At 46.8% G+C, this 70,067-nt stretch overlaps 3 protein-coding genes across 8 annotated transcripts in view; 1 reads left to right on the top strand and 2 right to left on the bottom strand.

The window, feature by feature from the left end:
• The window catches only part of FGD2 (FYVE, RhoGEF and PH domain containing 2), an 11,937-nt gene extending 3,299 nt beyond the window's left edge, over nt 1-8,638 (bottom strand). Inside the window, exons 1-2 of the mRNA XM_060190814.1 lie at nt 8,427-8,638; nt 2,892-3,117 (exon numbers count right to left, since the gene is read on the bottom strand). Coding sequence (XP_060046797.1) covers nt 2,892-3,117; nt 8,427-8,488 — 288 coding nt within the window. The 5' untranslated portion in view covers nt 8,489-8,638. The remainder of the gene's footprint in view (nt 1-2,891; nt 3,118-8,426) is intronic.
• A 12,385-nt stretch (nt 8,639-21,023) lies between these two features.
• MTCH1 (mitochondrial carrier 1) lies at nt 21,024-38,513 on the top strand. 4 transcript variants are annotated; one of them, XM_007517816.3, is made up of 12 exons: nt 21,067-21,417; nt 23,945-24,029; nt 28,252-28,358; nt 28,568-28,645; nt 28,983-29,040; nt 29,424-29,475; nt 30,915-30,974; nt 33,473-33,617; nt 35,687-35,734; nt 35,867-35,934; nt 36,202-36,277; nt 37,717-38,513. In XM_007517816.3, exons 1-12 carry the CDS (start codon nt 21,097-21,099, stop codon nt 37,786-37,788), a joined length of 1,170 nt encoding a protein of 389 aa, XP_007517878.2. In that variant the 5' UTR covers nt 21,067-21,096; the 3' UTR covers nt 37,789-38,513. The 4 variants fall into 4 exon arrangements, with proteins under 4 accessions (XP_060045714.1, XP_060045713.1, XP_007517878.2 ...); XM_007517818.3 differs by having other exon boundaries at nt 21,069-21,417; nt 33,473-33,566; XM_060189731.1 differs by lacking the exon at nt 23,945-24,029 and having other exon boundaries at nt 21,024-21,417; nt 33,473-33,566.
• Nucleotides 38,514-42,477: 3,964 nt separating this feature from the next.
• PI16 (peptidase inhibitor 16) lies at nt 42,478-53,934 on the bottom strand. Of its 3 annotated transcripts, none has more exons than XM_016185886.2 (7): nt 53,717-53,934; nt 47,137-47,358; nt 45,735-45,844; nt 44,388-44,476; nt 43,797-43,892; nt 42,889-43,028; nt 42,478-42,587 (listed from the first exon to the last, which is right to left on the bottom strand). In XM_016185886.2, the coding sequence occupies exons 1-6, from the start codon at nt 53,885-53,887 to the stop codon at nt 42,907-42,909; spliced, it is 810 nt and encodes a 269-aa protein (XP_016041372.1). In that variant the 5' UTR covers nt 53,888-53,934; the 3' UTR covers nt 42,478-42,587; nt 42,889-42,906. The 3 variants fall into 3 exon arrangements, with proteins under 3 accessions (XP_016041372.1, XP_007517881.1, XP_060045702.1); XM_007517819.3 differs by having other exon boundaries at nt 43,227-43,892; nt 53,717-53,932; XM_060189719.1 differs by having other exon boundaries at nt 42,485-42,608; nt 43,227-43,892; nt 53,717-53,933.
• Between the last annotated feature and the right edge of the window lie 16,133 nt (nt 53,935-70,067).

Raw genomic sequence — 70,067 nt, 5'->3', positions numbered from 1 at the left:
CCTGGTTCAAGCTCCGGCTCCCCACCTGCAGAGGAGTCGCTTCACAAGTGGTGAAGCAGGTCTGCAGGTGTCTATCTTTCTCTCCCTCTCTCTGTTATCCCCTCCTCTCTCCATTTCTCTCTGTACTATCTAACAATGACAACATCAACAACAACAATAACTACAACAATAAAAAAACAAGGGCAACAAAAGGGAAAATAAATAAATAAAAATAAAAAAACAAAAAAAGGACAGAAAGAAATTGAGAGAGGAGGGGAAGACAGAGAGGGGGAGAGGAAGACACCTGTAGACCTGCTTCACCACTTGTAAAGACATCTTTGAAGATAGGGAGAGGGGAGGCGCGTCGCCTCGAACTGGGATCCTTATGCAGGTCCTTGCATTTCGCACCATGTGCACTTAACCTGCTGTGCTATCACCCGACCCCCTCCTTTTTCCTTTTGTTTGATAATACAGAAAAATGAAAGGGTAGGGAAATAAAGGGAGACAGAAACACCTGATAGGAAATTGTACCCATGTGCCAACAACTTTACTTTAAATCATTAACTTCCCAATTGAAAAAAAAAGAAGAATGAAAATGAAACACCTGTAGCACTACTTTACCATTGGTGAAGCTCCCCCTACAGGTGGAGAGAGCTTAGAACTGGGGTCCTTGGGGGCTGGGCGGTAGCACAGTGATTAAGCATACATGGCACGAAGCACAAGGACCCATTGCAAGGACCCCAGTTTGAGGGGGGGTCACTTCACAAGCAGTGAAACAGGTCTGCAGGTGTCTATCTTTCTCTCCCCTTCTCTGTCTTCCCCTCTTCTCTTGATTTCTCTCTGTCCTATCCAACAACAATGACAACAATAATAACAACAACAATAAACAAGGGCAACAAAAGGGGAAAATAGCCTCCAGGAGCAGTGGATTCATAGTGCAGGCACAGAGCCCCAGCGATAACCCTGGAGGCAAAAACAGACAGACAAACAAACAAACAAACAAAAAACCTTGGGTCCTTGTGCATGGTAACATGTACACTCAACCAGGTGCACTACTGCCCCAGCCACAAATACTTAAAAAAAAATAATCAAGCAATAGCATTCTACAAAGAAAACTAATGAATTTGGCCACTTCACTTAGGGGTCATTTTTTAAAATGCAGACAGTAATAATCAAATCACAACCCCTATTTTCCAACTGAGGAAACTGAGGCACAAAGAAAATTAAAGTAACTGGCCCAAGGTCATGCCAGGAACAAGCAGAAGAGCTGGTCTGAACCCTGACAGCTGACTGAAGGATGCACAGAGAGAAGGCTGCCTGCCCAGGACACAGCAAAGGTCCCTGATCCTTACTGGTATGATTGCCTCACTCAGTGAGTCACCTATAGTCACACCTGGGAAAGGGATTGACTCCAAAATGAAGACTGGTCCAAGCTGTGTGACTATGGACAAATTCTTGAAGCTGTTGGTTTTCTTGCCTAAAAATCTCCTCTGATGAAAGCAAAGTGGACATACAGAGACAAGCAACAGCCTTCAGAACAACTAGGGAAATAGCTCAACTGGCAGAGCACATGGGCTTACATGCTTGAGGCTCTCAGTTTGATCTATGGTGCCTCATTTACCAGACTGGTGCTGTGACATATTTCCCCCTCACCCCCCGTCTTTCATGTGAATCTCCCTTTATTTCACTGATAAAATAATTTTTAAATTTGTGTGTTTACTTTTTTGTGTGTTTACTTTTCTATATATTTTTTGATAGATACAGAGAAATTGATATGAGGAGATACGGAGAGACAGAAAAATACCTGCAGCCCTGCTTCACCACTCATGAAGCTTTCCCCCTGTCGGTGGGGACCAGGGTCTTAAACCCAGGTCCTTGTGCACTGTAATGTGTGCTTAACCAGGTGCACCACTGCCTGATCCCATATTTATTTACTTATTTATTTATTTATTTTTTCCTCCAGGGTTATCACTGGGGCTTGGTGCCTGCACTATGAATCCACTACTCCTAGAGGCTATTTTCCCCATTTTTGTTGCCCTTGTTATTGCTGTCATTGTTGTTGGATAGGACAGAGAGAACTCAAGATGAAAGGAAGACAGAGAAGGGGAGAGAAAGACAGACATCTGCATATCTGCTTTACCACTTGTGAAGTGACCCTCCTGCAGGTGGGAAGCCAGGGGTTCAAATTGGGATCCTGATGCCAGTCCTTGCACTTGGTGCCATGTGCTCTTAACCCACTGTGCTACTACTACCCAGTCCCCTATGTGTTTACTTTTTATTTATTTAGGATAGAGAGAAATTAAGAGGGAAGGGGGAAATAGAGAAGAAGAGAGGCAGACACCTGCAGCACTTCACTGCTTGTGAAGCTTTCCCTGCTGTAGGTGGGGGCTAGGGGGTTGAATCCAGGTCCTTGTGTATGTAAAGTGTACACTCTACCAGGTGAGTCACTGCCCATCCCTGAAATATATATATTTTGCCTCCATGATTATCACTGGGGCTTGGTGCTGGCACTATGGATCCACTGTTACTGGTGGCCATTTTTTTCCACTGTATTGGATAGGACAGAGAGTAATTGAGGGGAGGGGAGATAGGGAGAGAGAAAGACACCTGCAGACCTGCTTCACTGCTTGTGAAGTGACCTCCCAGCAAATAGGGAGCCAGGGGCTCAAACTGGAATCCTTGTGTAGGCCCTTGCACTTCATACTATGTGCTCCTAACATAGTGTGCCACTGCCTGACCCCCCAATAAATACTTTAAAAAAAAGTTTGGGGTGGGGTGGGGAATCTAGCCTCCACAAATCTCTGGTCAAACAAAAGTCCAGTCCAGGGAAGTGCTGGATCTAGTTGGGAGAGAAGGAAGGTGGTGATGAAGGAGTGCCACAACTCCCCACTGCCACCCCAGTCCTCAGGCACCTGTGGCGTGGGCCCGGGGCTGGTGTCAGGCTGGCAAGGTGTCCTCCAGGCCTGGCCGGACAGCTTGTTCTTCAGGGAGCTCAGATACCGCCTGCTGACCTTCCGGGGCCCAGATACTAAGTCCTCCCCAGTGCCAGAGTTCTTCCATGATTCTGCTGTAGACTGGCACCCCAAGGTGTGATGCTCAACCTCCAGCCTGTGGGCTCTGGGCCTTGCTTCTGGGTTCCTGAGGAAAACAGAACAATCCTGAGTGTTTCCTGCTGCAGGGGAGGGGGAATGCCAGGAGCTCCCTTGGGTGGGGAGGAATGAATGCAAATCCTTGCCAGTGTGCAGAGTTGTATGTGGGTCTGGTGGTATGAGAATTTGCAAAGTAAGACTTCCACTTCTGTCCCCAGTGTCTTTCTTAAAGGGAACTCCCACCTTCAAAATGAGTCAGCACAGGCTGTGTTTTGTTCCCTGAGGAACTGCATACTTCCTTGTTTAATGGACAATGAGAAATCCCAGCCTTTGGTTCAGTCTAAGTCCCTGTAGATCTCTCTCACCTGTGGGCCTCAGCTCTGTTTTTAGTCTCTGCAGCAGGAAAGACATAAAAATCTTGGTCACTAGTACAGAGAGGGAATGTGGGAGCCATGGAATACTGTAGAGTGAGGACATAATTGCTAAATCTGGAGATTTCTGGTAAGAGTTGTGCCTTTAACACCTTGAATGGGGTGGGGGTGCTATCTGGGAGTAATATCCCACTGAGAGATGGACCCTTATAATGCAACTTTGTTTCTTTTCCTACTGGGTGTGCAGGACAATTAAGAATTTTAAAATAGTTTATTTACTGGATAGAGACAGAGCTAAATCTATAGGGAAGCAGAGGGAGGGATGCCTGCAGTACTACTTTGACACTCATGAAGCTTTTCCCCACCCCTTACCCCCCCACACACACACACACAGGTGGGGGCCAGGGGCTGGAAGCCGGGTTCTTGCACACTGATCTCGTTCGCCCTAGCACGTGCACCACTACCTGGCCCTGAAAGCTAAATTTAGATAGCAGAGGCTGCCCTCATGGAGTATATCCAACCATTCAGGTGGTGCCCCACTCACTGCCTTTGGTATGGAAACATTTGCAATACAAATTGTTGCAACACAAAGACAGGTCAGGTAATAAGAGTCCAGGCAGGTATAAGAGCTCCCAAACAACCTGGGACAGAAGTGATTGGGACCCAAGCCCTGAGAGCTCCTCTGGACCCTCCCAGCCCAAAGCCCAGTTCCTCAGCTCAGGAGTCTACAGTGCATGAAAGGAGACAGGCCTCAGACTTTCTGTTCTACATTTGGTTTTAGCTTCTGCATTTCTCTCCAAGCATCCAAGGGCAGCTTCTGTTTCTTTTTTCACCTCATAGTTTCAGATCAGCTAAAGAGCAGGGAAACTTTCACAAGAAAACCCAGACCAAGGCAGCTGGTGACAGACTAAGAGGTGAGCACTGAGAGATGTGCCTCTCACCCTCTCAGCAAGGCCTCTCTGGCAGTAGTGTGGTCAGAGGGCTGCCTTCTCCAGAGGAGGACCTAGAGGGGGTTGAATTGTTATGTGGAAAACTGAGAAATGTCACACTTATACAAACTACTGTACTTTACTGTTGACTGTAAACCATTAGCAACCCCCTCCCATAAAGAAAAAAATAAAGGGCTGCCTTCTTCTGCAAGAAGGGCCTCCAGAGCAGAGCACACAGGCTGAGGGGCTCCACTACTGCATGCCTGGCAGATTGGATGAGGGGCCACCACCTACCTCTCCACTCACAGGGGACTGTTGGTCCAGGAAGGCTGCCTAGGGCTGTCCTCAGTGCTGAGTAGAACAACTTGACAAATGGCTACGGGGAAGGTAAGGGTAAAGTCACCCAGCTCCAAAGGCAAATGTGTTCCTCTGGGTCCACATCTCTCCCCCTCCACCTTGAAACCCAGAGGGGGCATCAGTAAATCTCCTCACTGGAGCACCCACAAATAGCAGTCCTCAGGGAAGGATCACTCTTAAGGTCCCTGTGGGATACTTTGTAGCTGCCCTCCCCCCCTCTTCACACTTTCCCACAACCACTGGCAGTATGGCTAACAGCTGATGGGTTCATCATGGAGTCCCAGAAGAGAGCTGCCTCTCCTAAGGTCAAGTCCACATCGAGGCACTAACAGTCAGGGTACAAAGTTTCAGTCCTTTGCCTTCACTGGAGCAAGCTGAGGGGCATCTCTGTTCCAAGGCTCCCCAAGACAGAGCAGGCCCAAGTGGTGGGCACAGTGTAGTTCCAAGTCTCTCTCTCTGCCCCACGCTGTACAGCGCCCCCAAGGTGTTAGTTCCTAAACAACCTCTAGCCATTTCCCAGAAGCAAACCCACATCCAAGAGTACAGATTAGTCCTATTTCCAAAGAACAAATCTTATCTCTAGTAGCCTTGGGCTCCAGAAATGTGGCAGAAAACAAGGGAGATACCAGTAGAGTATAAGACTTGCATGTGTCTCAGGTTTGCAGGTTTGATCCCCGACAATACACATGCCAGAGCTGAACAGCGTCCTTCTATCTGTCTGTCTCATAAAAAAAAAAAAAAAAAAACCCAAATCTTGAATAGCTCACCCGGGAGAGCCCCTGCTTTGTCATGTGTGAAACCCATAGTTTTTACCCACCAAGCACTATGGCACTGCGGGAAGCTTCAGTGCTCTGGTGTCTCTCCCCCTCGTGATAGAACTCAGGGTCTCTTTCTCTGTCTCTATCTGCAAAAAAAAAAAAAAAAAAGACCAAAGCTGTGAAGATCCCATGACAACAAAATAATAATGATGACTAATAAATAAGGACTGGGGAGATAGTATAGTGATTATGCAAAAGACTTCCAAGCCTGAGATTCATAGGTGACCAGGTTCAAGCCCCGGCACCACAATAAAACAAAGTTAAGCAGGGCTCTGGTTAAAAACAAACAAATAAAAAACCCTCAAACTAATAAATAAACAGATCTTTTTTAAAAATGTGGTGGGACCAGGTGGTGGTACATCTGGTTGAGCACACACAATACCATGCATAGGTCCCAGGTTCAAGCTCTCAGTCCCCACCTGCAGGGGAAGCTTCCTAAGTGGCAAAGTAGTGCTGCAGGTTTCTCTGCCTTTTACTATTTACACCTCCCTATCTCTCCTTTCCTTCTCAATTCTTCTTCGTCTCTATCCAACAAATATTTTTGTATTTTTTAAATATTTTATTTATTCCCTTTTGTTGCCCTTGTTTTATTGTTGTTATTATTGTTGTTCTTGATGTCGTCATTGTTGGATAGGACAGAGAGAAATGGAGAGAGGAGGGGAAGACAGAGAGGGGGAGAGAAAGACAGACACCTGCAGACCTGCTTCACTGCCTGTGAAGCGACTCCCCTGCAGGTGGGGAGCTGGGGGCTCGAACTGGGATTCTACCCCAGTCCTTGTGCTTTGGGCCACCTGTGCTTAACCCACTGTGCTACCACCCGACTCCCAATTTTTGTTTTTTAATGTGACAGAGGGACCTCTCCAGAGCCTTACCCAACAAGGGAAAAATAGAAACAGGCTGAAAGTATGGATCAACCTACCAATGCCCACATCCAGTGGAGAAGCAATTATAGAAGCCAGAACTCCCACTTCCTATACCCCCAAAAGAATTTTGGTCCATACTCCCAGCAGGGGAGAAATGATGGGAAAGATGAACACAGGTCTCTGAACTCCAATTCTATCAGGATCCAGAGAGAGAAGAGGAAAAAAGGAAGGACATTCAGAAGTAGTAATAGGTGTAGGTGTGACTTAGAAAGGAAGAGAAGATGGGACCATGGAAAAAATGGGTAAATATATATATATATAGTTATAGAAATAATAGTCAACCCATATCTGTGACTGTGGGAGAACTACTGTTCTTTCCAATGGAGGGGATGGGGATACAGAACTCTAGCAGTGAGAATGGTGTGGAATTGTACGCCTGTTGTCTTATAATTTTGAAAATCAATATTAAGGCACTAGTAAAATTAAAATAAAACAGGAAAAATGTGGCAGAGGGCATTAATTACACACACACACACACACACACACACACACTACCACCACCACCCCATTCCTGCCAGGTCTACCAGTGACGTCACATATATGGACCCGACTTTTTCATTCTAATAGAGGCCCCTTGTTGCCTCTTTCCCATAAACTTAAGACACTTAGAGCCTCCCCACTTTTCTGTGCCTCCACTTCTCACCTCTGAGATAAGAACAGAGTCAGAACCCTCCCCCAGTAGACTGTTAGATGAAGAAATGAAAGAATTAACAAAACACACTGAGAACAGGGGTCTACTGACAGGCTGACCATACACTCTGTTTTGCCTCTCTCAGCTTTCCCTACCATCTACTCCCCCTTCCTGCTTAAAGGTATCTGCCTACTTTTTTTTTCCCTTTATTTGGGCGGATTATTGGTTTACACTCAACAATAAAACACAGTAGTTTGTGCACATGTAACATTTCTCAGTTTTCCACATAACAACTCTAGGTCCTCCTCTACCATCATATTCCAGGACCTGAACCCTCCTCCCAACCCAGAGTCTTTTATTTTGTACAGCACACCAAACCCAGTCCAACTTCTGCTTTGTGTTTTCTTATTTCTCAGCTTCTCTTGCTTATTTTTATTATTAGTGATTTAATGCTGATAGACAAGACTGTGGGATAAGAAGGGCACAATTCACACAACTCCCACTGCTAGTGTACCATATCACACCCCCACCACTGGAAGCTTCCCCATTCTTTATCCCTCTGGGGGTATGGGCTAAAGATCTCTATGGGTTGCAGAAGGTCAGAAGTCTGGCTTCTATGCCTACACGTTTAATTGTGTCCTCATTTGAATGGTAGATTACAGAGTCACCTACTCATAGGGTAGGAGTAAATGGGTCAAGGTCTGCTGTCCCAGCACTGTGTCTGGCTCACCATGCTCATCCATAATTACACACAGACCCACTCTCTCCAGCTAATACAGCAGCACACACCCTCACCCCTGCCCAGCTCCTGGTGCCCCAGCAATGCTCTTTGTATTTTTTCTGTGCTACTAGAGAACAACATACCCACACTCTACCACTAAGCCACTTCCCTGGTCCCATTTTTTTATGGAAGAGTGAGAGATGTAAAGAGGGAGAGGTCAAGAGTACAAAGCACTACTCCACCACACATGAAACTCTACTCTCTTGGTCTTTGCTGTTCTCATAGGGTGCTGGGGATTGAACCTCAAGCCTTACACATGCAGTGGGCACTCTACCACTGAGCTACCTCCTGGGTCCCCCAATAATACTTTCTTATTAGCTAAGGAACATTTAACTAAAGGACACAGGCAATACCTAGACAGGATAAGGCCTCCTGGACTGAACCCCAAGAACATTCACTTCTCATAAAACAAACGGCCCCCAGCCCTGGTCCACTACCTGGAGACCAAGGGACCCTATGCTGCTCAGAGGCCCCAGGCTGGGCAGAAAGGAGCTGGAGGATGGCTGCCAGCCTCGTCTGGTGATGCTGCCCACCCAGCCATCCTGTACCTGCTGTTCTTGAACACTGTCACCAGACTGGACACAGATGCCTGACTCAGCCCTTCTTCCATCCTGGAGGCTGGCAAGGTGCCAGCAGGGACTCCCGAAGCAGGGAGGGAGGCCTCCAACCAGCACACTCAGGCAACACACCCTGAGTCACAGATGGGTCATGGCATCTCCAAATTCAGGCTACCCTCCTTTCCAGGGGCTGGCAGGCCTGCTGCCTGCTCAGGGGGAGGAAGGAGGAAGTGGTCTCAGAACGGAGGCCCTAGAGGCCAAAGGCTGAGGTTCCCCACAGAGGGAGGAGCTGTCGCAGACTTCGCCCCTTCCTCCTGGGATAGAGATGCAGTGTGACTGACCTCTCACAGCTGTGGTCACCCTAAGAGGGCAACACCATCCACAGATGGTTTCTGGCTGGGCCCTTGGTTAGTCTCTTGGACCAAGTGTTTCTGGCTGACCACACCTGTTCACTCACAAGACCCAGTAGTGTCTTTCACTTGATCCTTTCTCAAGAACTTCTTTATCTGCATCAGACCCTGCTCCCTGCTATAAGAAAACTGGTTTTTTAATTTAAAGGTAGGTCATTAGAGTCCCAGGAGGCAGCACAGTATGGATAGTAGCTGACTTGCAAGCATGAGGTCATGAGTTCAATTCTCAGTACTGTGTGAGCCAGAATGATGCTCTGGTTCTCTCTCTCTCTCTTTCTCTCCCTCCCTCCATCTCTCTCTCTTTCTCTCTCTGTCCCCCCCCCCCTCAGTATCACATTCTCTTTGCCTTCCAGCTCACTCTCTTGCTTTCTTTCTCATTAATAAATGAGTGGATGCATCTTTAAATAAAATGAATCACTGATCTGTTAGAGGCTGGCAGGGAGGAGTACTGCAGTGTTCCCACCTCCCCCCTCGGGAAAATGTCAAGGCACCAGGATAAGCTCTGGTGCTGTGGTGCCTCTCCCTCTTTTTGTCTCTCTATCTGAACAAAACAGCAGCCTGGGAACAGTGAGCTCACATATAAATGAGGCCCCTGCTCAACAACAGCACAAGTCACATGCCTAGGGGCCAGGTGGTGGTGCACCTGGTTAAGCACATACATTACCAAGTGCAAGCACCCAGCCCACCTGCAGAGGGGAAGCTTCACAAGCAGTGAAGCAAGTACTGTAGGAGTCTCTGTCTCTCTCCACCTCTATCTCCCCCACCCCTCTCAATTTATCTCTGTCCTGGCAAATAAAGGGCGGGGGCAGGGCATGGAATATGACCACTGGGAATAGTGGTATAGGCACCAAGGCTCAGCAGTAACCCAGTGCAAAAAAAAGGGAGTCGGGCAGTAGCACAGTGGGTTAAGCACAGGTGGCGCAAAGTGCAAGGACCAGTGGAAGGATCCAGGTTCAAGCCCCCGGCTCCCCACCTGCAGGGGAGTCGCTTCACAGGTGGTGAAGCAGGTCTGCAGGTGTCTATCTTTCTCTCCCTCTCTCTGTCTTCCCCTTCTCTTTCCATTTCTCTCTGTCCTATCCAACAATGATGACATCAATAACAACAATAATAACTACAACAATAAAACAACAAGGGCAACAAAAGGGAATAAATAAATATTTAAAAAAAAGTTACATGCCCAGAGAACACAAAAGGAGTCAGATTTCCAAAGCAAATGTCAGTGTCTGACATGTTTGCTTGGGAGCCTTCACCTCTGTGTTCTTGCTGCTCCATTCTCAGGCTTCCATGTTCCTTGCACACTGGATTGTCTCTGCTCTACCAACTGATCTCCCTACCCTTCAAGAACAAATGTCCTGCTACCTCTGTTCTCTAACTCCCTCTTTTTTTTCTTTTTTTATTTTTCCACCAGAATTATTGCCGGGGCTCAGTGCCTGCACGATGACTCCACTGCTCCTAGTGGTCATTTTTTCTTGTTTGCTAGAGGGTGAGAGACAAAGTGACAGAGAGTGAGAGGCAGAGAGAGAGACTTGCTGCACTGCTCTGTTACTCACGAAGCACCTCCACCTGCAAATGAAGATGGGGGGTTGAATCTGGGTCCTTACACATGGTACCATGTGAGCCCTACTAGGTAGGCCATCACCTGATCCCTCCCTTATTTCAAGATTCACGAGCCCTTCTTGGCTCCTCCTCTGGGGTCTGGTCTTGCTTGTCCTGAGCTGAGGCCTCCACTTCAAGCCTTTTTTCCTATCATATAGGAATGAAGCCTCAGTCATCAAAGTCCAAAGTGTCTGGCACAGTGTCACACCCCAGTGCCTATGATGGAAGGGCCTCAAATTCCAACACACTCCGCTCTCGGATCCTTGCCTGGGCAGTTCCCACACCAGCTGCTTGGCCTCTCCCTAGCTCTAAATCTCACTACCTGCTTCCTCACTTTCTGTGTTCATCTTTTATTATGGAGAATGTGAAATATGTGTGAAGCTAGGCTGAATAATAAGATGTACCTGGGCTGGGGTAGATAGCATAATAGTTATGCAAAGAGACTCTCATGCCTGAGGCTCCAAAGTCCCCAGCACCACTATAAGCCAGAGCTGAGCAGTGCACTGGTAAAATAAATAAATAAATAATAAATAAGTAAAAAACTATTCCCTAAATCCTCCTTCTCTAAAATAATAATAATAATAATGACAATAACAATAATAATATGTACCCCCAGGAACCCATAAAAATCCAGACTAGGCAACCCTCCTGCTCTACCTATATCATATTTGCTCCCTGTTCTCATGTTACTCTAAAGAAAATCACAAACAGATGATTTTACCCACAAATATTTTGGGGGTGAATCTAAATAATAAGGATTACATACATGCTTATGATAGCATATATATGTATATATACTTTTTAAATGTTTTTTAATATTTATTTATTCCTTTTGTTAACCTTGCTGTTATGTTGTTGTAGTTATTATTGTTGTTGTTATTGATGTCATTGTTGTTGGATAGACCAGAGAGAAATGGAGAGAGGAGGGGAAGACGGAGAGGTGGAGAGAAAAATAGACACCTGCAGACTTGCTTCACCGCCTGTGAATCGACCCCCCCCTGCAGGTGGGGAGCTGGGGGCTAGAACCAGGATCCTTACACCGGTCCTTGTGCTTTGCACCATGTGCGCTTAACCCACTGCGCTATCGCCTGACTCCCTATATATGTTTTTTTAAGATTTACTTGAGAGAGAGAGAGAAGAGAACCAGAGCATCATTCTGGCTCATGCGATTCTTAGGGTTGAACTTGGGACCTCATGCTCAGAAATCCTGCACCTTTTCCACTGTGCCACCCCCTGATTTGTACAACTGTGTGTTTTATATGTCATATACATGCATATGCATGTATGGAACACTGTCATTATCATACCCCAAAGGGTGTTTAGCAATGATTTTATGACATAATCAAAATATCCAGTCAGCTCTCAAAGTACCAACTTCTCATAAATGTTATCTGAATTGTGTCCACCCAAACTCTACCAACTGGGGGCTATATTTAGAAATAGGGTCTTTAGGAGGCAATTAAGATTAAACAAGGGCATAGTAGAGTCATAACATGACAAGTGAGGTAGCCTCCCTCCCTGTCTCAGTCTCTCTGTTTCTCTCTCTCTCCCCTTCTCTCCCTTTACCTCTCTCTCACTAGGCCATATGAGGCTAAGTAGCCTCATATTTACAAGTTAAGTAGAGAATTGTCACCAGGAATGGAGACCTGCCAGTCCTTGGCCTGGGATTTCAAGCCTCTAGAGCTACAAGAAAGAAAGTTCTGTGGTTTAAGCCTCCCAATCTGGTATGTCACTGTGACAATCTGAGTAGATCAGCTCATCATCATTTAAAAAGGGGGTGGGATCTAAATAAGGCCCCCACATTACAAAGGGCTGCCTATCTATTAAGATGTTTCATCCATGGGTTTACCTCCTTTTTTTGTTTCCCCACACAATACAGCTGAGAGAACCTCCTGGGCACAACAAAAGAAATCATTTTTTAAAACTTTCCACTTTGTAAACAAAGAAGGAGAAGGAGTAGGAGGAGAAGAAGAAGGTTGAGGTATGCTGACACCCACCTTAGGGAGATATGGAAATGTACCCCTGTAACAATAAAACCCTAGAAGTCACTTTTCTCTCAACACAGTGATCAAAGTAGTTTTTCATTTCTTCCTGGATGTCCTCTCAGGCCTGAGGATGTGCCTCCTCTACTGCAGTACTCAGAACCCTCTATGCCTCGCAGCAGACTGCAGCTGACACACTGTGAATAGCGCTGAGCAAGCATGCTGCCTCGTGGTGATGAGCACATGCAATGAGACCTTGGAAGGCGCCTGAGGACTAGGAGAGAGCTTGCCTGTAGAGCACATATGTCAACCATATTTGAGGACCCAGGCTCAAGTCTCCCCCCCCCCAACACACACACATTTATTTACTCCTCCATCCCTACCTTTCTTTGGGGGTCCCTATTGGGAGCTATCTGGGTAGTAAGGTGAGTAGAGTCCACCCCACCAATACAGTGGGAGGGAGTGGGCCCCAGGATAGAAGGCAAGAGGCTGAACAAACCCAGTCTCCCTCTTAGGCTCTCCTGCCAGCACCTCTCTGCCAACCAAGCCAGAATTCCCACGTCTGTCCCTCCACTGGCAGTCCCCCCATTGACTTTCTTCAGGGGAGGGTTTGGTGCTGCTTCTTTTAGGGGCTATGGGCGCCAAACTTAAGTAGACCTTTGGGTTACTGGGTCATCCACCTTGTCCAGTGAGTTCCCCAACTCCTGCTGCTTGTCTTCCCTGGCCCCTTTCAGCCTGGGTCTCTCTAAGTGGTATCAGCAGGCTGAGAAATGTTACCATTCAGAGTCACTGGATGCTGGGAGGTAAAACCAAAAACAGGGAGGTAAAAACCAAACTCCCTCAACAGTGTTAGAGGATGACCCACCGGGAGCAGAATAGGCCATACGATAAGCCAACCGGCCAGTGTGTGTGTCAGTCCTGATAGGGTGGCCAGCAGACAGCAGTGAGGGCCATCAGCAGCTCTTTATTCTTTGACTGGTGACCTATCTAGTTTCAAAGCCAGCAGGGACTGGGCAAGCTTTGTGCCAGGCTCTGGCACCCACCCCATGATTCAGGAAGAACTCAAGGTCACCAGAGGCAGACAGCAAGCAGGTGGAGGAGGTGAGGGGGTGGTGCCCAGGGGAGTGACCAGCTACTATGCAGGCAGGCATGAGATATGCCCCTGGGGGCCTGAACTAGGTAGAGACAGGAATCAGATTTCTGGGGATATGAGCCCCCCTCCCACTCCCTGCAGAACCAGATCCTGGGTCTGGGCAGGGAGGCGCCAGAATGGAGCCAGCAAGGCCAGGCCACGGCCAGGGCTCCGTGCCAGGCGTGCTGAGGAGGCACCCAGAGTGAGAGCACACAGCTCGCCCCAGGTCAGGCCTTTCATCTCCCAACAGCTGGGGGCCTTTCTCAAGGACTGTGAGATCCTTTGCAGCAACTGAGGGAGAATAATGAGCAGCTCGGGCAGACCTGGCAGGCTTCCAAGTACAGAAAGAACAAACTGTCCTGCCAGTGCCCTACCCAGTGGCTATCCTCCCCTGGGGACCCACTCACTCCCCACCTGGTCCTTCTACTTCCCATCTCCTCACACAATAGCAGGAGGCCTTGTCTATCTGCCACACCAATGTTGCTAAGTTTCCCTTTTACACCATACTGAGAGAGTCCTCCTCCAGCCACACAGAAGCCCACAAGACCCATTTCTCCCATTAAAGAATAGCACAATTCACTACTTTCTCCCCAGCAGACTTCTGTCCTCCTCTTTATTTATTTTTCTTTTAAAATATTTTTTAAATTTATTACTTATTAGATAGAGATGGAAAGCAAGAGATAGGGAGAGAAATATCTGCAGTATTGCTTCACCACTTGTGAAGCTTCCCCTCCCTTCAGGTGAGGACTAGGGGCTTGAACCCAAGTCCTAGTGCACTGTAATGTGCGCACTTAACCAGGTGCACCACCACCCAGCCTATTTATTCATTTATTTATTTATTTTTAGCAGAGCACTGCTCAGCTGTGGCTTATGCTGAGGACTGAAGATGTGAACTCAGAGCCTCAGGCATGAAAGTTGTCTTTGCATAACCACTATGCTGTCTCCCCAGCCCTCCTTCTTTTTAATTAATCAATTGAGTGGAGGAGAGAACCAGAACATCTCTCTGACACATGCATAGCAGGGATCAAACTCAGGGTGTTATGCCCAAGAACTCAACTTTTCATCACTGTGCCACCACCTGGATCACCTCTCTTCCTCCTTTTTAACAAATAACTCCTGTGATAAGAACTCGGAAAAATATGACAAATGATGTTTTCTTTAAGTGTCACCTGAGGCTTCAGTCTTCACGAGAACCTAAGAGGACAGGACCTTGGCCCACATGTCCTCAGGAATTTACACCGTACTGGCCGCCAAGTAGGCTCTCTACAATCTTGCCTGAATAGGTACTAAGGCATTTTGAAAATGTAGGAAGGTTAGTAAAAGAGTATGGTGTTCTTTTCTCTCTCTCTCTTTCTTTATTTTAAATTAATTTACTTGATGAAGACAGGACAAAATCAAGAGAGGAGGGAGAGCTAAAGAGGGAGAGAGGGAAGGAGAGAAAAAGAGACCTACAATACTGCTTCACCGCTCAAGATGGGAACTGGGGCTAGACCTGGGGTCCTTAGCTTCTGAGATCAGATGAGATCAGGCGTGTTCAGGGTGGTATAGCCGTAGACAAGACCTGTGGTCCTTGAACACTGTAACATGCGCTCAAGTGTGTGTGCCATCATCTAGCCCCTGTGGTGGGTTTTTGTTTTTATTTTTTTCCTGTGGAACCAAAGCCTCAGACATGTGAAATTTCACCACTCTGGGTCTTTTTTTCTTTCCTTTCCTTTCCTTTCCTTTCCTTTTCTTTTCTTTTCTCTTCTCTTCTTTTCTTTCCTTTATGACAGAAAGGCATAGAGGGAGAGCACCTCCCATATGGTGCCCAGGCTCAGACTCATGGCAAAGCAGGTACCCGCCCAGAGCTAGCTCTCTGGCCCAAGTATAGTGCTCCTTGTACTCCATCTTCAGGTCTTAATGAATTTATCTTTTGGTCTCCCCCAACCTCATTGTCTACCTTAACTAGGTTCCATAAAGCCCTAGCACTGCACCCTCCTCTGGTTTACAAAAGGGATGTATGTACTTCTTGTCTCATTGGGTGTCACCATCAAGTTCCTATACAGGACCTATAGAGCCCAGCTCCCAAATTTCGTTTTCACTAATCTCCTACTTCCTGTTCTGCTGGTACACTTGGCCCCATATTTACCTTCTAACCTGCCAAACTCCCCCCCACAGGACCTTTGCACCTGCCATTCCTCCTTTCTAGAATTCACTTCCACCGGGTATCTACAAGGCTCACCTTCTCACTTCCTTGCTTAGCTGTCACCTTCTCACCAGAGCCTTTTTTCACCCCCAAATATTCCCCAAGTTACACCATCACGTATTTCTAGTACCCTCCCCTACTTAATTGTTCTCACTTTCTGACTTTCAAATGGTCCTTGACTTAACTATGTTTTTCAACTTTACAATGGCATAAAATGTTGACCTTTTACTGGGATAGCCAATACTGTCTTGTGACACTGGGTGGTGGCAGCAAGCCACAGTTCCTGATTAGCCATGTAACTATAAGAGTAATCACCTGAGACTCTGGGAGCTAAGTGGTGGTGCACCTGGTTGAGTGCACATGTTGCAATGTGCAAGGACCCGGGTTTGAGCCCCTGTCCCCACCCCCTTCCTTCTTCATATGGAAAGCCTTATGAATAGTGAAGCAGTGCTTCAGGTGTCTCTGTCTCTCTCCCTCTCTACTACACCCTTCCCTCTTGATTTCTGGTTATTTCCAATAATAAATAAAGGCAATACAAAGGGAAAAAAACTGAGACTCTGTGCTGTTCTGCCAGGGTTTTCTCGATGTTGTGTCTTGTGTTTTCACATCCCAGATGCCTACAAAATGCCCACCTGTGTCTCTTGCTCCTAGTAAGAAAAGATGAAACACGATAGAATCACCCTGCAGGGAAGGCACTGAAAATTTTTTCAGAGAGATGCTGACTGAACTAGAGAAAGAAAAGTAAAGCTGAGGCAGGCCTTATGCCCAAGTTACCAAGAAAACTCACAGTAGAGATGAGGGTGTGGGAACGATATTGGAGCCAGGGTCTAAAGTTGGTTTTTACAACTTGGCCTCATGGTGAGGTTGATGTTGGGGCATGAATCCCCTAGAGTCCACCCTCACCCACCCAGGCAAGCAGGTGAACTGGAGGCAGCCAGAACATACCCATAACAGTTGCAGAGTAAATTATTTGGGCACCTGGTCTGGTCTGCCTTACCCTGCCCCAGCAGGACCTGAGCTTTGATACCTCAAGGTCCCTCCTGACCTTCTTAGTATGATATGAATTTAGTTGCAAAGGGTAATTAACTATTTTGTATTTTCTTTTCATTATAGTTTTACTTCTTCACAGAAATTCAAAGACCGGATATTTTTGTTTGGGAATTCCCAAGAGTCTTATTTTTTTTTTAATATTTATTTATTCCCTGTTGTTGCCCTTGTTGTTTTATTGTTGTAGTTATTATTGTTGTTGTTATTTATGTCGTTGTTGTTAGATAGAACAGAGAGCAATGGAGAGAGATGGGGAGGGTAGAAAGGGGGAGAGAAAGATAGACACCAGCAGACCTGCTTCACCACCTGCAGGTGGGGAGCCAGGGGCTTGAACCGGGATCCTTCTGTCTGTCCTTGAGCTTTGTGTCATCTGCACTTAACCTGCTTTACTACCGCCCAACTCCTTATGCCTTTTAATCTTACAGTCTTATAATTCACTATTAATTACCAATTGAAAAACTGGGGGAAAAAAAGAAAGTCCTGCTTAACATATTCTATACTGAGCAACTCTGTATATACACTTAGTGCCGTGCTGGGTTAGTGACCCTCTGAGACCCCCATTGCTCTCTTCAGTTGCCATCCTCAGTGCTTTCCACATTGAACCGTAGCTGCCTGCTTCCCTGCCAGTCTCCCCTTTGAGAGAGTAAGTTCCTTGACAGCAAAGTGTCCTGTTTGTGACTGGCACAGTGCCTGGTACATGATAGGAACCCACTAAATGTCTACTAGGAAAAGAAGAGTAAGCAAAAATACAGTTGACCATCACACAAAATTGTCTATGGCAGCACTGCTTACAGAGTGAAACTTTAAGGATCAGTATCTGCCCCAAAGTAGGATCCAGCAACAGAAACTTTGCCAATAATAATAATAAATACATATATATATAATAAAATAAATACAAAATAATATTCTTGAGAGTTTGGCGGTAGCGCAGCGGGTTAAGCGCAAGTGACACAAAGCTCAAGGACCAGCAGAAGGATCCCGGTTCAAGGCCCCAGCTCTCCACCTGCAGGGGAGTCACTTCACAGCTGGTGAAACAGGTCTGCAGTTGTCTCTCTTTCTCTCCCCCTCTCTGTCTTCCCATCCTCTTTTGATTTCTCTCTGTCTTATCCAACAACAATGACAGCAATAACAACAATAAACAAGGGCAACAAAATGGAAAAAAATAGCCTCTAGGAGCATTGGATTCATAGTGCAGGCACCAAGTCCCAGCAATAATACTGAAAGCAAAATAATAATAATAATAATAATAATATAATAACAATATGCTTTTTCCCCCAGTACTATTTATTTTTTTCTTCATTTGTAAACTATTTCTATCCTTAATACCCTTTCAAATTGCTCTAATATGTCAAATTCCTTGGCAGTCTCTTTCCAAATCACTTTATTGAGGGGGAATTATCTACAAGACAGTCATATAGTAAATTTCTTATCTTTCTTTTTTAAATTTTTAAAAAATATTTATTTATTCCCCTTTGTTGCCCTTGTTTTATTGTTGTTGTTATTGATGTCGTTGTGGTTGGATAGGACAGAGAGAAATGGAGAGAGGAAAGGAAGACAAAGAGGGGAGAAAGATAGACACCTGCAGACCAGCTTCACTGCTTGTGAAGTGATTTCCCTGCAGGTGGGGAGCCAGGGGCTCAAACCAGGATCCTTACGCAGGTCCTTGTGCTTTACGCCACCTGCACTTAAGTCACTGCACTACCACCCAACTCCCTAAATTTTTTAAACATTTATTTATTTATTCTCTTTTGTTTCCCTTGTTTTACTGTTGTAGTTATTATTGTTGTTGCTATTGGTATCGTTGTTGTTGGATAAGACAGAGAAATTGAAAGAGGACGGGAAGATAGAGGAGAGAAAAATAGACACCTAGAGACCTGCTTCACTGCTTATAAAGTGACCCCCCCCCCACAGGTGGGGAGCCAGGGGCTCGAACCGGGATCCTTATGGCGGTCCTTGCGCTTTGTGCCACCTGCACTTAACCTGCTGCGCTACCACCTGACTCCAATTTCTTATCTTTCTGTGATAGTTATAGGCACACTATTCCCACCATCAATTTAAGTCTTCTTCCACCACTGCACTAGGTTCCCAAAGCCTTCCCAACCGCCACCCTCTTGAATTATAATCCTTCTGTTTTGCCCATTCATTTTCATGATGGTTTGTCTTTTTTTTTTTTTCTAGTGAAGATTATTTTTCTTTCCTCTTGCTGTGCCTTTGAGTCCTAAATTGTGAAAATACAGCTGTAGTGCAGTTTGACATTTTCTCTGCTTGGTTCCACAGGATTTGGTATTTAACTGACCTATTTTTATTTTTACTTCTTTGCTCAAGGAAATTGTTCAGTTAAAAGCAATTAATAGGGGACTGAGTGGCAGTTCACCTTGTTAAGTGGGGATTCAAGCCCCCACTCCCCACACAAGGGGGTAAGCTTAATGAGCAGTAAAGCAAGTACTGCCGATGTATCTGTCTCTCTCTCTACCTCTTTATGTCCCCCACTCCTCTCAATTCCTCTGTCTTACCAAATAAAAAAAGAGCAAAAACAACAATTTGCTAAAAAGTTACTATGTATCTATGTTCATATTTAGTGCTGTGGAAGATACAAATAATACAGGACAACATACTTACAAGGGACTTACAAGGGACTGCAGTCTCAAAGAGTCATGGGAACCCAAAATGCTAGGTGACCATGTAAGGTAGAGTTAAAAGGTTCAGAAAGAAACAGATAGCTGGAGAAAAATGAAGATGAAAGGCCCAGAGGAGGTCAGTGTAGGCAATTTCAGGAGGAAAGAGGAAGTGATCATTTACCCCCTACCCCCAGAGCCAGAAACCCACCTTAGATGAAATATGAATCAGCTTGACTTTAAGGTCTCTACTGAGCAGAGAGCCATTTAAAGTACTCCTGGGGATGGAAGACAGCAGTTATTAAGGAGAAAAGACAGTTAACTTTGAAAGGGCAGGAAGCTTTGCAACTATCAAGACTTGGATGTGGAAAGTAGAGTATTTGCCAAGAGAGTGGCAATAGAGGGAGGTGCCTTTTTAGGAGACAAAACAGGAAGGGAGTCAGGAAGTCCAGGCTGCAGCAGGAAATCTGGACTAAGTGGGCAGAAGACGGATGTCTATTCTATAGAACTTTCTGACAAAGAACATGTCTTAACTACAGTCAGATGTTTTCATTTCTACATCTGGCAATTCAACCAACCACAGACTGAACATACTATGTAGTTAGGTCTAATTGTTTCTACACTGATCATGTACAAACTTTCCCCCCTTCCCATTATTCCTCAAATAATATGGTATAAGAACAAATTACCTAGCATTCTCTCATTGTATTAGATAATAATACTACAGAGGGTGCACTGAAGGTTGTGTAAAAATCCACAGGTTTGAGGGATCCAGTGGGGTCCTGAAATCAATCCCCTGCAAATACTTACGGTTAATGCAAAGGAATACCGTTCTCCAGGTTCCCTCCCTCCACCTCTGTGTGCCTGCAGACTGTAAAACATGCCAATACTTTGCTTCGTTTAAACAGGAACTTCTATTGAGCACCTTCACTAGGAGCAGGGCACCAATACAGGTGTTGCAGGGGGTGGGGGCAACTACAATACCTTCCGTAGAAGGGTTGTTGTGGTGATTATACATGCATTGTTAATTTACGCAAAGCACTTTTTTAAAAAGTGGTACACATGATGTGTGAATTAAGGGACTCATTTTTATTCATCAAAGACAATACTATCGATGCCCAGCGTGGTGCCTTGCTTAATCACATTTAACAACAAAAACTTTTTCTCAGAATCCAGCGAGGGAATTTCTCAAATATTTCGGGGCGAAATAGAGCCTAAAGCAGCTCAGTGTTAGGATTGGGCCTGTGGCAGGAGGCCTTGCCCGCGGCTTAGACAGAACTGGGCCTCAAAGCGGCCGAGCTCAAATTGCAGAAAAAGTACCCCAAGCCAGGGAGGGCAGCTGGTAGGGCCCCCAAACCATATAGGGGTGTCAGACTTCCAGAGCCGCCGAGCTCCGCCCCTGCTGTTCGCTAGGACTCGGCGGGAGGAGGCGGTCGGCCAGAGTCGGGCTCCACCGCAGCGGATAGCCCCGAATTTCGGTCCCTGGCACCTATGGTGGTTCGGCTCAGTCCCCTAGAGCAGAGCCAGGTCCCACCTCAAGTTCAGGAGCTCAGCTGCGCTTACCCACCCGCCCCGGCCGGCGTCGGGACTCCCCCGTAATGGCAAGTGGTATGACCTGACCACGCCCTGTGACGACATGAGGAGGCGTGGCTATAGCCGCCACGTGACGGGGAGTGACCTCGCCGCTCTGCGCCATGGGGGCTTCGGACCCGGAAGTGGCTCCCTGGGCTCCCGGCGGTGCCGCGGGGATGGCGGGAGCGGGAGCTGGAGCGGGAGCTCGCGGCGGAGCGGCGGCGGGGGTCGAGGCCCGGGCTCGCGATCCGCCGCCCGCGCACCGCGCACACCCTCGCCACCCTCGGCCTGCAGCGCAGCCCTCTGCACGCAGGATGGACGGAGCGCCAGGGGGCCTGGGCTCAGGGGACAACGCCCCGACCACCGAGGCCCTTTTCGTGGCGCTGGGCGCGGGCGTGACGGCGCTCAGCCACCCGCTGCTCTACGTCAAGCTGCTCATCCAGGTGGGCGCCCGGGGAAGGCGGGAGGCTGCATGCAGGTGACAGGCCGAAATCTGGGGGCGGGCGAGAGTCGCGGTTTGGAGTTGAGAAGCGAGACCAAAGCGTGGGAGAGGGGGTGGGGGAAGTGGGGGGGCACGGGCTTGGGGGTGCAGGAGTGGGGAGCTAAGAAGTCAGAGTGACCGATATGGGAGCAGGTAACAGGATTGGGTGCAAGAGGGAGGGGCGGTGGGCTGCAGACAGGTTGGGGAGATGAAGAAACTGAGGCAGTTGACTTGGAACTGGAGGGAAGGGGCAGCTTTGGGGGTGAAGGAAGAAGCCACTGCCTGGGGGAGGGGCGGGAAGTTCTTGCGTCTGGGGGGTGGGGGAGTCGGGGGCTAAGGCCAGGTGTTTGCAAGGTGCGGAGGAGTTGTCGCTTACTTGGAGATGGATTTAAAGAGGTTTGGGGAGACACAAGACAAAGGACCAAGCTTGTGGACCAGGGGCCGTCGATTCCGGGGAGGAGGGGTGAGGGGCCGGCCCTGGGTTTCATGGTGACGGGCAGGAGAGTTGAGCTGGGGGCTCTGGACTTGATGGCGACGACACACTTGGTGGGAGGAGGGGACGGGGTGACGCGAGTGGAGGGAGGGGTGCGGATGGGGCTGCAGTGGGGGAGGGGAGGGGGCGTGGAAGCGGCTCCTAGAGCGAAGCGGATGACGCATCTGTAGGAGAAAATGGAAGGCAGGGTTGGGGGTCGGGAAATGGTCGTCGTGGTCTTTGTGTTACCAAGGGGGACGGGCTAAAGGCGTATGAGAACTTGGGGATTGGGCAGAAAAAGCAGCTGGTGGCAGAACTGGCTGGGACTGGCTGGGAGGGAGACTGAGGTAGAAGTGATGTCTGTGCAACGGAAGGATGCAGGGACACCCGGCGTGTTAGGGTTTCTGCTCGGGAGGGAGAATTCCAGCTGGGGGGGGGGGGAGCCTCTGGGTGTGAGGTGGGCGAGGCTGAGTCGGGCTCCGACTGGAGGGGGGTGTGGTTCAGCCTTGGACTGGGTGTTGTCTGAAGATTAAGCTTTTAGAATTTTCCGGATAAGAAGCCCAGGCTAAATTTGAGGCTTTATTTGAGTTGGGGGGGGGGGGGGCGCGAATCTGTCAGATTTACTGTCTTTATGCTCAGACTGAGAGAGTGGGTAATAAAACTAAAACTAGAGTGAGAAGAATGGAAGGAAATAAAATCTAGGGTCTGAGAAACAGGGTGGTAGTTGTTTTTTTTTTTGGACAGGGAATAAGAATTTTTCGGTAGAGGGCATGTGGTTGTAATCTAAGAGTGACTGAGGTTTAGGAATGGTTGATGGGAAGGTGGAGATTGGCATTTGGTCGTAGTTGAGAGTATAGGCTGTTTTATTATAGAGTTGGGGTTGTGTTATAGTAGTAAAGATTACGGATTTGAGAGGAAGAAAACAGGATTTTGCAACTGCCAGTTCCTAGGTGAGAAGTAAGGGTGGCTTACTTTTGATGACAATAAGATTGGGTGATTTCTGCCAATTGGCTTTAACTTCTGTGGCAGATAGGAAGATGCTGTATACAAGGAGTGAATGCAGTTGGAAGTTTGTTTTCATTATGTGAGCCCTGGAAGATAGAGTTTACAGGTTTATGTAAGAAAAGGGTGGTTTGAAAGGCAACTAGGGAATGAGAGCATGGAGGATGAGGGAGACTCAAAGTAGAAAGTGAATGAGAAAATGGGATAGCAGAAGTGAGCTGTCCTATTTGAATCCAGCTAATGCTGAGCATCATATTTTAGGGTAAAGTTTTGATGGGGATAGCCTGGGCATTGGAGCACTATTCTAAAAAAATAAAAAGAGGCCTGCTCTTGGAAGTATGGCAGGATTAGAGTGGCAGGGCTGGCAGTTGTCTCATTCGGGTGAAAGAGAATGGCAAGGCTTCAGATCAGGGCTCGTGGGCAGTGAATCGCAGGAGTTGGAGGCTGGCTTTGCTGGCATTTGATGCTGTGGTCAAGACCTGGTTAGCAAATTTTGCGGGTGAGATTGGATAAGAATAACGGCACAAATATGAAAACTTGAGGGTGAAGTGGACTAGAAGTGACACAGCCAGAGCTTTGGAGATACCTGGGTACAAGTAAGGAGTTTGAGTGAGATGACTGGGTTTCCTGGAAATGAGCTGTCTGAGATTGGGACTGAAATTTGCTCTGGTGTTATCACCTTTGGGGGTAGAGACAGACTGAAAAATTTAACCTAGAAGTGAAAATTAACAGATTGATTCAGAGAATGGGTGTGGGGGTACATAAAAAACAGAGCTATCTACACAGAAAATATATGAAAGTTGAAGATGGTGGGAGGACTGCTAGAGCAAAGAATCTGGGATTAGATATGCCCATTGATTGGTTACACAATGTTTCAGTGTGATCCATGAGGGGAAACATGAGCAGAAGCAGCTTTAGAGGATACGGGAGAAGAGCTGGAGACCCAGGAAAGATGAGAGTGAGAATGCATCAGCAATAGAACCTGACCTTCCTTTTGTATTTGTCGATTCCAAAGGTGGGTCATGAGCCGATGCCCCCCACCATTGGGACCAATGTTCTGGGGAGGAAAGTCCTCTACTTGCCGAGTTTCTTCACCTACGGTGAGTGTACTTCCCAGGCAGGAAATACCAGGTCAACAGAAAGGAAATTCCAGTGGGAAGCCGGCCCAGAGCTCAACACCCAGAGTCAGATTTGGCATGGGGAAGAGGGAGAGTGGCAGGGGTGCAGAACAGAGGAGTCAAAGATGTGGCCAAAGGTAGTAGAAGCAGCATGAGCACGTAGATAATACAGCTTTGGCTCAGCACCCCTGCCCATAGCCACCAGTCTTCAGCCCAAAGGGTAGGAGGGACAAACAGACAGATGACCATAGGAAAAAGAGCCTAGTTTGCTTACAGTTGTCCCTGCTATACCCAGATAGAAATGGGATGGCTTTTGTTTTACCTTCTAAGCAGTCCAGTCCTCTTTCTTACAGCTCTAGCAGAGGCCTGCCAGGTGCTACTGGGCTTTTTCCTTCCCCCTGTTCCCCCTACTTCCTCTCGCCCCCCAGTAGTGGTGCCTGCTTGCCCTGGCATCTCGACCCACTGGGCAGACAAGGCATGGGGTGCATCTTGGCTTCACAATCAACTTGGATAGGCTACTCAACTGCTCTGGCCCCAAACTCCTGACCGTGCCTTGGCCATTCCTACAAGTCCCCCCTCACTTTCAAATCTCTCAGGAGGGCTGTCCACCAAGGAGAGCCACAAAAGGAGCCAGCAGAGCCACCTTACTGTCCCCACAGTCATCAGGTAGCAGGGACCCTCTTTAAAAAACCCTTGTGTTTCCTCCATCTCTGCTCTTGCCACGCCAATCAGTTCAGAGTGACTTCTACAAATCTTTCTGCCTAGTAACTTGGGCCTTTGCCTCCTACCAATTTTTTTTTTTTTTTCCATTTCACACACTGTTGGCAGAATCTGATATAATGTTTCTTGTCTAGTCCTGTCACTGTGGTGCTGAATACAGTGTAGACAGAGCAGAACTTTTTTTGTTGTTGTTGGGGAAATGTGCTTGTCTATGTTTGCATATAAAAGTTGTAGGGGAGCGAGACTCACATCTCAGTGAGGCATCTATCTCAGTGTGGGGTAGTGAGGTCAGTATGCAAAGTCAGTGCTGGATTTGTAGGTCACTAGGGCAGCAGCTGCTAGTCCCTCCACTGTGGTTTCTGTACATCTTCAGCCATCTTAAGGACTTCTTGAGCTTAGAACCCAGTCTATGTGTCCATACCACATTGTCATTTCTGGAAGACTCGGAATAGAAAAATCTTTTTTTTTTTAATATTTATTTATTCATTCCCTTTTGTTGCCCTTGTTTTATTGTTGTAGTTATTGTTGTTGATGTTGTCATTGTTGGATAGGACAGAGAAATGGAGAGAGGAGGGGAAGACAGAGGCACCTGCAGACCTGCTTCACCACCTGTGAAGCGACTCCCCTGCAGGTGGGGAGCCAGGGGCTTGAACTGGGTTCTTTACGGCGGTCCTTGCGCTTTGTGCCACGTGTGCTTAACCCACTGCGCTACTGCCCAACTCCCAGAATAGAAAAATCTTAACCCTCATCTTACTGCTTCTTGCAAAAATGAGATGCCCCCTCCCATTTATTATTATTTTTAATTTATTTCTTAATTGGATAGAGACAAATCAAGAGGGAAGGTGGAGAGAGAGAAAGACCCACAGCACTGCTTCTCTGCTTATGAAGTCTCCCCCACCCAAGTGGGGACAAAGGGTTGACCAGGTCCTTGCTCATGGTAATATGTGCACTCAACCAGGTGTTCCCCCTTTCGCTCCCATTTATTTAGGAATTGTTAGCAGACGCAGACATCTGTTGGTCATTCCCAGACTCCATATTTGCTCTCAAGTTGAGGAGGGGCTCAACTGTCTGGATACTGTCTAGACAGCATCTACTGCTGCCTATGTTATGATGGAAAGCACCACAGCTGTCATGACATTTGTTGTTATAAGGAGAAGAACTTCCTCGAGAGTTTTCCAGGGGCTACAGAGAAAGCGGGAGTCAGTGGTGCCCCAGGTCAGCTCTGGGCCCTCTGGACCCACAGAGCCTCTGTGTCTCTGCAGACCTTTTTGTGCTCTCACTTGTTCCCAATTTTTCCCTGAGATGAGGGTGGGGTTGGAGCAAGAAGAATAGGGATCCTTACTCCTGTTTTTTTTTTTTTTGCCTCCAGGGTTATTGCTGGGGCTTAGTGCCTGCACTATGAATCCACTGCTCCTGGAGGCCATTTTCCCCCTTTTGTTGCCCTTGTTGTTGTAGCCTTGTTGTGGTTATTATTGTTGTTGTTGATGTCATTAGTTGTTGGATAGGACAGAGAGAAATGGAGAGAGGAGGGGAAGACAGAGGGGGAGAGAAAGAGTCGCCTGTGAAGCGACTCCCCTGCAGGTGGGGAGCCAGGGGCTCAAACCGGGATCTTTATGCCAGTCCTTGCACTTTGTGCCATGTGCAATTAACCCGCTGCGCTACAGCTCGATCCCCCCTTACTCCTAATTTTTAATGTAGTGCTGGCGTATAAACTCTGGGCCTCATACATGATTTGGCTCCTGTGGATCCTTGGTCCAACTTTCCTTATTTATTTTATTTTATTTTTTATAGAGACAGAAATTGAGAGTGGGAGGGAGAAAGAGAGACACCGGTAGCACTGCTTAACTACTCGTGTGAACCTTCTCCTCCTACAGGTGGTGGCTGGGAGCCTTTGTGCATGGTAACGTGTACACTCTACTGTGTATGCCACTGCCCAGCCCCCACCTGTAGGAGGCGAAGGTTCACACGTCATTTTTAATAAAGAGGAATAGACACATACAAAGAGGAATAGACACATACAGAGAGGACAGACACCAAGAACCTATCTACCAAGCTCCCCCTGTGCCAGGTCCTCATGGACAACAAGGTATGCTCTCTACTGGGCAAGCTCTCCCCTGGACTCCCTTACTTTCTTTTTATTGATGGACAGATTGGATTGAAAGAAGCTGAGAGCTCACTCAGGATCCTCTTAGGCCTATCCTGACAGGCTTTCCCTGTCACTGACTGTTGCTCCCTGCCCCCTAAGTAAACCTTCTGCCTGTGCACTCTACAAAGGAGGGCCCTTTGCCAGGGCACAGCAAGCAGCCTCATCCCTCTTCTCTTTGCAGCCCCACCCCAAGAAACCAAATGAGCTAGTGACAGGTGCTCTGGGGCCCAGGGCAAGCCTGCCCTGCTGACAGTGACACTGAACTGCAGGGCTGGCAGACATATTGTAGAGGAGAGACAGACACTTGCTTGTTCCTGCCTGTGTGCAGTACCAGAACTCAAGTAGGGATCTGAAAAATGGAAGTTTGTCAGAATGTTCTGCTCCCCACCAAGGAAACAGGTTATACAGAAATATTGTTTCTTAAAACATAAAGAATTGATGTTAAATGAAACAATGAGAGGTTAAGAAAGGTATCAGGGTAGACACCCTGGCCCTTCCCTGTTTAATTATACTTACACTGTGAATTTCATTAGTGCCTCTGTTTTAGCTACTCGCCTCCCCAGCACCCCAAGTCTTCATAAATGCCCCAGGTGCCAGGGGTGTTCTGGGCCAAGCACAGCAATGAAGGAACTACCCTCACCATGGCGTCCTCAGAGGACTATCTCCAATCTTTCTCTTGGGAGACTTTTTCTCTTTCCCTCCCTTGGCTGTTGGCTTCCCTGTTTCCTCTTGTTACTCTTATTTCCTTTTCCCTTCCCAAGTAGAACATAAGAGAATTGTTTTAAAAGCAACAAAGTTGAGGTTTAGGTTCCAACATTTAAGTAAGTTGAGCTGGGAGTTTTCAGGATAGATTTTTCCCCACAAAGTTGAAAAAAGAAAATATTTGTATCTAAGGCCAGGTAGTGGTACACCTGGTTAAGTGCACATGTTACCATGTACAAGGATCAGAGTTCAAGTTCCTGGTCCCCACCTACAGGGCAAAAGCTTCACAAGCAGTGAGGCAGAGCTATAGGTATCTCTCTCTCTCTCCCCCTTCTGTATTCCTTGTCTCTCTTAACTTCTCTCTGCTCTATGAAATAAAATAAATACAAGATTTAAAAGAAAATATTTGGATTTATCAGTCAAAAATCTACTTTGGAGCTTTATATTTAAAAAAAAAAAAAAAAAAAGACAGGTACAAGAGAAGATAATTAGAACAGGGCCTAAGTATTCTCAGGGCCCTTGCTGGCGCTCCCTTTCGTGACCGAAGGACAGGCTGCATCTACTCTGGGCACGTAGGTGACAGACAGATGGTACATGTGGGCCAGGTGTGACACTGCCATCTCTGCTCTTTCATAGCCAAGTACATCGTTCAGGTGGATGGGAAGATAGGACTCTTTAGAGGCCTGAGCCCCCGACTGATGTCCAATGCCCTCTCCACCGTGACCCGAGGCAGCATGAAGAAGGTGAGCCTGGGTCATGTGTACTGGTTCTGTCCCACAGTTTTCTTGCTTTCTCACAACTCTGACCATACTGCCCCTCCCCCAATCTGTTTAGCCTTGGGGGTTGCCTGGGGTGGGCCAGGCTGATGGACTCTGCAGAAAAAAGTCACCTGGGCTAGTTCCCACCAGTTCCGTTTAAGAGGCTTAGCTGTGCTTTGCTTTGTGTATCTCAGGTCTTTCCCCCAGATGAGATTGAGCAAGTTTCCAATAAGGATGACATGAAGACTTCTCTGAAGAAAGTGGTGAAGGAGGTGAGTGCCTGCAGTTGGAAAGGTAAAAGAGGGGTGGTTCTGATTAGGCCTTTGCAGACACTGGCTTGGGCTTTCACTGGGGCACAGATAGGTGGCATGAGGAAGAAGCCCTAGTGTAGCTATAACGGAGAGCCCAGAAAAGCCTTAGATTGTGGGGCCTGACCCAAGGACCCAGCAGTCCTCAGGAGAGGGGATTAAATGGTGGGCAGCAAGTAGAGCCATCCCATGTGGGGGGCTACATGATCCCAGTTTCTCCCATAAAAGCTCATGAATCTCCCTAGAAGGACCAGCTCCAGGGAGGAACCACACTGAGTCCCTGCCGTCTGTTCTCTTCCAGACCTCCTATGAGATGATGATGCAGTGTGTGTCCCGCATGTTGGCCCACCCCTTGCATGGTGAGTGTACCACCCGCATCTAGCTGGGTGGCAAACCCTCATGGGCAGTGGAGGGGTTACTGGGAAGTACTGGTGGGGTGGGAATCCCACTGAGCAGAGATTGGCTGCGAGTTCTGTTCAAAGGACTCTGGGACCCTTCAGCAGTGGCTCAGCCTATAGAGTATAAGACTTAAATACATGAAGACCCTGCTTTGGTCCCTCACTGGGAGGTTGCAGTCATGGAATGTGGCCAGCCTCACAGGGAACCTTTTCCTCTTGGGTTCTGTCTGACACATGCCAGGTTGTGCAGTGGTCTCTCTGCACTGGGCTCCCCAGGACTGGGCTGCTATAGACTTCAGCCCACATGTCACCTGTGTGTGTGTGTGTGTTTTCTTTCTCCTCAGTCATCTCAATGCGCTGCATGGTCCAGTTTGTGGGACGGGAGGCCAAGTACAGGTGGGTAATTCTTGTGAGGACTGATAGGGGTGGCCCAGTCCACCATTCCGAGTTTGGCAGGACAGACTGTGTTGGGGTCATTTGCTGTGCCTTACCTTCCTAGTTGTAATGTGCTAGTTTTAGAGGAATGGGAGGGTGGCTTCCATACTCTGAGTCCAGGGCCATTTTCTCTATCCCATTTTTTTGTCTGGCACTACCCTGCATAAGCCCAGGTACCTTGCAAAAAGGAGTAAGTAACACTGAGCTGGAATTAATAGTCCCAGCATCAGAGGTGATTCTGCAATTTAGGATTGAGCTAGGGACTCCTGATAGACCCTAGTTTACTTACCCCTAATGGTTATCCCCACTACCACAGGACCTGGCTTGTACCTCATTTCATCCTCTGTTAGAGCATGTACACACTAGAGATTTGGATCTGTCTCCTCAGTTATTTACCTAATATTTATGTTGTATTTGCTTCTGATACTGAGCAGGGCCTAGGTGGGTTGACAGGAGGATGACATGCATCTGCTACCCTTCTTTTACAAGAATCTCTTTTCCTGAGTGCACTTGTTTTCTGCAGCATACTCAGGAAGCTTAGCTGCTGTGGTGCCTGATTTTTTGAGTTCACTGGTGGAAAATTGTCCCACTTCCCCAACCTGAAATGTGAGCTTGGTAGGCAGGACCTGTTGGGTGATGATCTGGCTCAGAACCCCACCAGAATGAACCACTATGCTGAGAAAGGGGGTTGAAGTCCCCAGGACCAATGCTAGTCAGAGCACTACCTCTCACTGTCTTTCTCCCACTCCAAGACTTTGCAGAACCCCCATATGCAGCAGCCTCTGGCGTTGCTTGCTACAGATCCCAGAGCTAGTTCTGGAGCCTTCTTTGTGTTTCATATCTAAGGCATCACAGCTTCTCCTTTGGTCTCTAACAGGCAGTAGTGGCCAAGGTGCTTGTCCTCAAACTCCCTGCTGGGGGGGGGGGGGCAGATGCCTTGTCCTAGGTTGCATTTGGGCCATCTGACTGCAGGGCCCTGTGTTCTCTTGGAAGGCGATTCTGCCTACTCCCCACCCCTCCTGCTCTCACTGTGTGGACATCAAAGCTGCCGTACTGAATGGGGTGTGAAGCCTCAAGACCAGGCAGGAGTAAGTTGCCTCTGCAGCAGCCAGACTACTTCATTCTTGAATTCTATCTCCTACAAAAAAATACCTATAGAGGCTCCTATCCTTGTGGGTTGTTGGGTCTTTTCAGTTTCCATGGATTGTATAAACATTCCCTTTGCCCCCAAACAGGAGTTCTAATCTTCTCCAGTGAGGTTCTGCTGGTAACAGAGGAGCGCCTTTCTCCTCCTGCCAGGACTAGAGGATTCTGAGCAGGGGTAGTAGATTCTACTCCATGCTAAGGGTAGGCTTCTTGAAGGTGGGTGACCTTGTATCTCTGTTTTCTCTTTTTCACAGTGGTGTGCTGAGCTCCATCGGGAAGATTTTCAAAGAGGAGGGGCTGCTGGGATTCTTTGTGTACGTGAGTTTATCCCCCTCATTGCTGGCCACAGGGCCTGAAGTCTACTAGCAGGTGCATTTTCCACTTCTCATGCCGAAGCTGCTGGTCTCAGACTACCCATAGGGCTCTGCCCACTTCAGCTGGCTTCCCCTTAGCTCCATAGAGCTCAGCAGTATGTGCAAGCTGTCAGTTGGTCATCACAACACAAACAGCCCAGTCATTCCAGATCCCTGTTTACACAGAGATAAGACCATTGGTCCAGCATGCTGGGGAGATGGACTAGATGCTGCCCCTGTGCCCCAGACCTGGTCATTTTGCCCAGGGTGGAGGCTGGACATTGAACTGGTCCTTAGGTGCCAAGATTTTTCCTGGTTTCATTGCTGAAAATAACTAAAAGCCTCACTGTTGTTAAAATTCGGAGGCTTCAGCTGGCCGGGCTAGCTTCACAGGCGGGTAACAAGAGACGACCAGAGACATACGGCTGGGCAGGGAAGCTGTATTTCTTTATTCAGGAACAACGATTCATAAACTAACCCAAACTAATCACCAAACAGAACTCTGCTGTCTCTTTCCCCCGCAGCGGTGCCAAGCACTCTCGAACTCTGGAACCCTGTTGGGGTTCCTTGGGGCGGGGACAAGCGGGCCTGCGAAAACTAGCAGGACTGAACCAATTTTCTTGGCAGGGGGAGAGCTAGAACAACCCAATGTAAAGCATACAACACCTCACTTGGGCTGAAGGTTGAGCACTGGAGGCTCACAGACTGACTCGTCCTGACAGATTCTGTTGGCTACAGCATTGCTGACCAATTAGTTCTTCATAGTTAGGATACTTCATACAATAGTCCATATTTCTACCTTCTCATGATAGCATAAGGGTTATGCAAAAGACTTTCATGCCAAAGCACTGATCCACCATCCATGGAGTTCTACCTGTTTCTCTTAGTGCTCTACTCGAACCTCATATGCGGAAAGCAGGTACTCTACTCTCTGAGCCACCTACCTGGTCTCTGGCCAGGTATTTTTGTTTTATGACTCCTCATGTGTCCAAGAAACAGTGACATAAAGGCATATGTATATAGGCCACTCCCTCCATATTTAAACAAGCAAATAAACACCCCCCCCCCAAAAAAAAAAAAGCTCAGGTAGTACACAGGACCCATTCATTTTACTCTGACTTTTTGCCCTCAATACTGTATCTTAGGGGAACTTCTTATATCAGTTTGTAAAGCTGTTAAGCTATTTATCCAAAATGCCATCACTTTACAATCAAACATCCAAGCGAAAATTTGCATGGAACGTCTTCAGTGGGATATTTCAGGAGTGAAGATAAAGATGAATTAAGCAGTGTTTTTTGTTTTTTTCCTTTTTATTTATTTATTTACTTTCAATTTTTATTTATAAAAAGGAAACACTGACAAAAACTGTAAAATAAGAGGGGTACAACTCCACACAATTCCTGTCACCAGAACTCAGCATCTCATCCCCTCCGTGATAGCTTTCCTATTTTTTTTTTTTTTTGAGCAAAGAGTTGATCAGGTAATGAGGTCAGGTAATGAAGAAGTTACCAACATATAAATACCATATATTTTAATGAGAGAAGGGTACAGAGAAATAACGGAGCATTAGGCTCTGGCTTATATGGTGGTGCTGGGGAAGAAAGTCTTTCATAATAATGCATTGGAAAATCCCAGACTTAACAACATTTTGTTATTGTTCTCGTATTATCATTGGTTTACAGCCAATTCTCAGATTTCAGGAATGTGATTTCACACCTATGTACAACTTACTCACCCACCTCAATAGTCCTGTCTTAATGACCTGCTTCTGTGATTTAAAAACTGTTCCTGAGTGTAGTCCGGGAGGTGGCACAGTGAATAAAAGCATTGGGCTCTTAAGCATGAGGTCCTGAGTTTGAGCCCTGGCAGCATATGTACCAGACTGTTGTGTTCTCTGTGTGTGTGTGTGTGTGTGTGTGTGTGTGTGTGTGTGTGTGTGTGTGTGTGCGCGCGCGTGTGTGTGTGTTTATTAATAAATAAATCTTAAAAAAGAAGAAAAAACTACTCCTAAGGGTCCATGCGGTGGCACACCTGGTTAAGTGCACACATTACAGTGTGCAAGGTACTAGGTTCAAGTCCCTGGTCCCCACCTGCTGGGGGAAAGCTTCATGAGTGGTGAAGCAGGGCTGCAGGTGTCTCTCTGTCTCTTCCCCTCTATCTCCCCTCTCTCAATTTATCTCTTCAATAATAAATAAATAAAAGTATTTTAAAAATAAAACAAAACCTGCTCCTGAGGCCCTAAGTTGACTTGTGTCAGATGTGGCATGAAACACACACTCTTGTCCCCTGGTGTGGATAGGGCTGATCTGTGTGGTCTGTGTAGGTTCTCTTCCTGGGGCCGTATCATTGGATGTACTGTAGCTTTGAACTTGAAATAACCCAGCCTTCCTCCTGGATGTGGAGCCCTCAGGAAATGATCCCTGTCTCCCCCACTCACCTTTTCTCACCTTGCTTTTTAGCGGCTTAATTCCTCACCTCCTGGGAGATGTGGTTTTCTTATGGGGCTGTAACCTGCTGGCCCACTTCATCAATGCCTACCTGGTGGATGACAGCGTGAGTGACACCCCAGGGGGGCTGGGAAACGACCAGAATCCAGGTTCCCAGGTTGGTTGGAACAAGGATTTGTCCATGTTTCCATGTGCTGGTGCCCAGGGTCTGGGGAAGACTCCAGGATACTAGGATTCTGAGCATTAGGCCCTAACAGCTTAGAGAGAGTCTAGGGGATCATCTGAGAAGAGGACTGCTTGTCCCAGGTCTAGCTGGATTCCAGAGAGAATGACCTCAGAGACAGGTTCCAAAATGGTAGCCAGACCTGGGGAGTTTATGGAGTGCTCCTTCCTGAGCAAAAGTCGAAACAAAAGACCCCAGCTTATTCAGTGCTGATTCAGATAGTAACCTACTTTTAGAGATTAGGAAGTCAGGATGGACCAGCAAATAATAACCTTTTGACTTTTGCCTAATGTGTCGTGCTATTCAAGATTCCTTTAAACATTATGACATTGATCTTGACAAGCACTCCAGCTGTAAAGGGAGTAGGACTGATGTAGGTAGTGCCCTATTATACACAGAGAGAGGACTGAGACCCAGAGACTAAGAGGCTCTCCAGAGCCATCCAGCTGGGGTCTTTTCCCTCTGCCAGGCCTTGGATACTATCTATCTGAGGTATACCCCACCATTTTGTTAGCTGTGGCCTGGTAGGCAAAAACCTCTTAGTAGATCTCATCAAACTTGGATCCTTCTAAATGAAAGATCTTGAAGAAAGGTGTTTGCAGACCTTAGAGACTGACTGGTTCTGTCTCAACCACAGTGTAGATCTAAGAATTAAGGAGGACTGGGGAGATAGCATAATATTTATACAAAGACATTCATGCCTGAGACTCTTATTAATGTCCCAGGTTCAGCCCCCAGCACTACCATAAGCCAGAGATAAGCAATGCTCTGGAAGGGGGAATTGAAAAAATTGGGGAGCAGTGTTGGGTAGGAATTCTTGGCAGCCAGATAGCCTAAAGGTAATGATTAGCAGTCCCCAGAAAGAATAGAGGAGGGACTGTGAGCTTGTCTGTCACAATCACCTTGGGGCATGCCATTGTCCATGTGTGTCTGTGTCTGGGCCCTGGGTGGCAATTTTGGGGTTGGGTGCATCTGGGCATGTGGTCATGTGGTGGGGGGGTGCCCTGCCTAGCTGAGGGCCTCTCCCCACAAGAGTACACTTGGTGGCATTTAACTTGGCTGGTGGGTCTCTCCTGCCTCGCAGAGCACATTCTGCTGGCTCCCTGGAAACTGCTCCCACCTACAGTTATAGTTGCATGTGACCATGGTCCTGCCCCCCCCCCCTTGGCATTGATGGGTGAATTGCAGCCGTCACATACAGAGCAAGGCTGGGTCAGCATGGGTTTCTGGGCAGGGGCAGAGGTGCCTCACGGGTGACAAATTTCCTCCAACCTAGGTAGACGGGTGTTTAACCAGGGGCTGCTACACTTCCTCCAGCCAACAATAGCAGTCACCAGCTTCATTGAAAAGTACTTTTGAAGTGCTTTTCTGTGTGTGATCTAAAGGCCCCCTTAGCCTGTGACTGCCACTCAGGCAGAGGTCTGAGCACCCAGAGCTCAGAGCATCCTAGGGGGAAGGCCTCAGCACAGGAAGCAGAGAGACTGAGGGTCACCCTTCCCAGTTACTTTTCTGAACAAAGAAGATTTCAAGAGTTGGGGTTCTCCGAATGAATTAAGGAGTGAAAGCAGTAAACCCAGAGTTTCCCTTTGCTACACGACCAAGATTCCATGTATGGGCTGTTCAGGTAGCATCTGTCTTTATGTTCAGGAAGTGTGACTGAGCATTGACTGTGCCTTGCCTGGACATTGAGCAAAGCAGCACAGGGTAAGCCATCAGAGCTCCAGTCCAGTTGGGGTTATGAAGCCAATTGACTCCATTTACAGAGCTTCCTTCACTTGTTGCCCCTCACCACCCCCAGCTGGGAAGTCCTCAGACCAATAGACCATATCTGCCTCCCAGATCTTCTTTTGGCTTAGACCCCAAGTCTGCAGAAGCCACTGCAGGCACTAAAAGGGGATGTGGTGTATGCAGCGTGCATGTGAGGAGCTGGGCACTGGAGAGTGTGGGGAAACCTATATCTTGAGGTCCCTGTGTTAAACCATACTTGCTTTCTGTCTCTCCAGTTCAGCCAGGCCCTGGCCATCCGAAGCTACACCAAATTTGTGATGGGGGTAAGTGGAGCTGAGCTTCTTTACAGGCCTGGGCAGGGTTTGGGAGGCTCTAGGGACAGCTGGATAGCGGGTGCTGTCACTTGCATTGTGGCCCTGTGCGGGACACTAACACTTAAGTCTCCTGGGTTTCAGATTGCAGTGAGCATGCTGACCTACCCCTTCCTGCTGGTTGGTGATCTCATGGCTGTGAACAACTGTGGGTAGGTGTGCGCCTGTCCATCAGGCATCCTGACAGGGTTTCTGGGGGCCAGGGGTGATTCAGCTGAGCCCAACCAGTACCCGATCTCCTACCCCCTGGCCTGTGTGGACATTCCATCTACCAGATCCCCTGGCCTCCTCTGGGATGAACCTCTTCTGGTTCAAGGTATGGGTGGTGACAGCTACAATCCCTTCCTCCTTGAGGGACTTTCCTGGGCTGGTCATCTCCCATTGTCCAGAGGATCTGACACACCCTCCTTTCTGAGCAGGCTACAGGCCGGACTCCCTCCTTACTCCCCAGTATTCAAATCTTGGATCCACTGCTGGAAGTACCTGAGTGTCCAGGTAAGCCCACTCCCATGGGAGGAGGTCATTCACAATGATCAGAGGAAGTGATTTCAAGAACTCTTCAGTTCCTAAAAACATTAAGAGGCTATCATAGAGCCTAATGTGAGCAGAAAGAATTAAAAGAACGTAGTGTTTTAAAGCACATGAATTCAATTTTCACTTGAGTTCAGAGAGGATTTGAAACAGTTAAATTTGAATTTACTTTAAAATTATTCATCAACGAGCCCCTGCTCTCCACCTGCACAGAGAAGCTGGCATGGTGAAGCAGGTCTGCAGATCTCTGCCTCCCTTTCTGTCTCCTTCTCCCCTCTCTATTTCTGTCTGTACTATTAAATTAAAAAAAAAAAAAAAAAAAAGGCCATCGGGACCAGTAGATTTGTATGCCAGCACTGAGCCCCAGAGATATAACCCTGGTGGCAATAAGAAAGTAATAATAACATATATATACATATTAAATTCATCAGATGAGGGTCCCCTCTTGTCTTCAAACCTTAAAGCCTCTTAGGCAAATATGAGGGAGCTCTGGCCCAAGAGCACCTTATCCTTGGGTGATAAGGTTTAAGATTACATAGTGAAAACACAAGGGCTGAGGTCAGTTCCTGCCAGGCAGCTGTTGATTTGGAGGCCGTACCTTCCTTCCACTCCCACTGCTCAGGAGACCCTAGGGATGGAGCTGTTTCCTGCAGTGAGTCTGTGAGGGTGCCTTGCTTAGGCGGTTTTTGTTCTGTGCTAAAGCACTTCTCTCCTGGCTGCAGCTCTGGGGCCTAGAGGTCAGGGGTCCACTTGTCTGACCTAGGGTAGATTCTTGCCATTTCCTGGCCTTGGTTTGCTAATAAAATGGAGTGGTGACCTGGGGAGGTACAAGGGCAGATTGGTACTTCAAGGTTGAAGGGAAGGGCAGTGGGAAGCAAAGAAGAAAGGAGACATTAATGAGAATCTCCCCAGTGACTCAGGTCATGTGACGTTCACGAGTATCATATCCTAATGTCACTAGAGGAGTCTTAGGCCATATGAGTTCTAAAATTGGGACAGTGATTCCCCTCCCTGGAGTTTTCTTACTGATTAGTCTCGTTGACACTAGAAGCCATGTGACATGAAATCAGCCTGTCCTTGGATTTCTGCACGTTGCACTAACGCAAGCCTGGATGCCTCACCTCAGACACTGGGGCCTCTGAGCTCCTGGATCAATCTGTGCGTTATACTGGGATTAGCACAAAAAGTGTCCTTCCCTTTGCTTTTCTTCATCTTTTTATTTTACTTTATGTTCATTTACTCATTAACGAGAGGAAAGAGAACTGGGGCATCCCTCTGGCACATGTGCTGCCAGGATTCAAACTCAGGACCTCATGCTTGAGAGTCCCGTATTTTACCCATTGCACATCTCCCAGGCCGTAGCACTTCCCTTTTCACTGACCCAACTGTCACTTCCAATTCAGGGCCAGCTCTTCCGTGGCTCCAGCCTGCTTTTCCGCCGGGTGTCATCAGGATCATGCTTTGCCCTGGAGTAACCTGACCCACCTATAACCACACTGTCTCAGCCTGGCCACCATGGGTGAGACCTGTTCATCAAGGGGAACCTGCAAGGCAGTGCCAACCCAACAACACCTTAAATGTGCCCCAGCCCAGCTGGGCTTCCATTTCCATATTTGCCATATGTCTATCCAGATGCAGGGGTTAATGGGGGTGGTGGGCTGTGTCCACTGAATTGGTTAACCTTTTGGGCCTGGAAATGGTAGTTGGGGCTGGAGAGGTAGGGCAAAATGCCCTCCTCAGATTTGCTGAGAGCCTGCATTGTGCAGGGTTGGATGTGAACAGGTTCACTGTGTCAGACCCCCAACCCCTGAACCCCCTCACCTGTGAGCCAGCCCAGCGCTCAGCTGCAGTCCAGCTGGGAGTATGGCTCTCCTGCTTTGTAAATAGGGCATGGCCTCCCTTCACAAGGCTGCCATCATGTCCAGGCCTGTGCTTGGAGGCTAGTGCCAGGTTCTGCCTTCCTTTTTCAAAACACTACTTTTCTGACATGAAGGCAGCACCTTCTTCTGAATGGGAAATCATGCAACTGCTCAGAATGTGTCCCCACCACTTCACCCCCATCAAATGCTTGTGGGTTTCCTGGTGATGCATCATGTGCAGGATCTGGTTACCTGCGCTGTTGTGAACACTCAGGCCAGTGTCTCTGGTCCTACCCAGTTTAGATGGCTCCTCAAATAAAGATACTGGTGGTGATTTGGAATTTTGTGGGGGAGTCTTTCATTTTTTGTGAACTTAAATTTCTGCAGTCTTGCTCAGTCCTTCACGATGGTGTGAGAAGGGGCTGCAGTGTGACCCAGCTTGGGGCAATAGTTGCACAGGGCCTGGAGTAGATCAGCCTCAGGAGGAGGCACTGGGGATGTTTTTTTTTTCCCAATAGTAATAAGAAGATATGGTCTTCACAGAGAAAGGAGATAACAGCTTGGACTGGGGCAGGAGGGGTGATTTGAGTGAGAATGTATTTATTGGAAGCCAATACCTTCCTCTCCTGGGAAACCTAATCACATGGTCAGTGGGGAAAGCCTCTGACAGACCTTTTAGGATTCATCATGGTAAGTCCTGAAGTGGCAGTGATGGCCTCTGTCACCCCTCAGATAACTGAGACTCATCAAGTACCTTCTATTTCTCTCATGTGACAGGTTGCCTGAGGGTTGACCACTGGTGCTGTTGCTTTGTAGGAGGCCGTCAGAGTTCATCAGACACTAAGAAGCATGGGTTTGGGCCACTGCAGTCCTGCTTTGTCCAGAATCTGCCTCACTAACTACCTTGTACAACCCAGTTTGAGAAAACAGACCCAAGCAGGGGCACTCATCAGTGGGACTTTGTGCCCACATGATTCTACCACTCCTGTCAGATGTGCTTTTTCTTTCTTTTTCTTTCTTTCTTTTTTTTTTTTTTTTCTTTTCTCTATAGGGTAAGAGGCATAGGGAGAGAGGAGACACCACAGTACTGCTTTAACTTGTGACGCTTCCCCTTTGCATGGTGCTTCCTTTTTTTAAAAATTTTATTTATTTTCCCTTTTGTTGCCCTTGTTTTTATTGTTGTTGTAGTTATTATTGTTGTTGTTACTGATGTTGCCTTTGTTACATAGGACAGAGAGAAATGGAGAGAGGAGGGGAAGACAGAGAGGCGGAGAGAAAGATAGACACCTGCAGACCTGCTTCACCACCTGTGAAGCAACTCCCCAGCAGGTGGGGAGCCGGGGGCTTGAACCAGGATCCTTATGCTGGTCCTTGTACTTCACGCCACATACACTTAACCTGCTGCACTACTGCCTGACTCCCATGCACAGAGCTTCCTATAGTGTCTGAGCTTTCTTTCTTTCTTTCTAAGATTTTATTTATTGATGAGAAAGATAGGAGGAGAGAGAAAGAACCAGACATCACTCTGGCACATGTGCTCCTGGGGACCAAACTGGGGACCTCATGCTTGAGAGTCCAAAGCTTTATCACTGTACTACCTCCTCAGACACTACCACGAGTCTGAGGTTTCTAACCCAGGTCCTTGCACATGGTTTAAAAAAACAACTCAGGAGTTGGGCGGCAGCGCAGCGGGTTATGTGCAGGTGGCACAAAGCACAAGGACCCGTGTAAGGATCCCGGTTTGAGCCCCCAGCTCCCCACCTGCAGGGGAGTTGCTTCATAGGCAGTGAAGCAGGTCTGCAGATGTCTCTCTTTCTCTCCCCGTCTTCCCTTCTCTCTCCATTTCTCTCTGTCCTATCCAACAATGATGACATCAATAACAACAACAATAATAACTACAATAAAACAAGGGCAACAAAAAGGGAATAAATAGATATTAAAAAAAAAAAAAAAAAAAAAAAGCTCACTGTGCACTACCCAGACTTGAGCCTGGCCCTTATCACCTGTTTGAAGGAAACTGGTGTTATAGTTTCTTTCCCTCCTTCTCTGCCCCTATTTTATTTAATAAACAAAGCCAAACCATGTGATCATTTCAGTAGACAAAAATATTTGTGGGGGATGGGATACGGAGCTCTGGTGGTGGGAATTGTACCCCTCTTTTCCTATGGTCTTGTCAATGTTTCCATTTTATAAATAAGTACATTAAAATAATAAAGAAATAATAGAAAAAGGAAGAAAAGTATTTGTGGGCTCAAGCCCCTAGTCCCCAGCTGCAAAGGGGAAGCTTCACGAGCAGTGAAGCAGGTGTGTCTCTTTTCTCCCTATCTCCCCCCTCCTCTCAATTTCTCTGTCCTATCAAATCTGCCACATGTGGTAGATTGATTGTGTAAGCACCAAGACCCAGCAATAACCCTGATGAGAAAAACACACACACAATTATATATATATAGTACTTGACAAAATCAAGCAACTTTCATGATAAAAATATTTAAGACTAGAATAGAAAAAACTGTCCTCGTGACCAAAATATAATTCAGCTCACCCAATCAGACATTTGCCTTGCCCTGTTTACAGCCTGAATTTGAGCCCAGGGACCACATGAACCATAGCTATAGGAACACTGTTCAGAATAAACTGAAGTGTGGTCAGAAGCAGGGGTGAGGGGGAGGTGGGCGGTAGCGCAGCGGGTTAAGCGCATGTGGCGCAAAGAGCAAGGACCAGCGTAAAGATTCCGGTTCGAGCCCCCGGCTCCCCACCTGCAGGGGAGTCGCTTCACAGGCAGAGAAGCAGGTCTGCAGGTGTCTGTCTTTCTCTGCCCTCTCTGTCTTCCCCTCCTCTCTCCATTTCTCTCTCTGTCCTATCCAACAACAATGACAACAAAAATAACTACAACTGTAAAACAAGGGCAACAAAGGGGAATAAATAAATAAATAAAGCTAAAAAAAAGAAATTTATTTTAAAAAGAAGAAGCAGGGGTGAGAGGACTGCTATTGCAGCAGGGGATCACTAGTACTGTGGTATATCTCAGAAATAAAAAATGAAAAAGTTGACTTAAAGTCAGGAATAAGACATACTGTTTGCAGATGGCAATTCTATTAAATTCTGAGGAATTCACTAAAAAATAAAAATTTTAAAACAGCAAGATTGCAGGGCATAAAATCAATATACAAAAATCACTTGTACTTATTTGCAATTGAACAGAGTGAGTGAAATTAAAATTTTCATTTACATGGCCCAGGAAGTGACAAACAAACTCACACTTTGTAAACTGTAACCACTACTGAAAGAAATTAAAGACTTCAATAGTGGAAAGACATCCTAAATTCACTGAGTGAAAGACTACATTGTTGGAATGACAAACACATTTCCTATCAAAAACTCAACTGATTTAAGAAGTTTTCACAAGCTGGTCTTGAATTTCATATGGAATTTCAAGGTACCCAGAATATCCTAAAGAATCTTGGAAAAGACTATATATATATATATATATATATATATATATATATATATGGAGTTGTCATGCCCCTCAAGTCACCTACTGTTAGCCCTTCATATATATATATATTTATGTACATGCACACTTGTGCCTTCCTGCTCCACAGCAGCTCTTTACAGTCATGTACTCTGGAGGAGCGTCTGGACTCCAGAATTCCTTCGCAGGACTCCTCCAAGCACCAGGGGTTGGCAGAGTTATGCCTGAGGGACATTGCTGACCTCATGTCCCCCATGGGCTTCAGAGATTATGTACTCTATGATTCCTGAACCTGAATCCAACTTGGTCCCCCTAAGTGAGTCTGGAGCTGGGAGAGAGTCCAGCAACCTTGACTTCCCCTTGACTCTTTATCCTTCCAACTAGAAGATCTTGGTAGAAGGGGGTTATAGGGAGACCTCAAAACTAAGTGGAGTGTTTGGGGGAGAAGGAACAGTCGCCACAAAGAGGGCCTCCTCCCTACCACCCAAAGCATAGAGACTGGAGACTTTGCAGACATTTATTCAGGAATTGGGCTGCTTCCCTTTCCTGGTGCCTGCCCGTCTCACCCATAGAACCCCACTCAAGTGGGGTTATCTTTTATCAGCACCTCACATGTCCCCTTTCTGACTACACAGGCAAGCAGGCTTTTAGGGAGAGAGAGCCTCCATTACCTCATGTAGGCAGGCAACCCTAGCCCTACCCTGCAGGGGTCTTCCCAGAATTCCTACCCACCCCTGGGATTGAGATGGGAGGAGTCCATGCCAGGTGTGCAGTCACTGGGCAGCAGCCAGCAAGCAGCTAGGCCTTGTGCCTTCATGATGTCTGTGGATAAGGCACAGGCCCTGTAGTTTTTCCCTTCCAGAGGGTCTTCGCTAAGAAGCATCTCATCTGGGGCACTGGAGACAGGATGGGGTGACAGCAGGAAGCGGCTGATCTCTTCACCCTGGGAAGGCAGGAGGCAATCCTGGGAACAGCCCAGGACTCAGCTGTCTAGAGAAGCCAGGAGACTAGGCAGAATGAAAGAGTTCCTGGAAAGCCCTGAGAGCTTCTGTCTTGGAAAAGCAGGAGCATAGCCACAAGAACACTGCAGAACAAACGAGTCTGGTCAGAAGCAGGGTGAGGGGGAACTTCTGGGTCACAGAGTAGAACCTGCCCAGAAAGCTGTGACTTGGGAAAGAATGATCCAGAATGGACATGAGACTAATGTCCCCAGTCCCTGCCCCCCCACCACCACCAAATCTTGCCTTTGAGTAGTGACCCCTTCAGAAGATTCCAGCCAACACTAGAGGAAGCAGTATCAGCAGCTCCAGGAGGGGCCCCCATTTGTGACCCAAACCCGAGTTCAGTCCAGATGAGGAAACAGACTTTCCAGGACCTTCTGCACCTGTGGAAAGTGAAAGGCTTTGTCTCAGTCTGGAGACATCTTTGCTTGACCTCCCCTCCTACCTTGTCAGGCATGCAAATGGGGCCCCAGCAGCCAGGGAGGAAACTCCTATTCAGAAGGTGCATGCTCTGCCATGCCCACAACAACAGGGACTGACATCCTGCAGCTGTGACAGAAGGCAGACAACACAGGCCTTACCTGGAAAGGACGACTGCAGGGCCAGGGTACGTCCACCCTTGGCATTTGCAGTGGCAGAGACATCAGGGGAGTTGGACAGGGAATTAGAGGTGTTCCCTAGGTGGTCCATTGTGGCCTGCAGCCCACCTGCCTCTCCCTGGGTTGGAAGAACTGAGGCCAAGACCTCACTGGAAGGTGAGGTCCTCACCTCCAACTTGCCCTGGGAATGCTTTTGTGGCTCCTGTGTCCCCCTCAAAGACATCTTGGGGAGCAGAGGACTCTTGGGGCTCTTGGAGGGCATTCTTATACTGCTGGCCTCTGCATCTGCCAGCTGGGGGGTGGGGCCATGGGTTGTGCTGAGGAAGGAAGCTGGCCCCGCATCTGAGGAGAGCAGGCTGTGTGTTGAGGACAAGGAAAGGACCTCAGCTGTTAAGGAAGGTGGAGTCTCTGTGGCCTTGGAGTTGGGATCTTCTGTTGCTAGGGAAGCGGGGGCCGTGTTTTCTATGGCAGGTAGAGTCTTTGTTGCCTGGGAGCCTGAAGCCCCTGTCACCAAGAAAGATGGAGTTTTCGTTGCTAGGGAAGAAGGAATACCGGTTTTCCTAGAGTCTGAGGCCTCTGTTGCCAGGGGCGAGGACATCTCAGTTACCAGGTCAGACACATCCTGAATTTCTGGGCCTCTGATGAGTTCTGGTAAAAGAGAGGAGGCCCGGTTAATGCTGTAAACGGGACCCCAATTGCCTTAACCCACAGCAGCCAAAGAGAGGTGACCAAACAGAGCACTCACACACTCAACACTGTCCCCAGCGCATAGGGCCTTCATCGACAGTAAATGCCATTTCCCATTATTGACACAATTATTCTTTCATCTGCCTCCTGGTCCAAGTCTCCCCCTCTCTGCCTGAGCTCTGTCAGGGCCCTTTCCAACAGGGTTCCCGGCTGCGACGGGCCCCGCCCACTCGGGTCCTTCCCACCTGGCCGCGCCACCAGTGACCTAACTCTACCCTAGTGCAGGGATGAAGCTGGTCCCTAAAACTACAGGGCGCCACAGTGGCTGCTCTAAAAGGGGCCCCAGGAAGCCACATTTTGAGGGACTCCTCTCCTTCCCCGCACCCCCTGTGGCTTTACACCATCAAGTTATGGGAAGGGGGTTGGTCCCCTTCCCGCCCCTTTCTCCCTGCTCACCACAGAGGGAGTTCTTGCAGTGATATCCAGAGGGACACTGGGAGCACGGAGTCCCCTCCTGATAGGGCTTCTGCCCCTTCACGTTCCCCCTGCGGGAGAAAAGGTCTCAAAAGCCCAGACCAAGTAGATCAGAAGCAACTAATGGCACAGCTATATACAAGATACTGGGTACTGTACAGAAAGCCCTAACAAAAGGACTTTTCAAAGTTAACCCAATTACCAAATAATGTGATGATGACATTAACTATCCATTATTTTTTTGAACCCTAAGACAGCAGGAACCTCACATCTCCACTCTAGAGCCTATATTTCCTCCAGTCCTGGAACCTTAGGATAGGGCCCACTTTCCAGCATGCCTCTCCCAATCCATATCAAATAATATTGCATCTGCCAATCGCAACCTAATCAACACAATGACTGCCACCTCAACATGCTTCAGCTCAGACTGTGTCCAGAGACTTCACGTGTGGAACGACAACCCTTCAGCTTCATTACTCGGGTGAGACCTTTCCTTTCATAGTACACTCTAATTTCATCCCAGGTGGTTCACTTTCTAACAAAGTCCCAAAACCTAGATATACACCAGGTTCTGTGAGAGAGAGCATATGTTCACATGTATCCATAAACTAGTGCAAAATATATACCTGAAAGCAGAGTTTGCATTGAGTACCCCCCCAACACTTCCTCTCCACTATTCCAAGCTTTGGGTCCATGATTGCTCAACAATTTGTTTGGCTTTGTATGTTAACTCTCTTTTCAGCCACCAGGTGCCAGATGCCATTAGGATGCCAGCCAGGCTTCCCTGGACTGAAGACAACACCAGTGTGTCCTGGAGCTCCGCTTCCCCAGAGACCCACCCTACTAGGGAAAGAGAGAGGCAGACTGGGAGTATGGACCGACCAGTTAACATCCATGTTCAGCGGGGAAGCAATTACAGAAGCCAGACCTCCCACCTTCTGCAACCCACAACGATCCTGGGTCCATGCTCCCAGAGGGATAGAGAATGAGAAAGCTATCAGGGGAGGAGAGGGGATATGGAGATTGGATGGTGGGAATTGTGTGGAGTTGTACCCCTCCTACCCTATGATTTTGTTAATTTATCCTTTCTTAAATAAAAAATAAATTAATAAAAAAATAAGGTTTGTCAGCAGCCAGCCCTGCCTTGCTTCTTCATCCACATACCTTGCCCCCAGCAAGCTCCCATAGCACCTCCCCCAACTCCTCAGCTCCCAGGATATGTGGACATTAGACCCCAGATTGTCCTCCTTCCTGTTCCCTCAGGCTGTTCCCCCCTAAGTCCCCCACTTGGCTTTGCCCAGCCCCCACCCCCACTCTCTGGGCACTTACGGGGGCTCATAATTGCAAACCAGCAATTGGATGTCAGTCACCTCAACACCCTTAAGTTTCTCACAGAAGTGGGTTCCACAGCCAATCCTCTCTGTCTTGGCCCAGACCACCTGCAGGAGGAGAAACCCAACAGTTTAGCCTGGGAAATGCATCTCCTAGTTAGCATCTCTCCACACCAGCCTTCCATGAGAGGGTAGAGGAAGGACCCTTAGCCCAAGCCTTCAGGGCTGGGGAAGTGGCTCAGCAGATAGAATGAAGGGCTTGCATGCATGACACCCTGGTATCTGATCCATGGCACCTCCTAGGTCTGAGTGAGACTCTGGTTTCTCTTTCATAAAATAGTTTAACATCCAGAGAGATTGGCAGTATAGCATAGGACTTACAAGCATGAGATCTCAGGTCTGATCCCCAGAACCATATACACCAGAGCTGAAGACAAACACACACACACACACACACACACACACACACACACACACACACACCAGAATAGGGCAGAATTTCTGCTTATATCAGTCAAGAACCTCAGAGCTCCCCCAGGTGCTTCCCCAGGTTGAGGATCTCCTAGGAAGATGACCCCCACCCTTGCAGATGTCCTCAGTCCTTTAGATGTGGGTGTAGAGGGGTTGTAGACCTATTCCTGCTAGGCACTGATAGCATTCCCTGCAGAAGAAAGTGCTGGAAGGAGAGGTAACAGAGTCCCCAAGGCTGCTGGGTGCTCATGATTTCCGGATCTGGGTGGGTGCTGTTGGAATTTCCTTTCCAAAAGATTAGAACTAAAAATACCAACCAAAAGGGGCACTGGGAAATGGAAATTGGTGGATATGGGTGGGAAGATGGTTATTTTAGTTTCTTTTAATTTTTTTTTTGTCATGTGATTGTTTGAATACAAAGCAACACTGGGAGGAGGGGGGAGAATTCAATAACACGGAGTTCTTGAAGGAACTCACTTGGATAGTGTGCTGCTTGCTTTGCCATGTGCATGACCCAGGTTCAAGCCCAGCCCCCACTGCATTGAAGGAAGCTTCAGTGTGTGGTCTCTTTCACTCTAGCTCTCTCCTCGCCTTCTCTGTCTATATCTTAAAGGACAAAAAAAGAACTCAATAATACTAAATGTTAATTCTCTACACACACTCTCTCTTTCTCTTATCTGTAGAGAGCCCTATAACTTTAATATGGTTTTTCAAGAGTCAGTTGACATAGTTCAGGCAGTTTAAAAAGCTGACCTCATGAGAGGCACTGACAACACATTAATTAATAGGGAAAAGCAACTTTGGTGAAAGATTCCCAGGAACTCAATGTAATGGCATCCTGGAGAATTCCCAGGAATTGAATAGAAAGGGCCTGGCACACTGCACCTGTGGCCCCTCCTGTCTCCTGCCCATCTGCCTGGGTGTCGCACCTGTGTGTAGTGGCCACACATCTGGTCTGGTTCACAAGTGGTGTTACTGAGGTTGTAATGCTTGCGCTCGTGGTGCCATTCCTCCACCGCCAGTGGCACATCTAGGCCCTGGTCAGTGATGGCGAACAGGTTCTCGCCACGCCGTCCACGCTGGCTATTGTGTCCCCACACACACTGCTGCGCATAGGCCTTGGCGAAGGCGGCCAGGTCCTCGTCCCAGGTCTGCGGGGCAAGATGGGGAGGGAGATAAAAATGCCTTGGGTTAGGAGTGGAAGGGGGGTGCTCACAGTTCTGTGGGGATCAGAGACAAAGGTTGAGGGTGTTCTGGGGCCTCTGAAGCTGGAGGCTCTCCCACCCCTAGAGAGGTCTCTGCTCCTAGTGGTCACCAGTGAGGATGAAAGTGGAAGCCACCCCAGGCCACAGTGTTAGCCCAACTTGGGGTCATTCATCTGCTGTGTGATGTGGGACTGATCATTTAACATCTCTGAATGCATAGTGCTTTGGAAGGAAGGAATGAGGTGATGTTTGTACCAATGCTATATAGTTAATTAATATCACTGTCCTTCTATGTGGAAAATGAGTGGTTTGAAGGGCCCCTAGGGAGCCCCTAGGGAGGTGATGCAGTGCGTAAAGTGTTAGACTCTCAAGTGTGAGTTCCTGATGAACCCAGCCCTCTCAGCACTGAAAAAATCTTTGGTGCTATGGAGTCTTTCTATCTGGAAAACATCAGTCTATAACAGTGTAGCTCCAGTGACCAAAAACAAAACAAAAGAGCAAATGGGAGTTGGGAGGTGGTGCACCCTGTTGAGCACAGTATTACCATGCCCGAGCACCCAGGTTTGAGTCCTTATTCCCTGCCTGTGGGGGAGCTTCACAATTAGTAAAGTAGGTCTGCAGATGTTTGTCTTTCTTTCTCCCTCTCTAGCTCTCAACTTCTCTCTGTCCTAACAAAATAGAAAAAAGGAAGAGAGGAAGAAAGAAGGAAGGAAGGAAGGAAGGAGAGAAAGAAAGAAAGAAAGAAAGAAAGAAAGAAAGAAAGAAAGAAAGAAAAAAGGCTGCTGGACGCAGTGGATTAATAGTGCTGGCATCAAGTCCCAGAGACAAACTTGGTGACAATAAAAAAAATTTTTTTTTTAGGGGCCGGGCAGTGGTGCACCTGGTCAAGCACACACATTACAGTATGCAAGGACCCAGGTTCAAGCCCCTGGTCCCCACCTGCAGGGGGAGAACTTCACGAGTGGTAAAGCTGAGCTGCAGTGTTTCTCTCTCTCCCTCTCTATCTCCCCTGCTCCTCTCAATTTCTCTCTGTCTCTATCCAATAATACAAAAAAATTTTTAATTCTTTGACTTAATTTTTTAATAAAAATAAAAAAGCAAACAACTGATAAAAAAAACTCTACAAGATATCTAGAGAGGTATCAGAGGGTTGAGTTCCCTCCCAATACCCCAAACATCACAATTCTGTTTTTTTTGGGTTTTTTTGGGGGGGTGGTGGTGGTTCAGGACTGTCATTTCATATTCAGCCTCAGGGACTTTACCAGCTCCAGGCTTACTCTCAAATGTAATTCCCAAATAGTCTGAATTCTTGTCAGTGACAACATTTTTCCCCAATAAAAGGAGATCGTCTCTGTATGATCCTCAGTCTATTTTAGAATCTTGGTGGCCTAAAGGCAGTGTTGTCCAGTGCAGATCTTAGGTGAGATAGTTTGTGTGTTTGGGGGATCACTTTAAGCTAGGGAGTCTTTAAGGTTCTATGTTCCTGGCTGGGAGGACTAGCCTAGGATGGGTGGGAAGAGGGGTTAAATACAAGGCATCTGACCAAAGGAGTGAAGAGGGAGGCCTGGATCCCATTAAGCTTTGTCTTTGGCCCCCTCCTGGAAATAGATGGCTTGGCGTCAAGACCTGCTCCACCCTCTGGGGGCCCAGCCAGCTGCAGGAGCCAGACAGCCCATAAAGCTCCAAGAGCTTGGGTGACCCTGAGGGCCACACCCACTCCCTCACCCACACATAGATCTGGGGAGCAGCTGCCTAAGGGTGGGAAAGGGAGTACTGGGCAGTAACAGTCTCATTGCTTTGACTTCAGGTGAGCCTTCAGGTGAACCCCTTTCTCACTCTGAACATTTCAGGGCCCAAATCAGTGATCCCTGAGGTTCTCTCTGGCAGTAGGGGCTGGGAGATGGCACACTTGGTTGAGCACATACGTTACCATGCTTAAGGGCCCAAGTTCGAGCCTCTGCTCCCCACATGTAGGAGGCAAGCTTCATGAGCAATGAAGCAGCTCTATAGGAGTCTGTCTTTCTCCCTCTCTATCTCCTTGTCCCTTCCAATTTCTCTCTGTCCTACCAAATAAAAAGGAGAAAGGAGAAAATGGCCACAAGGAGCAGTGGATTTGTAGTGCCAGTACAGAGCCTCAGTGAAAACCCTGGTGGCAATAAAAATAAAAATAAAATAAAGAACTCTTGCAATAGCAGGAGGCAGGGAGTGGGGAAGGGACCTACAGGTATTGGGGACCAGGATCCAGGTGTCTGCAATGATGCCTGACTAGACTAAAAGCTCCTTTTGGGCAGAATGGTCTGGTGTCTGGCACAATGTTTGCATGGAGCTGGTGCTCAAAAGACATTTGCCACAGTGGATAAAGATTAAATGCTAGAACATAAGGTCTTGAGTTCCATCCCCAGCATCACCGTACCAAAGTGATGCTTTGGTGTCCTCTTTCTCTCTAACATTTTTTTTTAAAAAAAAGGTATTTTCCAACTGGTGGTGAATGATACAGGGTCCTACTTAGGGAAGTCTCTTCAACAGAGCCAGGCTATAATGTCCAGTGTGACTAGCTGCATGGGGTCCCACCATTATTCTTTCCTTTGGGTCTTAAGCCTTCTTACTTCTTAGTTTTCTAGAGACTCTACAACTTCAAGAGCCATTGAATCCACCCACACTGGCTACAGGTCACTCTCTGAAAGCAAGTCCACTTGCTCATTCACTCAATACTCATGGGCAACAGCAAGGACCAAGAAACCCACATTCACCCCATCATAAACCTCTAATTGGTCCATCCTGTTAGAAGTGACAGGTTAGAAAGACTCCTACAAAGGGTAATATACAGGCACCAAAGGAAGGGCTCTTATAATAGTCTGAAGGGGGAGAAGGAGCCACTGAGCTACTTGTGGAAAGATGAAGCATTGGCCAGGTGGAGAGGGGAAAGTTATCTTGCGCAGAAGGAACAGCATGAGCAAGGGCATGAAGGTAAGAAGCATTTGGACTGAGGAAGACAAGTTCAGGTTAGCGAAGGGGGAGGTGAACAGGAGAAGAGACAGGAGAGGTGGGCAGGGGTCAAACATACAGAGCCTTCTTGGGAGCTGGAACTTTATTCTGAGGTTGTAGGGGCCCAGTGAGGGCCAGTGAAGGGCTTTGAGCAGGAGCAGGCCTGTGTGTTGGATCATTCATCCTGCTAGCAGAGGTCAGAGGCTAAGGAAGTAGGCAGAGGTTGTTATTAGGAATCCTTGGGAGAAGAAATGAAATACTGAACCAGAGTGGTGCCCAAAGGGATGTAGGGTTCAAAGAAAATGGAGTGGTGAGGTGGTGAGGAGTGGTGATGAGAAGGTGTGGAGGCTGAGAAAGAAGGGCCAATCCGTGGATTCAGTCCCTCTTCCGTCAGTCAAACATTTTGTGTATCTACTGCATGCCAGTCACAGGTCTAAGAGCTTTACACACTTTCACTCATTTGATATTTAACAAGCACCCTGCAAGGAAGTTGTTATAACCTCTAAATATAGAGATTGTATCATCTCTAAATATAGCTCTTCAGGCTTAGGCACAGAAAGGTTAGGTAATTTGGCTGAGGACACACAGCTAATGAATGACAAAGTCAAAATTTGCACCCAGGTTACCTGGCCACAGAGTCTCTGTATCTGCCAGTGCCGAAGCTGAGCCTGGATTTGTCCTGTTGTCCCAGTCCAGCCTTCTCCCCACACCCTCCATCACTTCCCACCAGACAGTAGCATAGCCCCTCAATATTAATCTGCTTCCCAGAGTGTCACCCCTCCCCAGAGGGGTACATCTGTCTGTAAAGTAACTTCCACCTGTGTGGGCCCCAGCCCCAGCCAGCAAGACTGAAGGGCATCAGGGAAAAGACAGACGGGGAAACTGAGGCCCCACAAGAAGTTCCTGCCCTCAGCCAGGAAGCTGTCAGCACTGCTGACACCTGCATCCAGGCCTCCTGACACATTGTCTACTGGGCACCAGGGCAAAAAGAGCCTGAACTGGGTGCTATGTGCAATGTATAGAGACCATACTAGACTTTCTCACCTATCACATAACTGACCCAGGGGGCTGGGATTGGCAGTCTCTTGGGGTAAGTCAGGCAACAGCCTATTGAAGGTAAAGATCCCCTCCCCCTGAGTCTTTTCACCAGGAAGGACAGAGCTATTGGAACTCCAGTCTTAGACCCTCACTCTCCAACTCTCTGCTTTGTTCTTCAGGTGTGGTCTTGCTCTCCTCCCTAGTTTCTGGTCCCTAGACACTATCCATCTGCCTCCTGAGATGTCTAAGAATGGCTGGAGGGAATAGAGCAGTCCAGTTTGGGGGGGTTGGGAGGGACAGGAAGAAGTGAATTTATGACTTTTTTGTTTACTTGCCTCCCCCCACCTTAACTCTGGAGTTCAGTGCCTGCTTGACTCCACTATTCCCCGTGGACTCCCTACCACTACCTTTTTTTTTAAAAGAAAATTTATTCCCTTTTGTTGCCCTTGTTGTTTTATTGTTATAGTTATTATTGTTGTTATTGATGTCGTCATTGGATAGGACAGAGAGAAATATAGGAGAGAGACAGAGATATAGGATAGGAGAGAGGAGGGGAAGACAGAGAGGGGGAGAGAAAGAGAGACACCTGCTTCACCACCTGTGAAGCAACTCCCCTGCAGGTGGGGAGCCAGGGGCTCAACTGGGATCCTTAAGCTGGTCCTTGAGCTTTGCGCCACATGCACTTAACCCACTGTGCTACTGCCCGACTCCTAACCTTTTTTTTTTTTTTTTAATGAAGGGGAATAGCTAGAGAGGGAGAAAGAAGAGAGGAGGAGAGATTCCATGGCTCTGCTCCACCACTTATGGAGCTTCCCCATGCAGGTGAGGATCAGGAGCCTAAACCCAGGTACTATGCTCACTCTGCCGAATTTCATCTTTATTTAATCTAAGATTAAAAGCATCCTGTGGGGGAGTCGGGCGGTAGCACAGTGAGTTAAGCACAGGTGGTGCAAAGCACAAGGACCGGCAAGGATCCCGATTCGAGCCCCCAGCTCCCCACCTGCAGGGGAGTCACTTCACAAGTGGTGCAGCAGGTCTACAGGTGTCTGTCTTTCTCTCCCCAACTCTGTCTTCTCCTTCTTTCTCCATTTCTGCCTGTCCTATCCAACAACGACGACATCAATAACAAGAATAACTACAACAATAAAATAACAATGGCAACAAAAGAGAATAAATAAATAAATAGTATCCTGTGGGCTGGGCAATGGTGCAGCTGACTGAGCGCACCCATTACCATGTGCAAGGACTCAGGTTTGAGCCCCTTTTTTCCAATTGCACGGGGATGCTTTATGAGTCAGGAAGCAGGTCAGCAGGTGTCTTTCTTGCTCCTTCTATATCGCTCCCTCCTCTCTCAATATCTCTCTGTCTTAGCCAAAAAAAATTAAAAATGGCCACCAGGAGTGGTGGATTTTGTAGTGCCCGCAGTGGGCCACAGTGATAATAACACTGGGGCAAAAAGAAAATTAAAAAAAATTTTTTTGCTCCTAACCTTGATATCAGATAACTAACTCCCTCTCTTTGACAGATGCCCCCAATACAGCATCTGTCATCTTTACACATGTGCATATTCAATTCATCTGCCTGTATACAATATTTATACATGTGTGTGACCTTCATGTAATTGTAATCATGTAGACAGGCACTTATATGTTTAGATTTTATCCTTCCCACTGAATATTCTGTGAGATTCGGATCATACTGATACATAAGTAGTTCTAACTGTGGCCCCATTTCAGAGGTGTGAAACTTAAGGAGATTAATGAACTCCTCCAAATTGCAGATCTTATAGGTGACCAAGACAGAATTTGAACCATGTGGTCCTGGTCCAGTTCCCTGTGCCTCTGCTTCCTGCCCTCCCCTGTCCACAGTGCCTCCCCCCACCAGGCACCCAGCTTATCCTGTTGCCCTGTGTCTTCTCATGTCCTTGGCAGGCATCTGAATGACCTCCACCAAGGTTAGAGACTTCCTGCATCCCCCACCCCAGTGATTCATGCATTATGTGTGTGTGGGGTGGGGGGCAGTTAGTGCCTCTGGAGTGGAATCTGAGACTTCTACCAGCTGTGTGATCTGCAAGCCCCAAGGGACCTATGTATGATTCCTCTGAGCCTCAGTGTCTTCATCTGCCTAAGGGGACAGTGCATGGGGACCTGTGGATTACAGAGTCAGGGACTCTGTCATTGACTAGAAGGATGAGAGAGCTGCAGGTAGGTCTGTGGGAAAGGGGCTGGGAATGAGGGCTCTGCCCAGCACCCTCACCAGCCTGTCAGGTGCCCCCACTCACCATCTGCAGCATGTTGGCAGCCGGCGGGTTAGCCTGGGCACGGTAGTGGTTGTGCAGCTCCACCATCACACGTTTCTCATCATCACTGAGGGCTCCCGCAGGACCTGTGGGGACCAGGAGCAGTAGCAACAGGGCCACCAGAGGTGTCTGGAGACTTCGGGAGCTGTACATGGTGGCCAGTCCTCTCTGATTCTCCTGTGCAGGGGTCTGGCAGCTGGATTTAAAGTCCTTCCCACACAAGCACCACCCTGGCTGGGTCAGGTGGGAGGGGCTGTGTCTGGCCAGGCTGCAGATTGTCTCAGGGAAGGGTTGGGTGCTTGGGCTCTGACCAGAGAAGAGTCTACTCCCAGCATTTGTCTCCTCTCAGAACATTTTGCAAAGTCTCTTTTTTCAGCAGTGGGGTCAAGCCAAGAACTCTGCAATCCCCAAGTTTTAGAAGGATCTTCCAAGGGCAAAACCACAGAAACCTCCTTGGACCTATTACTGCTTGCACCCTAGTCATACCTACTAGGTGCTGAGGAAAGAAAAGAGGAAGTGGGGGGGGGGAGGATTGGGCGATGGCGCAGTGGGTTAAGTGCAAGTGGCGCAAAGCGCAAGGACTGGCGTAAGGATCCCGGTTCAAGCCCCAGCTCCTCACCTGCAGGGGAGTCGCTTCACAGGTGGTGAAGCAGGTCGGCAGGTGTCTGTCTTTCTCTCCCCCTCTCTGTCTTCCCCTCCTCTCTCCATTTCTCTCTGTCCTATCCAACAACGAACAACATCAACAATGGTAATAATAATAACCACAACGAGGCTACAACAACAAGGGCAACAAAAGGGGGAAAAATGGCCTCCAGAAGCGGTGGATTCATGGTGCAGGCACCGAGCCCAGCAATAACTCTGGAGGAAAAAGAAAAAAGAAAAAAGAAAAAAAGAAAAAAAAAGAAAAGAAAAGAAGAAGCAAATCACAGTGGTTCCCTCCCCTGAAGCTGATAGTTAGGAAGAGTGGGTTAGAAGTGGGCAGGAGAAGGTAAGGTGTCTTTGGAAAGGTGGATCAACCTACATCTGAGTTCTGGTTCTTCTCCTGTAATAGCTGATTTTTCCCCCCCACAGTTTTCTTTCTTTTTTTTCTTTTTTTAAGGGCTTATCTACATGTAAGAGTGATGGGTAGAGAGAACTCGAGCATCACCCTGGCACATGTATAATCTTGAGGATCCAGTCTTCACCCTCATACCTGAGAGTCCAGCCCTGTATCCACTGTGCCACCTCCTGGGCTGCTTTCAGTTTTCTTTTTTCTTTTCTTTTCTTTTTTTCTTTTTAACCAGAGTACCGCTCAGCTCTGGTTTATGGTGGTGCAGGAGATTGAACCTGGGATTTTGGAGCCTCAAGTATGAGAGTCTCTTTGCATAACCATTATGCTATCTACCCCTGCCCTGCTTTCAGTTTTCTTAAATGAAACAGTGACAATAATGTCACCTTAAATGGAGGAAAGATTAAATGAGATGGGGTAAATGCAAAGCAGTACAGTTGCCAGCATACAGTAGGCACACAGGAGCATTAGCTAAAGGCCACCCACATGGCATGATCCTGACTGGCACCCAGTCCCTGCTCACAAGAGGTTTTTCCTCTCTCACTGTGTCCCGGAGCTGGGCTTTCCAGTGCAGATGGGACTTGGGCTTCTGGGAGCCATGTGAACACTATGCTTGAGGGGTTCATAGGAAGTCGGGTGTTGAGACCTTTCCTGCTCTGAGTATACAGAAAATAGAATGTGCCTGCCTGGTTTACTTGTTTTGCTTTTCTGGTACTTGGGTCTTGTATATGCACAACTTCATGGTTCCTAGGCCAACTTTTTCATTCTTTTTATTTCAGACAGAGAAAGAGGGTGAGGGAGAGAGGGAGAGAGAGAGAAAGAGACCACAACACTACTCCACCATCCATGAGCTTCCCTTGTTTCTACTCGTGATATTCCCATGGGGTGACTGGATTCAGACCCAAGTCTGCACACAACTGGGTGAGCTATCTCCTAGTCCCTGCCTTATTGTTTGTTTAAGAGAAAGCAGTAAAGCAGAGAGGTGAATGAGCTTATACAAAAGAGTTCCGGGAGTTGGGCTGTAGTGCAGCGGATTAAGCACAGGTGGTGCAAAGTGCAAGGACCGGTGTAAGGATCCTGGTTCAAGCCCTGGCTCCCCACCTGCGGGGCAGTCACTTTACAAGCAGTGAAGCAGGTCTGCAGTTGTCTTTCTCTCCCCCTCTCTGTCTTCCCCCTCCTCTCTCCATTTCTCTCTGTCCTATCCAACAATGATGACAACAGTAATAACTACAACAATAAAACAACAAGGGCAACAAAAGGGAATACATAAATAAATATTTTTAAAAAAAGAGTTCCAGGGAAGAGGCATAGGTCCAGAAGCCCAGAGTTTGCATTGTAATAACTATGGAGGGCTGGGTACCAGGGTCCAGGCCTTCATGATGCAGCAAGCTGGATCCAGCCTTCTCTGAATTCTGCTGGAATTCTTTTTTTATTATTTCCCTTTGTGTTGCCCTTGTTGATTTTTTTATTGTTATTGTAGTTGTTGATGTCATCATTGTTGGATAGGACAGAGAGAAATGAAGAGAGGAGGGGAAGACAGAGAGGGGGAGAGAAAGACAGGCACCTGCAGACCTGATTCACACTTGTGAAGCAACTCCCCTGTAGGTGGGAAGGCGAGGGTAAAACTGGGCCCCTTCCACAGGTCCTTGCGCTTCGTGCTACCAGCGCTACCGCCCAACCCCCCTCAGCTGAAATTCTTGAAACCTGTACTCTTAGTGAATAGGATTCTAGAAAAAGTCTGCTCACTGGCATTGCAAGATGGTAAGAAAAGCCATTTCTGGGAGTCGGGCAGTAGCGCAGTGGGTTAAGCGCACATGGCGCGAAGCACAAGGATCAGTTTAAGGATCTCGGTTCAAACCCCTGGCTCCCCACCTGCAGGGGAGTCGCTTCACAGTCAGTGAAGCAGGTCTGCAGGTGTCTATCTTTGTCTCCCCCTCCTCTCTCGATTTCTCTCTGTCCTATCCAACAACAATGACAGCAATAACAACAACAATAAACAATGGCAACAAAAAGGAAAAAATGGCCTCCAGGAGCAGTGGATTCCTAGTGCAGGCACCCAGCCCCAGCAATAACACTGGAGGGAAAAAAAAAAAGTCTTAAAACTACCTACAGCTGAGGATATAGCATAATGTTTATCCAAAAGATGTTCATGTTTGAGGCACTGAGGTCCAAATTCAATCCTCAGTCCCACCATAAGTTAGAACTGAGCTGTATTCTGCACTCTCTTTCTCATTAAAATAAATTTAAAAATCTATGTATTCAAAGCAATTACTATCAAAATACCAATGATTATTTTTGATGAAATAAAAAAATCCATTCCAAAAAATTATATGGAGTATCAAAGGACCTCCAGTGGTCAAAATTATTATTATTTTTTTTGCCTCCAGGGTTATCACTGAGGCTCAGTGCTGGCACTACAAATCCATTGCTCCCAGCAGAATTTTTTTTCTTTTCATTTTATTAGATAGGGCAAAGAGAAATTGAAAGAGGAGAAGGAGATAGAGAGAGAAAGAGAGACACCTGCATCTCTGCTTTACTGCTTGTGAAGCATCCCCCCTACAGGTAGGAAGCCAGGGACTCAAACCTGGATCCTTCCTCAGATCCTCTCTATCTTTCTCTTTTTCTTTCTCTTTCTCTTGCCAGTGCCCAGCCTCCTGAAGTAAAACAAGAATTGTGAAACCTCCAACTTTATCTATTTTAAGATTATTTTGACAGGCGCTGTTAAGAGAGAGACAGAGTCACAGATATGCAAGCATCTCAGGTGTTTCTCGCTTCAGTCTGAGGGGACTCCCAGCCTTTCCACTACTCTGTGCTCTGTTCTTGTGGCTGGGAACTGAATCTGGAACTTTTAGTGCCTCAGTCATTAAAGTCTTTTTGCTTAAGAATTATGCTGTCAGGGGTCGGGCGGTGGCGCAGTGGGTTAAGCACACGTGGCGCAAAGCGAAGGGACCGGAGTAAAGATCCCGGTTCGAGCCCCCGGCTCCCCATCTGCAGGGGAGTCGCTTAACAGGCGGTGAAGCAGGTCTGCAGGTGTCTATCTTTCTCTCCCCTCTCTCTCTGTCTTCCCCTCCTCTCTCCATTTCTCTCTGTCCTATCCAACAACAAAGCAACGTCAACAATGGCAATAATAATCGCAACGAGGCTGCAACAACTAGGGCAACAAAAAAAAGGGAAAAATGGCCTCCAGGAGTGGTGGATTCATGGTGCAGGCACCAAGCCCAGCAATAACCCTGGAGGGGAAAAAAAAAAAAAGAATTATGCTGTCTCCCCAGCACCTACCCTTCCCTCTTGATTTCTGTCTCTATCCAATAAATAAATAAATGAAAATATAAACTAAACAACGAAAACCCAAACAGAAAATCTTAAAAACCCTTTTTTAAAAAATAAATAAATATTTTAACTAAATAAAGTGGGTTTTTTTTTAAAGAATAAAATAGAGCCTTACTTTATACCATATACAAAAACTAACTCAAAATGGATCAAAGAGCTATACATACAAACTAGAACTACAAAACTTTTGGGGGAAAATATAACAGAAAAACTTCATAAGTTTGGACTTAGCAAGGATTTTTTTTTTTTAGTTTGGCACCAAAACCATAGGTAACAAAAGAAAAATATTGATAAGTTGAATTTAATTAAAATGAAAAACTTCTGCCTCAAAGAATGCAATCCAAAGTAAAAAAGGAAACCCATGGGAGGAAATTTTTGTTAAAGAATATATATGATAAAGGACAATCTCCAGAATTTGTAAAAAAAAAAAAAAAAAAAAACCCTAAAATTGAACAGCAAAACCCCAAACACTCTGATTTGAAAATAGTCAAAGGACTTTATGCACTTCTCTCTCTCTCCTCTCTCTCTCTCTCTCTCTCTATATATATATATATATATATATATACATACATATATATATATTACATGAAAAGATGTTCAATAACTACAACAATAAAAACAAGGGCAACAAAAGGAAATAAATAAAATATAAAAACAAAAAAATTAAAATAAGGTAACTATCATAAAAACAAACAAGCCCCACAAAAGAAAATCTCAGAAAATAATAATTGTTGGTAAGGATATAATGAAATCCAGCCCTTGTTCATTGCTGTGTTCTGTGGACCACAGTATGATGATTTCTAAGAAATTAAACAGAATTACTTTATGATCCAGCAATTCTACTTCTGGGGTACACCCATAAGATTTTAAAGCAGGGCGTCAGGCAGTAGTGCAGCAGGTTAAGCACAGATGGCACAAAGAACAAGGACCAGAATAAGGATCCCAGTTTGAGCCCCCGGCACCTCACCTGCAGGGAAGTGGATTCACAGGTGGTGAAGCAGGTCTGCAAGTGTCGATCTTTCTCTCCCCGTCTCTGTCCTATCCAACAACGACGACATCAATAACAACAATAATAACTACAACAACAATAAAGAACAACAAGGGCAACAAAAAGGGAAAATAAATAAATAAATACAATAATTTAAAGCAGAGATTCAAACAGACATTTATATACCAATGTTCATAGAAACACTGTGCACAATAACCAAATGAGGGCAACAATCCAAATGTCCATCAAAGAATTAATGGATAGAATATGATGTATCCATGCAGTGGATTTACTCATCCTTTAAAAAAGAAAATTTTTCTTACACATTTTGTAACATGGATGAACCATGAAGGCATTATGCTAACTGAAATAAGCAAGACATAAAGATTCAAATGTTGTATGCTAGTCTACCTACATGGGAGGTCTAATATAGTTAAAGTCTTAGAGACACAAAGTATAGAAGTAGTCTCCAGGGAGCCGGGTGGTGGTGCACCTGATTGAGCGCGCATGTTACAATGCTCAAGGACCCAAGTTCAAGCCCCCAGTCCCCACCTGCAGGGGGAAGGCTTCACAAGTGGTGAAGCACGGCTGCAGGAATCTCTCTGTCTCTCTCTATCAACCCCTTCCCTCTCAATTTCTGGCTGTCTCTATTCAATAAACAAATAAAGACAATAAAAAATCAAATATATGTTAAATATTAAAAAGAAGGAGAAGAGGAAGAAGAAAAAGAAGAAGGAGGAGAAGGTGAAGGAGAAGGAGAAAAGAAGAAGAAGGAGAAGGAGAAGGAGAAGGAGGAGAAGGAGGAGAAGGAGGAGTAGGAGGAGAAGGAGGAGAAGGAGGAGAAGGAGGAGAAGGAGGAGAAGGGGAAGGGGAAGAGGAAGAAGAAGAAGAAGTCTCCAGGGGCTGGAAAAGAGAAAAAGTGAGGAGATACACGCTAATGGGCACAGTTTCAGTTTGGGACTATGAAAATGTTCTAGAAGTAGACGGTGGTGAAAGTTGCACCAAAATGTGAAGATGCTTAATGCCACTGAACTTAATTCTTTTTTTTTAATGTTTATTTTTCCCTTTTGTTGCCCTTGTTGTTTTATTGCTGTAATTATTATTGTTGTTGATGTCATCATTGTTGGATAGGACAGAGAGAAATGGAGAGAGGAGGGGAAGACAGAGAGGGGGAGAGAAAGACAGACACCTGCAGACCTGCTTCACTGCTTGTGAAGTGACTCCCCTGCAGGTGGGGAGCTGGGGGCTCGAACCGGGATCCTTATGCCGGTCCTTGTGCTTGGTGCCACCTGCGCTTAACCCACTGTGCTACCTACCGCCTGACTCCCCACTGAATTTAATTCTACTTAATCATAAAATGGTTGAGATAATAGAGTTTGTTGTGGATATTTTATCTCCACCATAATAATAATAATGACAATAATAATAATGAAAAATTGGGAATTCTGTTTTTTAAAGATTTATTATATTGATTACATAAACAAATCAGAGAGTTTCACATGAGACTGAGGCAAAGAGAGAGACAAGGCAGAGCACTCTGGTACATGCAGAACCAGGGATCATTCTGAGGACCCCAAACATACATAAGATTTGGTTACTCCGGGAGTCGGGCTGTAGCGCAGCGGGTTAAGCGCAGGTGGCGCAAAGCACAAGGACCAGCATAAGGATCCCGGTTCGAGCCCCGGCTCCCCACCTGCAGGGGAGTCACTTCACAGGCGGTGAAGCAGGTCTGCAGGTGTCTGTCTTTCTCTCCTCCTCTCTGTCTTCCCCTCCTCTCTCCATTTCTCTCTGTCCTATCCAACAACGATGACAACAACAATAATAACTACAACAATAAAAAAACAATAAGGGCAACAAAAGGGAATAAATAAAAAAATAAAAAAAAATAAAAAAAAAAAATTAAAAAAAAAAAAAAAAAAAAAAAAGATTTGGTTACTCCACATCCTTGTCTGCACTTGTGGCTATCTCTAATTTTTTTAAATTATTATTACTCTAGTCATTGTTGTAAGTTGAACTGCTTTTCCTTAAAAGATATAAAGATATGCCCAAGTTCTAACCCCCCAGCACCAATGAATGTTTTCCTAACCTGGAAAGGGGATCTTTGCAGATGGAATCAAATTGAGGCGACCCCCTTTCTTTTTTTCTTTAAGATTAGTTTATTTAGGCTGGGGAGACAGCATAATGGTTATGAAAAATAATTTCATGCCTGAGGCTCTGGAGTCCCAGGTTCAATCTCCACTACCACCATAAACCAGAGCTGAGCAGTGCTCTGGTGTAAAAGTAATATTAAAAAATGTATGAAAAAAATGTATGGGGTAGGGGTATAGCATAATGGTTATGCAAAGAGACTTTCATTCCTGAGGCTCTCAAGTCCCAGGTTCAATCCCCCACACTGCTATAAGCCAGAGCTGAGCAGTGCTCTGGTAAAAAAAAAAAAAAAAAAAAAAGAAAGAAAGAAAGAAAGAAGAGAAAAGAAAATGCATTTTAAAAATGTATGTAAGTGTGGTCTGGGAAGTGGCACAGTGGATAAGGCACTGGACTCTCAAGCATGAGGTCCTTAGTTCGATTCCTGGCAGCACATGTACCAGAGTGATGTCTGGTTCTTTCTCTCTCTCTTCCTATTCCTCTCATTGATAAGTAAATAAAATACTTTTAAATGTATGTAAGTATGTATGCACATGTGTATTTGAGAGGGAGAGAACCAGAGCATCACTCTGACACTTGTGATACTGGGGATCTAACTTAGGTACTTATGTTTCACAATCTGATGCTTTGTCCACTGTGCTACCTCTTGGGTCACAACTGATTATCATTTTTATTACTGTTGTTGTTATTATTAATGAGAGAGAAAACAAGAACCAGGGCATCACTCTGGTACATGCATTGCCAAGTATCAAACAGGACCTCATGCTTGAGAACCCAGAACTTTATACTCTGCACTACCACCTAGGTCATGTGAGTTATGTGAGACACAGGAACAAAGGGCATATTATACATGTGACAGTGGAGAAAGATGGGAGTCATATAGCTACAAGCCAAGGGACTGAGCAATTACTAGCAGTCTCCAGAAACTTCAAGAAGCTGGGAGTTCTTTCCTAGAGCCTTGGGAGGGACTGTGGCCCTGACAACACTTTGATTTCAGACTTGTGGTTCCAAAACTGTGAGACAGAACATTTCTGTTGCTTTAAGCCACCCAATTAGTGGTCGTTTATTAACTAACCCTTGGAAACTGATTCAGCTATCCTAGTACCCAGATCTCATTGTGGTTTTCATCTGTGTTTCCTAGTGGATGATGATCTTTTCCTTTGTAGGTCTGTCACCCTGTTTGGTGAAGTGTGTGTTAGTGTCTTTAGTCTATATCTGAGTAGATTTTTTTTTGTTTAGTTGTTTTATTTACTGCTGGCATTTTGAGTTCTTCATTTCTTTTAGATACTACAGCTAGTCCTCATTTTGTGGCTTACTTGTTTATTCACTGCTTGAAGTTACGCCAGCTCTCTGAAGAACATTGTGATGACGTGTGAGAACTTTGTTCAAGGAAAACGGCAACACAGCAGCTCAGCTTCAAGCATCTCATCTCACAGCACCTCTCTCAGTTTCAGTCTTCTTCCTGCAGTCAGTTGGTGCACACTATACCAGCATTTTTCATCTATATTTGTACTTTAAGAAATATTTAATTAATTTTTTATAGCCACTAGGGTCACAGCTGAGGCTTGGTGCCTGCACTCAAATCCACCGCTCTTAGTAGGCATTTTTTCCTTTTTATTTTATAGGACAGAGAGCAATTGAGAAGGGAGGGGAGAGATAGAAAGGGAGAGAAAGGGGGCAGGTGGCAGTGCATCAGGTCAAGTGTTGGGAAATTGTGCAGATGTGGTTGAACATTGGCAGGGCCCCCAAACCACCATATTTCCATGCAAGTATTATTATTTACATACCAATCTTCTGCTTTGTCTTAGAAATGACTAAAGGTCTCCCCACCACCTTACCCTCTCAGGGTATTGCTAAATCCCACCAGTTAAAACCATCGCAACAGTTGCTACGGACGCTTCCACCTTCCCAGCATGCCTTTTGCCTCTCCCCACCCCCTTTCCTAGCCATCTCCGTTCCCAACTTGACATTTCTGGTTTTATCCTATAAAGCCACTTCTGTTTCTGGTTTTTCTCTCTCTTCCTCGCTCTCTTCTCTTTTCTCTCCCAAGTCCCAACCTGGAGAAAGGCTGGCATGCAGAGCAGGAGGCGGTCATTGCGGTTTGGCACCACGAGGCTTAACCCGCTGTGCTCACACCCGACTCTGGGGTTCCTGCATGAATAATATTTATATTGCTGCAGCACGAGCTTGGTTCCTGGATCATCTCTCTCTCCCGTGAAGCTAGCTCTGCAGTCAAGTGCACATAGTTCAAAGTGCAAGGACCTTGCAAAGATCCTGGTTCCAGCCCCAGGCTCCCTACCTGCAGGGGTGGGGGTCACTTTGCAAGCGCTTAAGCAGGTCTTCAGGTGTCTATCTTTCTCTCCCTCTCTTTATCTCCCCCTCCTCTCTCAATTTCTGTGTCCTATCCAACAACAACAGCTACAACAACAGCAACAATGGGGAAAAGATGCCTGCCAGGAGCAGTGTATTCATAGTGCAGACACCAAGCTCCAGCAATAACCCTGAGGGAAAGAAAGCAGAAAAGATCCAGAGTCCCAGGTTCAATCCCCCACACCACCATAAGCCAGAGCTGAATAGTGCTCTGGTTAAAAAAAAAAGAAAGAAAAAAAAAAAAAAGAAAAGAAAAGAAAGAAAAGGAAAGAGAAACATATACAGCACCTGCTTCACTATTTATAAAGTTTCCCTACTATGTGGAGACTGGGGGCTTGAACTTGGGTCCATGTGCATGGTAATGTGTGCTCTCAACCAGAGAGCATGTGCACCACTGCCTGGCTCTTATATTTGTACTTTATTCTGTACCTACATAGTACAATTTGTTTCCTCTTTTTTTTTTTTGCAGTATACAACAGAATAAACATTTAAAATACATTAAAATGTTATAAATAATGCAAAGATGATATTAGTCTACCTAAGGATGATTGACAAACCCACTACCAGTACAGTATTCCAAGTCTGAAAAACTAGTAAGGGGAAACTCCTCATGTTGACCAGGTCTCAGGAATGTAACCCAATCACTAGTGAAGACTACTTATATGCCTTTAATGAATAAGTCTGTTATTCATCTTTTTGTGTTCCAAAGCTACAGTTTGTGATGGACTGGAAATGTTACAGAATTTCACTTTGATATTTTGAGAAACACAGTCCTGGAATCTTTTTCTTTCCTGAGTGAAACAGAAGCAAGTGTATAATGTTCATCCTGACTTCTCCCCTGCCCCAAAATGACTTAGCAGGAATGATTTATTTAATATGAGCCACAGACAAGAGAGTTAGTTCAGCCTGTTAGAGCACCATTTGCCTGTGTGAGGTCCTAGAACCCACAGGTTCAATCCCCAGTGCCATTTATGCCAGAGCTGAAGCATACTCCTATCCTCTCTTCCTCCCTCTCTCTCTTTTCTCATTCAGTCTTATACTTAATAAATGAGTTTTATAAATACATAAGTCAGTAAAAAATATTTTAAGGCTGGGCAGTAGCACACCCTACAGAGTGCACACGTTACCAGGTGCAAGGATCCAGGTTCAAGCCCCTGGTCTCCACCTGTAGCGGGAAATCTTCATGAACATGGAATCTGTACTGTATGTGTTTCTCTTTCTCTCTCTCTCTCTTTTAAGATTTTATTTATTGATTCATGAGAAATGATAGGAGAGAGAGAGAGAGAAAGAACCAGACATCATTCTGGTACTTGTGCTGCTGGGGATTGAACTTAGGACCTCATGCTTGAGAGTCCAATGTCTTATCCACTGAGCTACCTCCTGGACCACTCTCTCTCTCTGTCTTTTAATATTTGTTTATTCCCTTTTTTTGCCCTTGTTTTTTTATTGTTGTAGTTATTATTGATGTCATCATTGTTTGATAGGACAGAGAGAAATGGAGAGAGGAGGGGAAGACAGAGAGGGGGAGAGAAAGAGAGACACCTACTGACCTGCTTCACCGCTTGTGAATCGACCCACCGGGAGGTGGGGAGCCAGGAGCTCGAACCGGGATCCTTACACTGGTCCTTGTGCTTTGCGCCACCTGTACTTAACCCAGTGCGCTACTGCCCAACTCCCCCTCCCGGGTCACTCTCTTTCTCTCTAGTTTCCCCTTCCCTCTGTTTCTCTCTGTCTCTAACAAAAAAAAAATATTTAAAAAAAATAATGATAATTTCTTCATCTTGCTTCCTATCTTTAGAACTACCACTTTAAATGTCTGCAAACTATTCTATAAGGAAGTTGTACTATAGGTGGGGGAGATAGCATAATGGTTATGCAAAGCAACTCATGCCTGAGCTTCCAGGTTTAATCCCCCACACCACCACCACAAGGCAGAGCTAAGCAGTGCTCTGGAAAAAGAGAGAGAGAGAGAGAGAGAGAGAGAGAGAGAGAGAGGAAGGAAGAAAGTTGTATTGTAATTTTACTCATCTGGTTCTCCAGGTTAGATGTCAGGCTATTGGCCAGCCAGGGGTCTTAGAACAAGTTAGAATTACTCACCTTTGGGCACAAGTTGACCTTTTCTACTCAGGGTTTTATGTTCTGAGATCCCTTTGCACCTCTGCAGCCCAATTTGCTTCTTTGTTGGAATGTTGGTATCAGGCTGTGGTCAGATTACTGGTTGCCACACTCAGTGTTTTCATGCAAACAAAAGGTCATGGGCATTGGATCCAAACCACCCTGGAAGCCTGGCTGTCACAGTGCCAGTCACAGGATGGTACCACAATAGTGGTGACACTGTGACATTTTGCTTTAATTCTGTCACGTTGAATTACAAAACAAGGGCAATAGTTGGCAAGGAAGACAAAGAGGTGATTTTAAAAGGCTCGCAAGGGCATCAGAGAACCAACCGTAGGGCATGTGGGTTAAAGCGAGCCTGTATAAAAATGCTAGAAGTAGATGGGTCGGAATTGGGGGGTCACAGAGAAAAAAGGTTCAGGCCTCCTTTCCTTATACCTAACTAGTCCTCTGTCACTGGAAGGATCCTGCACTCCCTGGACACTGCCCTCCTGTGTCCAGACCTGTGATCACACAGTCTCCTAACCCACCTGTTCTCACCTGAATCACAGTGTTGCCCCTCATCTCTCCTCTCGCTTCTTTCTCTCTTTTTTTAAAAAAAAATTTAAATATTTATTTATCCCTTTTGTTGCCCTTGTTGTTTTATTGTTGTAGTTATTACTGTTGTTGTTATTGATGTCATCGTTGTTGGATAGGACAGAGAGAAATGGAGAAAGGAGGGGAAGACAAGAGATGGGGAGAGAAAGACACCTGCAGATCTGCTTCACTGCCTGTGAAGTGACTCCCCTGCAGGTGGGGAGCCAGAGGCTCAAACTGGGATCCTTATGCCGCCGATCCTTTCGCTTTGCACCACCTGAGCTACAGCCTGACTCCCGTTTCTTTCTCTCTTTAGCTCTAAATAAGAGATATGAGCTATGCAGTGTATCACAGGCCTCTTGGATGGAGCTGACCTCTCCTCAAGATTCCTCTGCCAGTATCCTAAAGTGTTGAGGACGAAGTGGTTTAGGCCATCACTGCCATTGTGGGGCTTGTAGAGGGGCCCTCTTCCCCAGCTCATGGTTACCTTGCACTTCCCTGGCTTGTGGAGTTGTTTCCTGCCATTGCCTGTCTGAACCTCCGTCACTGTCCCACCCACCACCCCCAAATCTTATTGCTGTCACTCCTGCCTTAAGCAAAGTTGACACTTGTTCATGGGACTCCTGTAAGTTCCTTCCCAGTGCTGTCTCCCAGCAGCAGTTCCAAGGACCTCTCTACACAGTCTTCCTTCAAAGATGGCTGGCATGGGGGTGTCCATAGGGAGAGGAGGAACCCCCCTACTGAATGGGGCACCTGGCTCCCTCGAGCAGAGCAGACCCGAGTTTCCAAGCTGGAACCTACTGTTTCTGCATGAAGATACACTGGGAAGTCTACCTTTTGGGTACAGAGAGTGATCTTTTCGTTTGTGGATGAAGGGGGAGGAGATGAGTAGAGAGGAGATGGGGTAAAAGAGAGAGTAGGAGAAGAGGGAATCACACAGAAGCTCGGAGAGAGGCTGCGAAGGAACAGACAGGCGGAAGGATAGGGAGGTGGAATGAATGCCAGGAAAGGAGAGATATGCAGGGTAGGAGAGATTAGAGGTACTTTGTCAAGGTGGACCCCTGTCACACTGAAGGCAGCTTCAGTGCTGTAGCAACTTTCCTTTCCTCCTGTCATCTCTGTCTCTGTCTCTTTAAATAAAAAGAGATAAAAATAAATAAATAAATTTATTTTTTGCCTCCAGGTTTATTACTGGGGCTCAGTGCTGGCACCATGAATCCACCCACTCCTGGAGGCCTTTTTCTTCCCCTCCATTTTATTCAATAGAACAGAGAGAAATTGAGAGAGGATGGGGAGATAGAGAGAGGGAGTGGTGAAACAGACTGTGAAGCAGACTGGTCCTTGCATTTGGTAAAATGTGAGCTTAACTGGGTGTACCACCACCTAGCCCCCTCTCTGTCTCTATCTGAAAAAAATGTTATCTCAGGATAGTAAGCCTCCTGGTCTGGGGCTTTAAGGGTTAGGAATATGGGCTCTGAGGAGAGGCTGTCACCTTTGCAACCATCATCCCCCATGGTGGGGGAGGGGGAGAATAGAGTGCATACAGCACACAGCCCCAGAGAGAGGATTTGGCTACCCTGCCAGTCCTGATGTTTTATTTATTTATCTTTTATTTATTTATTTATTTTTTATTGCCACCAGGATTATTGCTGGGTTTCAGTGGCTACATTAAAAATCTGCCATTCCTGGCAGCCATTCTTTTTTCCTTTTCTTTTTTTATTCTTCTTTCTTTTATTTGACAGGACAGAGAGAAGTTAAGAGGGGAGGGGAGACAGGGAGAATGAAGAGCAATAGCTGCAGCACTGCTTCATTGCTCAATCTTCTCTTTTGCAGGTGGGGAGTGAGGGAATCCAGGTCCTTGAACATGATAATGTGTACACTCAACTAGGTGCACAAGAACATGGCCCCCCAGCCCTGAATGTTAAGCAGACCCAGACACCTCACAGCCTGGTAAGAAGAGGAAACCCCTCACACACATACACACATACCTCCCAATGCTGAGTTTAGCTAATACCCAAATCCTATAGCTGGAGGCCCTTGACCTCCACTTCAATGGGCACCTGGCCCAAACCTTCCCCAGGCTTCGAATTCCAGCCAGAGTGTGGGTATCCCAGGTCTCTCTGGGACTGTCACAGGAGGCAGCTGGCCTTAGGAGTGTGGGCTTGGCTTGGCTAGGGGAGAATGGGAAGGGGTGTGTGGTCAAAATGTCAGAGGCAGAGACTGGGCCAGTGAAGAGAGGGCTGGTGACAGGACACAAATTAATGTTTTCACAGCCTTTGGACAAAATGACTAGGAGTGGTATTACAGGATCATAGGATGTTCTAGATTTTTAAAGGACTTGCCAACTATTTATGTCAATAGAGTCCAGCACATCTTCAAAAACTTTTACCGGTTAAGTGCACACAGTGTGAAGCACAAGGACCAGCGTGAGGATCCTGGTTTGAGCCCCCGGCTCCCCATCTGCAGGGGGGTCACTTCACAGGCGGTGAAGCAGGTCTGCAGGTGTCTATCTTTCTCTCCCCCTCTCTGTTTTCCCCTCCTCTCTCCATCTCTATCCTATCCAACATGATATCAATAACAACAATAATAACTACAATGAAACATCAAGGGCAACAAAAGGGAATAAATTTTTAATAAAAGGGGAGTCGGGCTGTAGCGCAGCAGGTTAAGCGCAGGTGGCGCTAAGCACAAGGATCCGCATAAGGATCCTGGTTCAAGCCCTGGCTCCCCACCTGCAGGGGTGTCGCTTCACAAGCGGTGAAACAGGTCTGCAGGTGTCTATCTTTCTCTCCCTCTCTCTGTCTTCCCCCTCCCTGCTCTTGACGTCTCGTCACCCAATCTGGTCTCCTACGCCTACACTGAACTTCTCTGTTCCAGACTCTTGCAGGCAGAGTTGGCAGTCAGCTGAGGTGAAGAACAAACACCTCATCACAGACCCCTGCAAGCGTCAACCCGGCTTTGACCTAGCACGTTATGATTGGGCTCTCCTCAATCGCTATCGAACAGACCATGGCCGGTGCGCCGCTATGTTCCATCGCTGGGGAGCCAGAGACGACCCGAACTGCCCCTGCGGCTCCAGACAGACTATGACCCACATAGTCAACGACTGCCACCTCTCCAGATTCAAAAGAGGTCTCGAAACTTTACATCGGGCTCAACCTGACGCTGTTGACTGGCTACGGAAGAAGGGCAAACGCTAGAAGAAGAAATTATTGTTGTTGTTGCTGTCATCATTGTTGGATAGGACAGAGAGAAATGGAGAGAGGAGGGGAAGACAGAGAGGGGGAGAGAAAGACAGACACCTGCAGACCTGCTGCACCGCCTGTGAAGCGACCCCCCTGCAGGTGGGGAGCTGGGGGCTCGAACCAGGATCCTTACTCCTGCTCTTGCACGTCGTGCCATGTGCGCTTAACCCACTGTGCTACCGCCCAACCCCCTAAAATTTTTTTTCAGAAAAAAATGGAAACATTTCTTCTCCACAAGAAAATAGATTTTAAAAGATGTCTTTGAAGTTAAGAGTATAAGAAACTAGATCTACTAGTAACATTTTCTTTTAGCTTAATATGGTTCAATTTCTGAAGCTAAAGAAATCCTATCTCATCACTTCTTCTGCTTCCCAAGTTATGTAATGGCACCACTCACTAACAGAAGTTGAGAAGAGGAACAGAAAGGGAGATGCAAAGCAGAAACTGACTGGGTTTGGAATATTGCACCAAAGTAAAAAACTCTGGGGGGAGGGGGAAGGTAGATTGTTAGCTTCA

This window comes from Erinaceus europaeus, chromosome 4, assembly GCF_950295315.1.
Source record: "Erinaceus europaeus chromosome 4, mEriEur2.1, whole genome shotgun sequence".
Taxonomy (NCBI): Eukaryota; Metazoa; Chordata; class Mammalia; order Eulipotyphla; family Erinaceidae; genus Erinaceus; species Erinaceus europaeus.
This window is presented reverse-complemented; position numbering and strand designations above follow the sequence as displayed.

Bases quoted from the DNA above. Each gene is read 5' to 3' on its own strand.
- MTCH1 (XM_007517816.3), top strand. From the start codon at position 21,097: ATGGGGGCTTCGGACCCGGAAGTGGCTCCCTGGGCTCCCGGCGGTGCC. The intron at 24,030-28,251 runs GTGAGTGTACTT...GCTCTTTCATAG, and splicing joins GCCGAGTTTCTTCACCTACG to CCAAGTACATCGTTCAGGTG. The intron at 29,476-30,914 runs GTGGGTAATTCT...TCTTTTTCACAG, and splicing joins GGACGGGAGGCCAAGTACAG to TGGTGTGCTGAGCTCCATCG.
- PI16 (XM_060189719.1), bottom strand. From the start codon at position 53,887: ATGTACAGCTCCCGAAGTCTCCAGACACCTCTGGTGGCCCTGTTGCTA. The intron at 44,477-45,734 runs GTAAGTGCCCAG...TTTCTCCCGCAG, and splicing joins GTTTGCAATTATGAGCCCCC to GGGGAACGTGAAGGGGCAGA. The intron at 43,893-44,387 runs GTGAGCAGGGAG...CTCTTTTACCAG, and splicing joins CTGCAAGAACTCCCTCTGTG to AACTCATCAGAGGCCCAGAA.